We start from the raw sequence: 72,089 nt of genomic DNA on the forward strand, positions 1-72,089 counted from the left end.
TGTGTGGCTGATGGGCCGGTGACATCTGTCTTCTGCCGCCCGTGCTCTTGGGTCTCAGCTCCTCAGACCCGGGTGGGATCTGCACCCTCCGCTTCTCAAGTCTTCAAGCCACACCCTCCCAGGACTCTAGCTTGCAGGCTGTGGGTCCTGGGGCTTCTTGGACTCTGTAGCCCCTGCAGCAAGCCTCCCCCTGGAGACACACGCACACCCGGCTGGCTGTCTCTCTGGAGAGCCCTGACTAAAAGCCGCCCCATAAGTGGTCTTCAGAGTTTCTTTCTAGCCCTAAGATCCCAGCGCCCCTCCTACAATTCTAGGCGGAAAGGTGAACGGAGACCAATGGACAGAGGTGTGTGCGAGGACACACCAGGCAACCGCACTGGGCAGGAGGGCACTAATGCTCACTAAGCAAAGAATCAATGTTGCTTGCCACAAAAATGAGAACAGTAAAGATTTCTTCAAACAGAAATGAGTTTGTTTCATGATTTGCTCTTAATACATAAGAAAGCATAAAAGTAGGCCTATTAACAATTACGTAAGTCTTTAGAGGCCCTTGAACTACTTCTGTCCCTTTGTGTTTTTATAAAAAATAAGCCTGAGGTTAAAGAGAATAACATCACTGGCCACAGCTGGGGCCACGCGAGGACACAGCTTGGGCCACGCGAGGACACAGCTTATACCCCTGAGGTCCCTGGATGCCCCGAGTCCTTTCCTTGCTATTTATGGCAATGTGGGAGAAACCAGGAGGTCTGAGCATGGACCTGACCGTGCTCCCAGGGGCCGAGGAAAGCACCCATCTGTCCAGTCTTCCCTCCACCCCGCCGTTCCCTCCTACCCAGACTCTTGGGCTGACGCGGCTCATGCACTCAGCAGCGCCATCATTCAACGTTTAGCTTCGCATCACGAGGGCCTCCTCTGGCCTCCTCTGACCACTCCTGAACCTGCAGTCAGCACTAGTTTGCAGGACACGCGTGGACAAAGTTGATGGATCACGGCCTCCAACGAAGAAGGTGCCCAGGCAAGGAGTCGGAGAGCCGGGGATGGAGCAGCATTCACCCAGGGAGGCGAAGGCCAACAGCGGCCACCACCGAGGACCTCCCTTCCCACCCTGAGGGCAGCTCACCCAGGGAAGCGAAGCCGACACTGGCCACCACTGAGGGCCTCAAGGGCTCTCCCCACCCCGAAGGCGGCTGCGATCACATTTCCCATCGTACCAAGAGACCCCTGTATTGAGCACAAACCTTTTCAACCTTCGAATCAATAAGGAATCACAACACAGACATTCCCCCAATCCAAATGGCCAGCCCACAAAACAGACACGCAATCATACACGTTTCCTGTGGGAAAATCAGTCAGTCCCTGGGGCCTCGCGCCAGGGGTGGGGGAGCATCATGGGGAGATGCCCCAGCCCCAGCCTGGCTCTTCCCTCTACAGCTCCTTTCCCGCCTCTTCCCCCCGCCCCCGCTAGCCTCAGAGGCTCCTCCCTCAAATTCTTTCCCCTTGATGAAGTCATTTATGCCCAAAATACAAGGCAAAGTCATGGGGGCTCAAGAGAAAATCCATACCGTGGCCCACGTTTTAGATTCTCATAAGTTTGAGAATAACCAAGCAAGAATCTTTGGCATCTGAATGTGGTCTGAATGCATCTGAGCACACTGCCTGTCACTGGCCCGGAGTGGATCATGGGTGTCTCGGACATCTTCGCAACTCTACACCAATTATTTTGAAACACACTAGCAGAATAGAACCATGTGAATAGCTGCTTCTCAGTTAAAAGTAGGGAAAGACTCCAAAAGCTGCCCTCAAAGAACATCCTTCCCATGAGGAGTTTCTGCGTCGGGCCCTTCAGGCACAGGCAAGGCCCCTGGGCCCAACTCCCTCATCCCTGCGTCATAAAGCAGCAAAGATGGTGGGGAATAAAGCAAGTGAAGGAGTCAGTCCCGCACAAAACGGGCTTCAGAAGCCACAGCCACTCTCCCAGTGTGGGAGCCAAGTTCAGAGACCTGGAAACACCAGCGTTCCCAGGGAGGAGGGCAGAACAATGCCATTTCTCCCTAGTTTAGGGAGACACCACTCCACGTCCTCTGGCCTTAATAGAAGAGACTTCACATAAATGATTTCAATGACTCCACCACACACAGAAAGTGGGCTAACGCACCCATTTAAATGCCTGGCAAAAACACATTAAATGAACACACAGATAAGCAAGGTTCTCCTGTTATCCACCAAATATTCAGAAACAAATCCAACAAGCAATCTCTTTGCAATCAAAAGACCAATTCAGAGGTGCAGATTAAAAAATAAACGTACAACTGCACCCTTAATACACCAAGAACCAAATTCCACGGAACTGTTATCACATCATCACCTCCCAGCTGAAGGAAGCAGCACTGGCCACTGACCAGCTGTTCACTCGTGGGTCAGTGAACGAAAGGCAGTGCTGTCCAGGACAACGATGAGATGTTAACCTGAAAAGGGCAAAATTGCAGAGGCTGGAGGGACCTTCCAGGTAACCCGGCCCCCTCAGTGGACAGAGGACCCCCGTGGGGCCACAGAGCCCAGAGTTCCAGTGTGTTCGGGGCAAGCACTCAACTGCAACCCTGATGATGTCCGAACGCCTTCTGCCCTTCTGCGTCTCTGCCCCAATAACAGGGAATCCATGAATGCTAAGGACATATAACGCATTTTACAATACATGTAGATTTTTAGCAAATTAAAGATAAACAGTGACAAACTTTGAGAATTAACCAAAATGTAGTTCAGTGAATGCCCAAACTCAAAGCTAGTCTCCAAGAGGTGATAAGCTGTGTGTGGTGGTTAACGCCTGTAAATCCCAGCAGTTGGGGTGGCTGAGGCAGGAGAATCACTTGAGCCTAGAAGGTTGGGGTTGCAGTGAGCTGTCATTGTACTACTGCACCCATCCTGAGAAACAGAGTGAGACTGTCAAAAACAAACAAACAAAAACAAATTAGAGGAGTTCAAATGAACTCGCCCATACCCTTTAAATTTTCATTTGGGTACATGGGGTGATCTAGTTCCTTTTTCCCTTGCAATACATGAATTAAATATAATCTAACAATTAAATGGGAAAATTTAATTATTTTCCCATTTCATTATTCCCTATCTCAGGGAAAAAGTTAAAATTATTCCCTATTTCAGGGAAAAAGCTAAAAATCATTTTAAACCTTCCTTCCACAAAACAGTATACTCAGTCATCTCTATCTGCTTGATCATGTGGAATTCAGCTTCACATGTCTGCAATACAGTTTTTGTTAAACAGCGTTTATGTAGACAGGAAGAGAAAGAAATACTTGGTCTATGTAGAAGCAGCAGAAGACACGTTTTAACAGAAAAGGGAGAAGATACCACCGTGTGAATCTGGAAATTCTGTCCTCATCTTGTCTACACACACAGAAAACACCCAAACAGGTGCCTAGTGTCCAACAGGAGCACAGAAAGGACAGGGATCCCTCCAGTTGTTTAATGACCAGCCCCACTTGTCACCGCCACATAACAAAATCCGCATGGCAACTTCAGCACGTTTCATTCACGATTCCACGGAAATCAGGCTGAAGAACATACCGATGTTTTGCCCACATTTAAAAATCCAAGTGTGGGACTCATAGAAATAAAATACACTATGGGTTCACTTAACTTTTCCAAATTTTTACTTGGAGAAACCTATAAAGTTCTTGTCAGTTACATCCTTAAGTTTTTCAATAATTTTTAAATGCAAAGGTCGGGCAAGACTTGTAAAGAGGTACTCACATACGGCCCGGTGTGGTGGCTCACATCTATAATCCCAGCACTTTGGGAGGCCGAGGTGGGCAGATCACGAGGTCAGGAAACCGAGACCATCCTGGCTAACACGGTGAAACCCCGTCTCTACTAAAAATACAAACAATTAGCCAGGCGTGGTGGCGGGTGCCTGTAGTCCCAGCTACGCTGGAGGCTGAGGTTGGAGAATTGCATGAACCTGGGAGGCGGAGCTTGCAGTGAGATCGCACCACCGCACTCCAGCCTGGGTGACAGAGGGAAACTGTCTCAAAAAAAACAAAGGAGGTACACACATACATGCTACGTTCTTCTCTCAAAGAGACGGGCCCTTTTTTAAGATTCCAGAAGTAAATGTGGTTGTCACCCTGCTTTTGAGAGGATGGGCTGTGTTTTAATCATGAACACACTTTCCTCCATGCACCAAGGATGCACCATGGGGGCAGTGCTACCCCCACCTCCCCGCTGGAGGCATTCGTTAGCAGGGCAGGCAGTGCCTCGTGCTGGTGGGCATCCAGCAGTAAGGGGGTCTTGCACTTCACTCCCTGGGCCCAGCCCCAGACAGAGGGGAAAGAGACACCTGTATCGTAACTCATGTATATTTATAGACACACAGAGACTCTGCAGTGCAAGGTGCAGAACTAGAAGGAATCATGGAAATAAGAGGGAAGACATTTGGTTATGACTGGCAGAGCCACCTCAAGCCTCAGCATTTCCTGCCGGAGCCCTCACTGACCAGACTCCTCCAGGGTCACTGCCACTGCCTTCCCCAGCTCATGACAGGGCAGACAGTGACAGAGCCTCAGAACAACCTCCCACTCCTTCCTCACCAGCCCAGGGGACGAGCTGTTCATGAGTGTCCCAAAGCCTGAATGCGGGAACACAGAGGTGACTGAGCAGAAAGTGGGACAGCCACAATGGCCACGGGTGTGCAGATATTGCAGGGCACCCCAGCAGCCCTTTCCATCTTAAAGAGGACGGCCACGGGTGTGCGGATGCTCCCACGTGACCCAGCCGTCCTTTCCACCTTATAGGGGAACGGCCACGGGTGTGCGGATATTCCCGGGTGCCCCAGAGCCCTTTTCACTTTAAGGAGATTTTCACAGTCTCATATCAGTCTCCAAACTATTCAGTGAGGTTGGAGGAGTATCACTATGGACCAACACTGATTGGCACCAAGTAAGGGCAATTTTATAACCATGTCTCAACCATGAAACAATCAGGTCTTTGGCCATCTGATCTAAGCTTTTTCCATAACAAAGTTGGATAATTAAGTTGAACTTTGGTTTTCCAAAGCTTGTTACAGAAACCACATCTTCCTAGGTGTGGCTCTGTGGTGTCGCGTGCACACATCAGTAGCCAGGCTTGCCAAGATTCACGGCACATTACACGTTCACCTGAGAAGGCTGCTCAATCACTGAGGGCTCTGGCGTGCTCTGAAATGAATTTGCCACTTCAGCCTACACTCTACTCCCTTGTTTGGTTAAAGAAACCCAAAAAGCAGAATTTGTTTTGGCCAATCGCCTGCTGACTCAACTGCAGAGGTTTTCATTAGAGTACTTTCATTGCATCATAGAAAGCAAAGTCATATAGATCAACTCATTATTACCACTCCAAAGGTTTAGTAAATCTCCAGATAATCAGGCAAACATTTTAAGAAGCTACATTAAGGTTTACAATACTCAAAATTTAGAACTACATCCGGCCGGGCGCGGTGGCTCAAGCCTGTAATCCCAGCACTTTGGGAGGCCGAGACGGGCGCATCACGAGGTCAGGAGATCGAGACCATCCTGGCTAACCCGGTGAAACCCCGTCTCTACTAAAAAAAATACAAAAAAAAAAACTAGCCGGGCGAGGTGGCGGGTGCCTGTAATCCCAGCTACTCGGGAGGCTGAGGCAGGAGAATGGCGTAAACCCGGGAGGCGGAGCTTGCAGTGAGCTGAGATCCGGCCACTGCACTCCAGCCTGGGCGACAGAGCAAGACTCCGTCTCAAAAAAAAAAAAAAAAAAAAAAAAAAAAAAAAAAAAAAAAAAAAAAACTACATCCATACTTGAAAAAGCCACCATTCCCATTTTAGATGGCCAAATGCATATGAGAAAGAAAGAAACGTGCTGAGCGCATTTTTTGGGTAACCTTATGGAGAAACTGCCACTTTAAAAATGGCTCTAGTTCCTGGCTCCAGATGGGTGTGGTGGGTTGCCTCACTCAATTTCAACTCCACCTGAAGCTGGGACACTAGAAATCCATTCCCAGACTCCAGGGCACAAGAATTCCCACTTCTGGAAACAGCCTGGAATGCAGACCTGTAGCAGAGAATTCTTTCCTGCCCACCCTAACCGTCCTCTGTGGAAGGCAACAGTCAAAGACAAGTCCACCCCCCAGGCGCAACTGCACCACGAAGAACCATTTCAAGGTGGAAGGCGATTGATTAGTGGGAACAGGCACTTTAGCTAATCACTTATAAGGCAGAGATGGGTGGTTTGAAGGCCTGTGTCTGGCCTTGTCCTCGGTAAATGGTCATCCGCAAGTCAGCCTAAGCCACATAGGAAGGGGCTTCTTGCAGTAAAAGTGGGGGCGCAGTTGTGGGGAGGGGGAATGTCTTAACCACCACTGTTTTACAGGATCACAGGGCTCAGGAAATGTTCAGTATTATCACACACCAAGGTTTTTACAGTCTGAAGAAAACTAGTCCTAAGGTGTCAGTTCTCAAAGCCTTAAGTTCCTCCTGCTAAGATTCCCAGAGGGTCTCGACTTCTTGCACTGAACCCCAACTTGCACAGGCTCCTGCGTCTTCCTCCTGCAGCAAATGCACATGAGAAGGCTGTGGCTCTGCTGCAGTAATGATGCCATGCAGCTCTAACACCGTGGCAGAGTAATGGCTTTGGCCTGAATGTCCCCAAAACCTCATGCTGAAACCATCTCCGATGGGATACATTAAGAGGTGGGACCTTTGGGAGGTCCTGCTCTCAGGACTGGGGTTGGTGTCCTTGTTGGGAGGTGGAGGTGCCCTCCTGCTCCTCCACCATGTGAGTCCCAACGAGATGCCTGCTGACACGCAAGAACCTGTGAGATGCTGCCGTCTGTATGCCACAGGCCCTGGGACACCAGATGTGTAGGTGCCTTGACCTTGGACTGCCTTGACCTTGGACTTTCCAGCCTCCAGAGCTGTGAGCAATAAATGTCTGTTTACAAATCACCCAATCGACAGCAGCCGGACAGAGAGACAGTAATGTTACAACATGAGTCACTTTCTCAGTGGGCCAGAGGCCTCCCCATGAGCCACCACCGTAAAGCAAGAACTCCCTGGAGGATGCAAAGGGGTTCACAAGGAATTCTACCCAGCACCAGGGTGTCTGTCCTTTCTCGTAGGAAGATAGCTGAGCCATGGCAGGAAACTACGGGGTGGGTAGGGCTAGACAGTAATGTGTCACCTGCTCATCTAAGCCTCAGTCTCCTGCCTCTCATCATGACAGCGGGGGTAACCCCCTCACCTGAGCTGTTGGGGGAGGTAAGATTGCTGGGTGATTAACAATTGTTAGTTCCACAGAAATTAGGCAAAGAATCCACCCCTACGTCTTATAAAACCAAACCAGCCCAGGAATTCCACATCACTACTAATTTGCATGGGAAAATGCTGGATTCTCATAAGTTCTGGCATGTCATTTGTATTGATAAAGTTTGCAGAGTTGTCACATACTAAGTATGTAAAACAGGAAAATAAATCATGCAATATGGAGGTTGAAGCAGGAGAATCAATTGAGTACAGGCGGCGGAGGTTGCAGTGAGCCGAGGCCGAGCCACTGTACTCTAGTCTGGGTGACAGAACGAGACTCGATCTAAAAAAAAAAAAAAAAAAAAAAAAAAAAAATTGCTGCTTCATGCTAGTAAAGTGGGCAGATTCTACATGCCAACTCTTATTCAAAGGTCACCTAACACTGACTCAGGAACTCTGGCCCTGATGTGCTTGAAGTTTTAATGCTAACAGTGTTAAAGACCACTCCCCCAGGAGCTCTGAACAAGTACTCCAGGTATACGCTGAACAAGACCACACACTCTCTGACCGAAATCTAACTTCACAGACCCAAACTACAGAACCACAGAAGACACTGCTTCTGTCCAACTTTGTGTTCTGCCACCGTTTGTGTCCGTTATTTCCTACAAACCATCTCATTAGAATTTAGGGCACACAAAAGGCCGATACAACAGGGTTACTTTTCAAAGGTTTGGAGGTGAAGAACAGATACAATGCATTAACTTCCTATGGCTGCTGCAACAAATTACCACAAATGCAAACCTCCTCTCAGCCCTGGAAGTCAGGAGTCCCAGGGCTGAAGTCAAGGGGTCAGTAGTTTGTGTTCCTGCCTGGAGTCTCCCAATTCATAGAGGCCGCCATGCAGCTTGGCTCACAGCCCCACACCCCTCTGACCACTGCCCCGGCCTCAGCCCTGCACCCCTCCAGCCACTGCCCCACCCTTGGCCCATGCCCCTCCGGCCCCTACCCCACCCCCGCCCTCAGCCCCACAGCCCTCTGGCCTCTATCTCATCCTCAGGTGTCCTCCTCTGAGGCAGACCCTCGTACTCCCTCTCATCAATGCACATGTGAGGACGCTAGACCCCACCTGGACAACCCAGGGTCCTCCCCCATCTCACTGTCCGTTACAGTCACATCTGCAAAGCCTCTTTTGCCATGGAAACTTCATTATACTAACAATCATTTAACAAGTCCATTATAATGATGTAAAAATGGGCATTGTTTATTTTCCTAATGAACAGATCAGTCACCCATGTAACCTATAAATATTTAACTATTAAATATACAATACTGTAGGGGACAAAGATGAGGAAGACGGTTCCTCCCTGAAAGATGACTGGACCCTAGATGGAGGGATGAACATTCTGAACAGAATCAACCTAACTCAACATTTGAGTCAGAGAGGCCAAGCAGTAAGACTTTCAAAAAAGCAACCAGAAAGTATGTACCGTGCCTGTAGTTCACAGCTGAGCCTGGCGTCATGAGCATGAGCGTGTGGACATGCATACCAGACCCAAGTTTAAGATCAAATATAAGGAGCTTTCAACTGTAGTATTTAACTAGATCTTATTACAAAATAGTTTATTGATTACAGTTTTTGTCCAAAAAGTTCTCTGCAATTAAAGAAATTAATTTTCCCCTAAAAAACACTTCGCCATCTATCATCCCATAAAAACTAAATGGGTATATTAAAGAAAAAAGACAAATGTTTGACTTCGGGGGTTTGCCTATGACTTGGATAAGAATGATTTTCTTCTGGCCAAGCAGGGAGCAGCTGGACCAGACTGGAGGGAAGGAAAAACAAATTTCCACTCTGACCTCAGTTGGGCACCAGAGTCTTCCCTGTCAGAATGTGGGTGTAGTGCTTCCCACACACCAGCCTCTGACAAAACTCAGCCCAAGGGTGTGGGAAAAGGCCGTCTACTTCTGAAAAATCTATAAAGTACAGACACATCAAAAGCTTCAGAAGACTGTAAAGTGCCAAGGAGACCACTGCACCCTTGGAGTTTACAGAAAATGGCCAGCATCACACGTGCCTGAGGTCCAGGTTCAGCTCCCAGCTGCCGCGACACTGTGAGCGCAGTCCTGGCTTCCCCTCTGATGCAGAGAGCTGGAAACTCTGCTGGCAGCACTCAGAGCTCAGAACATTCTAGATGAAAGCAACGTGTTCCTTTTAAAATGGGGAACCGGGGCAGCACAACTGAAGCTCTACGACTGTCTCAACTACTGGGTTTCGGGGTAGCATTCCTTTTAAAATGGGGAACCGGGGCAGCACAACTGAAGCTCTACGACTGTCTCAACTACTGGGTTTCGGGGTAGCATTAGGAAATCGTGAGAATCCAAACCTCAATTTCATACAGATTCCAAACTCACTGCAGGTTCCAGAGTTTCCTGAAGCATTCTTCCAATTTATCACTCAGGATTCCCTTGCCAAAGGTAATAACGTCTAAATTCCTTACGGAAAAGCCACCATAAGCACCACCACAAATAAGATCAACTAACGCCCGCCCTTTGCACCAAACCTATAAACTGTTACTCACAGAAGACTGCGCTGGAGGCAGCTCTCAGCTGACGCCGAATCCGTGAGACTTCATTATCCCCATTTTGGATCGAGTGTGAAGACTGTCAGCAAACCAGGGCCCCAGTGTGAAGTAGAGAACAGATTCTCTGACACCTGCCTGAACATTTTCTTCCCACCTGTCTTGGATATTGAGCACCCTCAGAGCTACTGAGTCACCCACATTTGCAGGTCATTTATCCAGCCACCAGGATAACATAATTATGCGATAAAAATACCTTCTCAGGGCTTTGTCATACTCAACAAGGCAGCTCAGAAGGCTTGTGTAAGCCCAAGAAAGGGGGAAGCGTCCTCCAAATAGACAAAGACCAAGGAAAACCGTGCAGCGACTCTCTCAAGACAGCAGAAACAGAGCCCGCTGTAGCCTTTCAGGCCATGCTGGCCACAGCCCTGCGTTAGGTGGCACCATTTCCACACATGCAGCCTGCTGGGCCCATTTGAAAGGTCCCGATTGCGAGACACTCACCCCCACTTCCAGTTTCTGCAAGACCCGCTGCAGCCCCACTCCACCGCGGGGGCCGACTGTTCAAGTTTTCCCGGCGAGACCCCTCAGGGCCTGCACAGCGTCTGAGACTGGGAAGCACCAAGGATCCAGAAACGCACAAACCCGTTCTCCTCATGCTGCTTTCTGGGTTCCAAGTTGTCTTAAGAACGAGTCCTGCATAAACCCCGGGCTGGGGAGCCAGCCACAGCCCAGCAGCACCCAGCTCATGTGCTCCACCCACCCCACAGAGGACCACGGAGGCCCCAGCACACTCTGTCCGCGGGGCAAGACACCAGAAACAGCCACAGTTCAGTGTTCTGCCACCCACCCCGCTGCCCTAATTACCTGCTGTGATCTGAATTCTCATTGGTTGGGTAGGTGATCCCACAGCTCCGCTGCCCTAATTACCTGCTGTGATCTGAAATTGCATTGGTAGGGAAGGGGATCTCACTGCTCAAGCACTCCCTGCTGCCTCCTTGCAAACAACATAAAAAATCCAAAACCTCTCTGAACGTTTACTATAACCTCAAAACAAGACCCATCACCAGACCAGGGAAGATACACACGCACATCTGACAGCTGGTGGGCGTCAGTGACCGACGCGACGGCTTCCGTGTGGCGTGTGAAGCGGGAGGCCTGTCACGGTGACTCAGGCTGGGGTCTGAATAGGGGTCTTCCAAGCAACTAGGCAACCAGGACACACACCCCAAAACCCAAGTCCCCGCACTGATGTACCTGGCAGAAATGCTGCGTGGCCATTGACACCAGTTGTGCACCAAGACCGATCTGTGTCCTGTGGCCCTCACAACGTCTGTACACGTCTGGGCCCAGCACAGGCACGCATGGCACCCTGCTCGCCTCGAGTGGGGCTCTCTCCTACCAAGGGGGATGGCCCTGAAGTCCGTTGAGATTTTCAAAGCTCTACAAAGTCGTCCTTCCTCCTGCTTGTTCAGAAGACCTAAAGCCCTGAAGACACCAGTGAGAATTGACCTAGCCTCTTAAGGCAGCTCAAACACCTAAACAGAGGAACGCTGGACCTCTCTGCCCTCGGGAGCAGCCAATAACCCACTGGGCTAAGCAGAAGGCACAGATGTCACATCCAGAAGCCAGTGGCGCTCACATTTGCATTCCAGGAGCCACCCTTGTGAGTCCCTCCAAGGCTTCCAAGTCCCACTTGATTGTTTTCATCGTATCTCTATAACATCAGAGACATTATATCTCATGGTATCTATGAGATCCTCTCTACTTTTATGAGCATATATGCTCCCTGACTTACCATGGGATGAAACTGTTCCAATAAACCCAGCGCAAGCTGAAAACATCCTAAATAGAAAGTGCATTTGACATAATAGTTTCAACTTACAATGGGTTCATTCAGAGGCAGCCCATCTCGGGCCGAACAATGCACTGAGTGTGACTAGTTCACACCATCACAAGGTTGGGAAAAAAAATCACAAACGTAACCATTTTGAGCCAGGGACCATCTGTATTGTGGTTCCTGTCTTCAGAGACAACAGAAACCTCTTCTTAGACAAGAATCACAATTTATAATCCTCAAAATGTTAAACTTAGTTTAACAATCTACAGATTCAAACAAAGCCAAAGTAGGCCCACAAGACCGTTTGTGCCATTTGCTAAGACACACGACTCTGTAATAACCCTCACCACAGCCCCTCAGGGTGAGTCCCAGGGGTGGGTGAGGCTTGTAGCTACGGACACTAACAAAACCAAAATCAGAGTACGCAGGTGCAGTCAAGACATATGACTTCTCCACTAGCATATGCACAAATGTTTATCAGCAAATCTGATCTTTGCTTTAACTCCCTCTCATGACCTAAAAAGGAGTCCACCACACACACACACACACACACACACACACACCACTTCAAAAACATAATTCGTACTTGCATTCAATTCTGGGCATTTGGAATAGACCTAATGGGGGATTAAACCTCTCCTCCAACCCATTGCTTAGTCTTCTTTGAGGATGAAGGATTTTGCATAACACAAGTCAGCATATAAAAGATCTTGTATAGAAACAGACTTTCAAGTGGTCCTCATTAGAGTGATTCAACTAATATACAAAGGACCCAACACACAGCACAATGTCTATTAGAAGAATGATTAATTTGTTCCCCTCAAAATCCTAATATCTACACAGAAAAAATACCCGATACACATTTTATCATTCTTTACCAGTATAGTCATACAAAGGAGTATCACAAAAGTGAAAGAACACATTTGGTTTGACTCACAGTTCTAAATTTAATATAAAATTGCTAAAACCACCAAGACAAACATGACTATGAAATATTTAACGATCTTCACCTAAATTCAAGTCACCATTCAACCACCAATACCTCTGCTCTCCTTACAGGAACTTCCCAAAAGTAAATTTTGGAATTAACAGGACAAATTTTTCTAGTGATAGAAATTAGGAAGAAATTGGTTGAAGGTGGTTCCTTGGCTGTCAAACTTTTTCTCAATAATATTTTGTAAAATAAAAGCATCAAACAGATCTTTACATTAACTTACAACCTATCAAGCAATACTGGAGCAAGCTTTAAATATTAGCCACATTCTGTCAGGGCTGACTAACATTAAATCAGCATCAGTCTCATGTCTTGCAGTATCCACAGCTCATCTTCTCAAAACCACTTAAGATTTCATAATTAACTCAATTAAACAATCTAAGTCATCTCCTTGATCATTGACATGAAGGGATAATTTTCCCCCAAAATAGTACCTCTTTCCTTGACATGATTTAATCTGTGGTTAGAGTATTTAACAGGATTTCTTTCCTTCTTAGAAAATAAAATATACACCTTTCCAATATGAAAAACACTAACTGATAATGCTATAGCTTAACCAGGTCAAAAGGGTTTTTTTTTTTTTTTAAGTTAAAAAAAGAACCTAACTGCATCTTTGGACCTTATGTGAGGTAGTGTCCAGGGTCACTGGGACCCCCACTTGGTCAGTGCAGCTGGGTACCAATTAAAGACAGAAACCCAAGGGTTCACTCAAAGCCCCTTCCCAGCTCTTCATCCTAGTAGAAGCCATGGGCACAAAGGAATGCGGCATTCCACGGAGGACTTTGGGGAATGGCTGCTTGAGAACATCAAAGTGGCTCACGTCCCCCAAGTATAAAGCCAGTGACTGCTCTCAGCTTCAATGCAGTACCATCCACAGCAGCCAAGGTCTGGAATCACCTGAGTGTCCGTCAACAGGGGATGAAGGGAAGGTGACCCGAACATACACAGGAGCAATACTCCACCACACAGCTGAGATCCCTGTCATCTGCGACAGGATGGATGGAGCTGGAGGATATACGTTAAGCAAATGAGCCAAGCAAAGAAATGGAGCATGTTCTCACTCATAAGCAGGAGCTGAGAGCAGATCTCATGGAGGCCAAGAGTAGGTGGTCAACAGGGCCCAGCAGAGCCCACTCATAAGCAGGATGGGCAGAGGCTCGTAACGGGCACAAACACACAGCCTAATGGGAGCACAAGACCTACTATTGATAAATCAGCAGGGGGATGGCAGTGGGTCATCTACTGTGTATTTCAAAACAGCTAGGAGAGAATAACTTGAACATTACCAGCATAAGGAAAAGAAAATATTTAAAGTGAAAGACATCCCAAGTACACAGATTTCATCAATACAGGGATGAATCAAGATATCACATGCACTCTGAAAACATGTACACATATTATGTATCAACAAAAACAAAAACCAATGACAGAACCATTTGTGAAGCATGTGCAGGAGAAGAATGGGAAGCCTGACATGATGTGGCTGTGTGTCCCCACCCAAATCTCATGCTGAACTCTAACCTTTTGTTGGAAGTGAGCCCTGGTGGGAGTGACTCATGGGGGTGGTTTCTAATGGTTTAGCACAATCCCCCAAGTGCTGTCCTCATGGTAGTTCTGAGATCTGGTTGTTTGGAGGTGCATGGCACCTTCCCCTTCACTCTCTCTCCCCTTCCAGCCATGTGAAGACATGCCTACCTCCCCTTCACCTTCCACTCTAAGTTTCCCCAGATGTAGAAACCTGTACAGCCCACAGAACTGTATGCCGATTAAACCTTTTTTTTCCTTATTACCCAGCCTCAGGTAATTCTTTATAGCAGTGGAAGAACAGTACAGTCCTCAGGACCAGCAGTGTTTTCTTTCTCCCCAGCAGCCAACAAGGTCCCACACACTAGCTGGTTTTCCAAAGCCTTTGCCAGAATGCTGAGGCTGTTTTGGGGATACGGACTTTCCCCATCTCTGGCAAACCAGATGGGGCATCCTATTTGCCTCTTACCACCTTTCTCAGACAAACCCTACCTCTGAAACATCCTCCGCCAGGGGCCTCCTTCAGCAGCAGCAAAGCTGAGTATTCCTTGCACCTCCCTTCTTCTGAACAAGTAAACATCTTAAGCTTATTTTTCCATCTTCCCAGCTCATTGAAAAAAATATCTTATGCTTTCTATTTTCCTAACACACACACGGAAGAGAAGTGCCGTGAGGGCAGGGGCTCTTGCTTTCCCGGATCTGAGCCTGGCCCTCAAACACTAGACGAATTCATACTGACACGATATCTAGAAGCAGAAATGCAAATATCCACATGGCTTCAAATACCCTAAGGATCTAACAGGCCGAGTGGCCCATGTAACTATGGTTTGTGCTGGGCCATTCAACTGGTGTCCAAATCCCTGTCCAAGAGAGCTCTTTAATTTTGGGACTTTTCAGACAGCTGTTTTTTTTTGTTGGTGGTGGTGGTGTTCTGTTTTGTTTTTATTAAAGGGATCTATTACAGTTACAATCAAGAATATCCCAGGCCGAGTGTGGTGGCTCATGCCTGTAATCCTAGCACTTTGGGAGGCCAAGGTGAGCGAATCAAATGAGGTCAGGAGTTCAAGACCAGCCTGGCCAACATGTTGAAACCCCATCTCTACTAATACAAAAATGAACCAGCCATGGTGGCAGGCACTTATAATCCCAGCTACTCAGGAGGCTGAGGCAGGAGAATGGCGTGAACCAGGAGGTGAGGCTGCAGTGAGCCAAGATCGTGCCACTGCATTCCAGCCTGGGCAACACAACAAAAATGTCTCAAAAAAATAAAAATACACCAATACGCCCAGTGAGTTCTTCACCAACATCAGATACATCAGTTTAAAGAAAAATAATATGAATGCATGTTTTTAAATTTCAGTGTTGAATTTAACCATATCTTTTAAGAAGATATGAAGATAGAAGTTCCCCAAGGATCGGGGGAGAAAAAAGCAGTTAAGAAAATGTTAAAACCTCAGGAGAAAAACAAGTATGGGGTAAGACCTCAAGGCAAAACTTTTTCCTTGCACTTTGATTTCAAAAGAACAGAGATGCCCAAAATATGAACTCTCCCATCTGCATTTTATATTCCTCTCTGTCCTTTGAAGGACTGGAGATGGGATTCCAGGTTCCAAAGTGCCCGGCCAGGGCTCACATCAGGCCAATTCCTCTACGTCCTTTGAAAGGCTGGAGATGGGATCCCAGGTTCCAAAGTGCCTGGTCACGGCTCACATCAGGCGGCATCTTTCACAGCTGTTTACTCCCCTGACTGTGCTTAGAGAGCTCTGTGGCCCAATTTACACAAAAAGGTCCTAATTTACACACGTTCATCACTTTGAGCAGAGTCTCAAGAAATGAGACAAATATTGACACTCCACAGAAGCAAGTATTCTCTTCCGAAAAGTCAAGTGTGAGGTTCCCATGAGCCAGGCAGCTTGGTTACAGAAAGCACTGGCTGACTTGCTGGTTTAATGTTAAATGCATTTAAAATGTTAAGTGATCCGACCCCCCTCCCAGTGGGTGTGTACGTTGAGCTGGTTGCAGTAGTGATGCACAGACCACGTGGTTTTGCTTCAAGCAGAGGACCCCACACCCAGGAAGAGGCCAAAGGACGGCATCGAGGTCTAGGACAGTTCTAAGGAGAGCTGCAGTCTGAATGCCTCGTCTGCAAATAGTCTCTCATTTCAGAGGAAATCACTGAACAGTGTTCGTAACACGTGAATTTAAAAAATTCATATTTCTAATTTCATCCCATTAGAACTTTTGAAGAACAGATGTGCACCTGCTCCAAGTCAATGAGAGGACACTCAGTCCCTCACAGGTCCTCGGCCTCCGCCTCTCACCTAGAGAACGTCAGCTCAAGCCAATCACAGCACAGTGCGATTTTCTATAATATGCACGCCTGCATCTGAGCTGAGATGTGAATATCCGGAATGTGCCTGCCAGGCCCAGGAAGAACTGCAGCAGCTGTGGGGACATAAGCCGCTAAGGAATCCGATTTGGAGGGAACTCGAGGCAACTAAAACTAGTTCCACTGGTTTTTCTTAGCAAGGCTTGACCAGGCAAACTGTTATCACTGTTGCTAATTCATGGTAATTGGGATGGGGACTTAACAGTAAGTAATTAGAGCAATTCTAGAATTTGCTACTCAATTACAATGGCACAGATTCCTGAGAATGGAAGAACTGTTGCCCAGAATAGAGTTCAACAGGTCCTCCCCATACCCCAGGAAACATGACATTTCCATGCACCCCTGCTTTGTTCCCTGGCCACCTGATCTCAGCCGTCTGATGGCATCACTCCCCAGAGCTGGAAACACCTGACCTCTTGTCACCCTCCCATCTGCCCTGCTTTCCTCCAGCCCGGGATGCTCAGCGATGCCCACATACAGGACCCGGAAACCAGGGTTATCCCAAACCAGTGCCTGCATTCAAAGTCCTCCATGGCAGGACAATAACCAACGGCCAATACTCCCAGAACCTTCCACCTCAAAACGGGAGCACATCTGGATTCAAGCTGACAACGCTGCATTCTCTTTGCCATGTACATATGGAGGCATGTCAGGTTCCACCTAAAGGTATCAAGTTTCACGCTGGTCAGGAGCCCAAACCTAGTCACTCTGCATGATCTCAATTCACCATCCACAGAGAAGCCTGCAGTTTTCCTCTGGTGCACGGTGTGGACGGTGGATGCATTTCCTCTGAAAACTTGGAGACGGGATCCTGGCCAAGGAGGCCAGTCACCCTATCCCCTGCAAGGTCCAGACGTGCCCCTCTGCTGTCTGCACACAGTACCCAAGTCTAGCAGTGCTGGCTCTGTGGTGGGATCCATCTGGGCCTCAGAGGACCCGGGGCACAGGAACCGTGCAGCCTGGCTGTAGCCAGAGGCCTAAAGGATCCCCACGAGGCTCTCCAGCCAAGGTGCCCCCACCACAGGCAGAGCCATTCAAGAGAACTGCCAGCTGAACCGGAAACGTCCCAATCTGCTCAGCCAACACAGAAAGATAACAGCCACCTACAGCTGCTGAGCCCCGAAACGTGGCCACTGGGCCTGAAGGGCTGAATCCGGAATTTAATCTGTGAAGTTCTTTTCAAATGTGTTTGGCTATGTAATCAAATCTTTATTCTAATTAAATTTAAAGGAGCCTCTGGCTATGGGCTCCCTTGTCGGGCATCACAGCTCCAGGGAATAAGAATGGGAAGGAGACGCCCAGAGCCTCTCTGCATTCTCCGCCCTAATTCAGCACGTCATCATAAGGAAAGGCACTCCAGCAGGAGAGGTGTGCACAGGAAGAACTGGGTTGGCCCTGACACAAGCATGACCCCCATGGCATCACAGCTGCCTCAGCCAACAGGCAAAAGACAATGATGCCCACCTGGACAGGTCACCGGATGTGATGATGCACCCCAAGCCCTAGTCCCACAGCAGCCAGAGACCACCCGCTGCTCGTCCCAGGTGAAACACAAGCCCTAGTCCCACAGCAGCCAGAGACCACACGCTGCTTGTCCCGGGTGAAACAGGCAGAGCTGCCCGAGCCCTCAAAAGCAGGAAGAATTAAAGAGGCAATTCCCGTGATTCCCACAACACATGACACTCCTGGGAGACAGACACAGGCTTCGCTGTGAAAGTGCAGAGGACGGTGCAGTTCCTAGGTGGGCTGCTTCTTCCAACGATCAGGGAAGAAACCAGATCCGTTTCCTTGTAGGAGAATCATTTGTACCGTGATTAGACAGAAGGTGGCCGATGTTATCAAATCATCAAGCACCGCACGGCTGTGTCTCCAAGGCGGGCCTGGAAACTTCCAGCCACCCGCCTAGAGGCCACAGTGCTTACAATGGAGATACGGGTGACTGAGGTCTGGCTTCCTCAGGGAAGCCAAATTTGAACTTTCATCACTGAGGAATCGCTCATTTACAGTCACTCACCCTCAATGCAGAAGAGGGCTCAAGACACTGCACCAGACTTCAACACTCAGGGTTAGGGTCAGGGTCAAATTCACAAGATTTACAAAATGTATTTACTTGGGATGCCGGAAGAGATGTAGCTTCACACCGCCCCAGCTGCAGGGTTTGCTTAGCCCTTTCACCAGTGGATCTCACCAACAAACACATCCACGCCTCATCCATGGCAGCACAGAAAACCACTTGGAAGACAGCCACTCCCACCAAGCTTCCTGACTTTGGTGTTTAAAATCTACATCATTTAAAATCTGTATCTCATACGTGAGATTACACTTCTCCGAACAGACATTGCGATTGTCATTTCACCCAAAAGGGCTTTAGGAAATGACACGCGGTCCAGACGCCAGAGGTAGCCTAATTCCTTTGTGCCTGTATGGAGGCTTCACAGATACAGCCCGGTCACATTAATGACCATATGAGAAGCTCAGGGCATAGACGAACTCAGTGCTGAATTTTTCCATTTTTCGCCCTTTTGTTTTATCCAGAAGACAGCTGAGAGGCGCTCCGGCAGATCATCTCCTTGAGTATAATGACTCCAGCCACTTCTCTTCACCCCAGGTCACCCCTCAGTCACACGCTTTTGAGAAGCCAAAGCAATTCTGTTCTCTTCACGCTGGGTTCCAAGCACTAAATTCCTCCGTTTTATCAATTAGATTATCAAGCAGCCGTTTGTAATCTGGACTGCAATCTGATACAAAATTTAAGGCTAATTTAGGTTGCGGTAACAGCTCCTATTTACGTTATAGACAAGGCATGAATGAAAACTTTAATCTGTTCATAGGACCAATTTTGTAAACAAACCAATTATTCAAGCAATGATTGTCTTCAGTTAGATGCAAATTTCTTTGCTCATAAAAGATTTTCCAGTAGGAATTTTTAAATCCATGGTCTGTGTTTCCTGAGCCTGTCTCTGCACCATCCCCTGAGTGCACAGCAGAACTCAGGGCATCCCATAAGCAGGCCCACTGAAGAGAATAAGCCCACAGCCCCCAGCCCAGGAATCAAGTCCGAGCCCCAGCAGCCCCTCGTCCAGCCGGGACTTCCTCACCAGCACAGCACCCAGAGGTCTTCCAGGTTTAATGCCACGTGTGTGTGGAAAGTAGAGTGCTGGAAAGACCACAGGGGACATTCTACAAATGCAAATTCCCTCCTGGAACAGCCCAGCAACCCTCTGTACCGTCCCCAAAGTACCCATGCCAGGCAGGCATAGAGAGTCTAATGGGGTGCCTAGGAATCAGCATTTAACACGATTCTGATGAATAAAAAAGTTTGAGAGGCCGGTCAGCGAGGGGCTGCTGTGGCCTCCACTCATTTGCAGGCTCTGAAGAGACACCGATTCAGGTAACAGGCCAGACAGGACAGGACAAGGATGGGAAAGTGGAGGGCAAATTCCATGGACCACCAACCACCCCGCCATCCCCACTGAGACTCTGTGATTTAAGGAGAAGCAAAGCCAGGGAGAAAAGATGCTCGCACCATGCGAGGGACTGAGATTTCACCTAAAACGCACAGCATGTGGCTGAGGGCCAAGGTTGGGTAAGCCGGGAGCACAGAACGGGATTCACAGGCCCAGAGGTGCCCCCCACACCTAGACCCCGGGTAGACCTCCCAAGTACTGCCTGTGTCTCCTGCCTGGTTTATTTCCTTCCCCCCTTCTACTGTGTTGGTTTCTCAGCCGCCCCCCACCACCACACACCCCTCTCTACAAGCTTGGTGGACTGAAAAGGGCGGGGGGGGGTGGTAAGAGCTGGGGTCTGGGGCCAACGTCCTGCCTGAGACATTAGTTCCAACCCACCCAGCTGTGATGTGAGCCCGAGATTTCTCAAATGTGAGATGGGAAGGTAACTGAACCCACTTCCCAGGATGGCTGTGGAGACTGAGATCACATAGCCACACATCAGCGTCCAGCACACGTGGGACCCCAGCCGTGTTGCCCTTGGTGGGAATCCCTCTATGCCCCCTCTGCTACCAGAGCCAACTCCCAGCAGTAGCTGTGGAGGGTGCATCCTCTATTCCCACTCCACTCACCTATCGCTCCACCCAGTGACCTGCCACGCAGCGGCCACCAGCAAATCCGGCCCCACTGGATAACCGACCACCACCAACCTCCCCCCACTTTGAGGCATCTTCCACTTGCAGTTCCGAAGCAGGGAGAAACCGCCCTCAAGGGCGCTCACCTGTTCCTTATTGCACGTAATGACCAGCCACGCAGGGCCACCAGCAAACCCGGCTCCACCGTCCAGGTTCTGGTGGGTTACTGCCCCCCTCCCCCACTTCCTCCGGCGGTGTCTGGGAGGCTCAGAAACTGCCCTCCAAGGGCACTCATCGGTTCCTTATTGCACTAATACCTCATTTACAGAAGTCCACTTTGACTTCCAGCACTGCAAGTGTGACAATTTAGGAATCCTGCTTGCAAGCTCCAAGAGCTTGAGGTCACGTCCACCTCACCAGCATCCCAGAGACCCAGCACTGTCCCACTCTGTGTTTAAAATTCCAAAATACTCTTTCAAAATGCTACTGGCATTTGGTTTGCACATAAAATGCTAAAAACCTTCCAGGGAAACAAATATCTTCAACAGTTGGATTCAATCATAACATGTGAGTTACACATCTGCCAAGTTCTAAAGCCTCATACATTTATAACATTTTATGTATGGTCAAACGGTTCATTAATATAAATTATGAAAGTCTCTAAGAAACAGATTTTTTTCTGGCATTAGATGGCCAAAGGAAAACTGGGTTCTGGTTGGCTTGCAGGCCTGTAGAGGCAGACATATCTGCTGACACAACCAAGCTCCTTCCCACTGACATGGCCGCATCCCAGGCCCCTCACCCGGACGCCCGCAGGCCCCTGGAGGAGCAAGCTGACCTGCCCACATTTCTCAAATACACAGCTGTTGCTCACACTGCAGATAGAGTTCAAGGCACGAGCAGGCCACCACGCTAAAAATACCACGCAGCGTCCACGCCAGGTGACGGTGTTTTCACTCCATCCCAAAAGCCCCATGTATGAGTTTACAGCCATGATTACTACATGAATTTTTAGACCCTCAAGACATACTTTGTTTACTTTTATGCAACAAAGTTAAAAGACTATCACTCAGATATAGGCTCTGAAACTGTGGAATAATTATTTGGGAACAGAGCCTCTGCCAGATCAGGATAAGCACTTGGGACAACACCCCGTGACCTCGGTCCACACAAACCCATCCAGACCAGAGGCCTCCCGCACTGCTCTGTAATTTCTGTAAATGAGGTATTAGTGCAATAAGGAACAGATGAGTGCTCTTGGAGGGCAGTTTCTGAGCCTCCCAACCACACGGCCACATTAAGGCTGAAGCCGCACCACCTCCAGAAACACTGTCCGTCGCCGAGGTGTGCCTGGCTTCTGCCTTTTTCCAGAACTTAACAAAACCTGAAAGGACAGGTCTGTGTAGAAAACCACAAACTACTTGCGATTCCTCTTCCCAGGTCAGGCTGTAGGAAGCTCGTCTCGGCCCTCACCGTGTTCTGACCTTGGTTCCCATAAGAAATAAAGTCAGATTTCTAGTCCCTGTCTCCTGGGCGGTGTGGCAGGCATACATACCTTCAGTTACATGAGGAAAGGCGTGGCGAGCCCCCTTCCTTCAGTAAAGCTGCACAGTTCCCCGAACCCTGATGCCATCCCCCTCACGCCACTGTGAACACCTGGACAGAGCACATTTCAATGCGTGCACCTTCGTGGGCTGGTTTTCTATTTCTCCACTAAATCACCCCAAAGTTAGCGCCCTGAACACTGACTTATTTTCTCCCATTTCTGAAAGCTGGAGTCCAAAACAGGTCCCACCAGCTAACGTCGAGGTGTCGACAGGGCTGGCTCTGGGGAAGCGACCGTCTCCTCGCCTCCCGCAGCCTCTAGAGGCTTCCGCATCCCCTGGTCCATATGGCACCTACTGTCTTCAGGACCCACAGCAGCCCTGACGGCCCCTCAGCAGGAAGACGCAGAATGTCAGGAGCCCGGGCTCCAGTGCTAGGGCCAAGCCTCCGCACCCTCCCAGCTCCTCACACACGCCCGTGCGAGCTAATAGAGATTCCACTTTAAGTAGTGTCACCTGTGTAAGGGGTAAGTGCCCAGCTGTGAACTGGTTAACCTCGCTCACACAGACCCCGGGAATAACCTCACAGGCCATGGACCACTTCACAATGAGTGACCACCTGCTCGGGGACCTCCATGGCCCAGTAGAGCCCTCCGGTGCCTCCCCGTGGACTCAGGGTCTGCAGCACCAGAGGGCCCTGGATAAAAAAGACAGCTCCCATGTCGGGACGCACTCACCAGCGGTTGGGTTCCCGGTACTTTAAGTAGCCAAGGTGGACAAGCCGGGCCCTGTGCAACTCCATCACAAGAATAACGGCTGCACGTGGTGAGTGAACGGGTGACCACCCCTCAGCCCAGATGGCCACACTAAGCACATCACCTCCGTAACCTCCAATGAGACTCAGCTGCTGGCACAGTCCAGGTATCGGCCCCCAAGAACATTCTGGATCACAATTCACAGTAGTGATTGCGATCAGGGCCACACATGGCTGAATGTATTTACAGGAGGATGCCACAGCCGATCTGGCTGGACTGAGAACATTTACCACTGTACATTCTTACAACACCATTTTATTTGCGCTTTATTAAACTTTTACGGCTTTTTTCTGCTTATCTACTTTATGGGAGTGTTTCTTGTTCTTATGACTGCAGTGATACTTTAAGCTACAACTATTAATGTGTAAAATTAGTTTGGAAGACGCCTTCTCATTAAACATTTCACAAGCAAGCAGTCAGAGGCACCTAACCCGGAGGCCTGTTTTCTTCTCTGAGCCAAACCTACATTGGACTCAAAGAAAAGGGCACACGGAGAGGGGCTGGATCTCCAGCGCCCATTCCTAGGGGGCCTCCTGGGGAGCAGATATGGAGGGAGAAGCCCTGGGCTATGGCACCGTCGTACTAAAGAAAAGTCCATTTGGGTAAGTGTAAGTGCCAGACTTAAGAGATTAAGTAAACCATGAAAAGAAACCACTAACCACAGCTTCTCCAAAACAGAACTAAACTCCCTTTAGTTTGAATTGGAAAAGCAGAAGTGCAGATCAGGATACAAAAAAAAAAATGACAAAGTATCTGAACACAGGAGAATAATCAAGGGCCACTGTCTCTTCCTGTGTCAGTGGGAGCCTCGCATCTAAGCTGGATTTAGAAGGTTGCTGCTTTGGACTGAAAGTTATCCTCAAACCGTTTGTAAGCAAGTGGAGCAGAACGCTTCAATTATTTCAAGGTTTAGCGGTAAAGCTCTGTAACTCTCAGAACTATTTTAATTGGTGTAAATTTTAAAGTGACTCAATCTGTTGGCTGGAGTATCTAACGGCTTACCCACGGGGTCATGTTGGAAAATTATTCCCATTGCCTTTTTTTCCTACTGAAGATGCATTTGAACGTTCTTGTAGTTTGCAGTTGGCTGGTTCTGATGTTTGGTCCTGAGGAGGTCCAAGTACCCGGAGAGGAAGAATCTGAAACCTCAAGCCATTCGAGTGCTGTCTGGGGAGATGGAGACCCCAACCCGAGGGCCACTGACGGACTCAGCACGGGCGCAGGGCCGCCCGAGGCAACGGGCCACGTATTTGCCGCTTACAAAACAACATAAGCACGCACCCCTAGTTGTGCACACACGCTCTGTACACGCTCACGTCTGCCCATACCAACACCAGCACACAGACCCAGGTGTGCACACACGCTCTGCACATGCTCACATCTGTCCGTGCCAACACCAACACACAACCCCGAGGTGTGCACACACGCCCTGTACACATCTGTCCCACCAATGCCAGCACATATTCTGTATGCACTCACATCTGTCCCTGCCAATGCCAGCACACATCCCCAAGGTATGCACACACGCTCTGTACACGCTCACATCCCTCTCTGCCAATATGAGCACACACCCCCAGGGGTGCACACACGCTCTGCACATACTCATGTCTGTCCCTGCAGCCTGAGTCAAACAGTCACAGAGACGCAGAGGAGGAGGAGGAAGGACGCGATGGGCACCGAGGTCCTGGGCCCGTTCCCCTCCCTACCTCGGGAGAGACCCCTCATGTGATCCTGCCGTCACTCACCCTTCCGCCTCCATCCTCCATTCTCCCACATGGATCAGGAGGACGCCCACTGCACAGAGCTGTGATGAGCATGAACAGAAGACGGCAGAAGCTCACGCCAATGTGCTGAGCACGGGGCCTACGGAGTGCTTCTTTCTGCTGTGGCTGACATCATCAAACAAGAGGCTGACACGAGAATGTCACTCGCTGAGAAACTGAAACGTGTGACCTAGGAGCCTCTGAAGGTCTAAGAACAAACCAACAAACCAAACGGTTTTGTTTGTTTTTCAAACACCATAGCCTGTTTTTTTCTTTTTTTTCATGCTCTACCTTGGGTATTATTTATTTTAATTTCAAATTAAGTCTCATAAATACACAAAATCACAGGACCGAGCATGGAGCATTGTTTCACTTCATGTCCTCCAGCCTTTAGGACACATTAAGGAAAGACATGATTCCAGGATTCCCATTAGAAAGGCTGCCCTGAGGCACCTGCTGGAGCAGCCAAATTGTAGCACTTGATGCTGCCCCCAAGCTGCTTGAATGAAGCAGAAGATTCCGGAGGTCTCTTCTTTTCTGCCCCTAGCCCAGGAGAGAAGGTGGGAGGAGAAAGGTGAGAGAAGACAGGAAGAAGGAGGGGGGAGTGAGGGAGAGAGGAGGGGAGAGGGAGGGAGACAAGAGGGGGGAGAGAGGAGGGGGGAGGGAGGGAGAGACGAGGGGCGAGAGAGGGAGAGAGGAGGGGGGAGAGAGGGAGAGAGGGGGGAGAAGGAGAGAGGAGGGGGAGGGAGGGAGGAGGGGCATGTTCCATCCACCAAGGCAGCTGCACTGCAGAGAGAATGGAGGATGTGTTGCTTCTCAGGACAGCAAGTTCAAGCTGTTTATAATTGTTAGCATAAACAGTGACGAGCTGAGGACAGGGCTGCAATTGGAGATGACAACGTTTTATTTTCATAGTTGATATTGGGGACCTGGGCCTAAAGCACCATGCCTTGCCCTTTTTCCAGATGGGCCAATGCCTCTCTCTACTTGACTCTATTTGACTAAATACCCGATATTGACTAGGAATTATGACGTGGAAATGTTAAGCTCAGTCCAGTTCAATTCAGTAAGCATTTATCAAGAAACTCCTAGACCAAGGGCTGTGTTAGACACTGGGTATGGGGTGACGGGGATACGAAGATGTGGAATTAGAACTCAAGAAGCTCAAATGCTCTCATTTAATTCCCTAATGCAATTACCTAGCTTCAACCTGATGGCTGTAATGTCTAAATTCACTTTTTCTTTATTCCAGTTCTACATAACAAGGCATAAATAATCACAGAGGAATGATTCTGTGTTGGACTATTCAGTGGACAGAGAAGAGCATTCTGACCGGTGTGAGACACTGTCTCCGTTCCCAGGGAGCCCGTGAGGTGGATGCACAGAGTACACGCGTGAAGATTCAGGAGCACGAGCGTCAAGTGATGGGAGGGGCACGGAGGCAGCACCAGAAAGATGCCTGCTGAGAGGCTGCTGCAGCCAGGCTGGCCGGGAAGGTCACGGGAGTGGGCACAGACATCTCCCTCCAGCCGCACTTGGTTTTCATGAGGACGCGCGCAGGGAAGGGGATGACACCGAAATGCTGTGGCGCTGAGGGGAGGAGGAGAGGGACACAGGGCCGAGGGCTGGCCACCACCCCTTGAGTCCATGCCCCTCTGAACGCTGCCAAAATCAGCCCCAACGGGGAGAAATGAGGTGGGTGAAAGAGGTGGACACACTTGGCTCCCATGGAATTCACAGATTCCAGTCATTAAAAATCCCTTCTGAGTTTTCATCTGGAAAACTTTGCAAATGTATTTAGGGACAGGAGGCAGAAGATGAAGCCAACACAGTTGGGCTCAAACCGCCACCCTTCTCCTTCTCTCTGCATCCGGGACCCTCCCTGGGCCCCTGAGTGCGAGAACCCGGAGCTGCCCAGCCCAAGGGCGTGGCCCCTGATCAGAGGAGGGAGCCGCACGGCGGGGCCCCCAGCACGTGGATGGCAGGATCTGTGCTATCTCAGTCCCAGGGCCCCAAGCAGAGAAGGCCTGGGGCTCCCAGCTGAAGTTTTGCTGTCTCCTCTTGTCACCAAAGTCGAAAAGAACTGAGTGGGACCAACGCCGCACCTGGCGGCTCCTCGGTGGCTGCCGATGTGGCCCTCAGGCTGCGGGTGAGACCTTCTAGGGGAGCCCAGACAGCGGTGATCATCACAGCCACGAGTGCTCCAGTTGCCCCAAAACTCAAGCATAGCCTGAGGAAGGCAGCGCCCGCTCAGATCCCCGTCCGGGCTTGTGTGGCACACTGGAGAGGCACACGGCACCAGAACATGGCACTTTAAGTGGCTTTGTGGTGTGTAGGAACACAAAGTGGGGTCTCGAGTGGCTCAGAAGTCACTCCCACTAGCCTGCGGGACCCGGACGGCCCCTTTGGACTGGCTAGAGTCTCTCCAGGGCGGGCTCCAAAGTCCCAAGGATGAGGTGAGCGTCGGTCTTACTCTGAGGAAGGCCCCTGACAAGTATCCTGAACATGCAGGCACACAGCTGGCTGACTCATTTGAAGGGACCTGCTGAGCCACGAGCCAGGGTTGGCTAGAGAGAACTCAACTAACACACGAACCCTGCCCAGGCGCCCACCTGGGGCGCCCACGAGAAAACTACAGAAGCTGTGAAGACGGAGGTGTCCACAGGGCTGGGAGAATCCTGGGAGAAGCCGCACTGGGGACCGGGAGGGACGGAGGGCTGGGCCCCACAAGCAAACGAGGGAGGCACTCGGTGCCCTGTAGACTCCTCTGCACTCACAGCTGCAGGCCTGGCTGGCAACACGACCTTGTCTGCAGGGGCCCAGGAGCACGTGTGTTTGGCAGGAGCTGCCCTCCTGGAGCCACACTACGGGTACCGTCATTTTAGAGGCAGGTACCTGATATCAGCTATGACAATCAACCATGCCACCCTGTATTACAGCCGTGTCCTCAGCGGGTCACTCTTTGTGCTGACAATTACAAAGAGTTTGAACTCACTGTCCAAAGAGGCAACAAGCCCTTCATTATCAGGGCCGCAGCCTCTGTGTAGCCCTCCACCCCCGCCGTTTCCCGTCGGGGCAACATGAAAACCCATGACGGTGACACAGAGCCAGTCCAGTAGCTTCAGTGCAAGAAAAATCACAAAAACTCAAACACATCCTAAACATGGGCAGTTGGTAGGAGCAGATTCCTCAATTCAACCTGTTCAGAGGCTTTCTGGGCTAGCACAGCTCTGATCACAGGCTTGCGCTTTCTGCTCCCCGTGAAGGGCGGCAAGGAGGCCGGGCTCTGCCATTCTGCAGGCTTCGCTACGTGGAACCTGCCCTGTGGCCTCGGTGGCCTGTGCCAGACAGCGTAACCGTCGCCCGCAGTGAACACTCGGCACAGCGCAGCAGGCTTGGGGAAGAACAGAAAGTGACCTCTAAGCCTGCAGAAGACGCTAAGCCACGCACAGCCTCACGCGCACTGCGTGTCAATCGCCTCCGAAGCAGGAACAAGCTCTTTATAGTTCCAGTAAATGCAAAGGCCGCCCTGGAAAACTGCGTGAACCTTTCTGACAACTCACAGGTGGGGAGCCACTGCCTGAGACACAAAGGTAAAGAATTAACCTGAAACTGCATATTATAAAACTTATTTTTAAGTGGTGGCGCTGAATTTAAAAGACTCCCAAAAATACTGCATTAGAAAGTGACAGAGTGAAACCGTGAGGCTGACCACAGGAGTCCCGGGAAATTTCACCAAATGTTACGTCAAAACTGGGAAACAGAAGAACCGCACCTGATGAAACATTCGATTAATCACTTGAGTCCTCCCCACATACGAAGCTCTGTAAAAAGTGTTCCCAGAAGGTAAAGTGAGCAGGAGGGCTGTGAACACACAAAGAGAGAGCCACTTCGTCCACGGACCACAACAAAAGAAACGCTAACGAGTGCCTATGACACGCTGGAGTCCAGGGCTCTGGGTGCAGCTGGGACGGGGATACTCAGGGTCCCACTGTCCAGAAGGGAAACCAGGGTGGAAACACCAGGGAGCCTGTCCCAGGGTGCAGAGCCAGTGAACGGTGGTTCATACTGGGCCAATCCCAGCTGCCAGGCTCTGGGGCTCCTCGGGACAGAATCCTGTTGGCTTCACTCTGGGGTGAGAGAGGCGGCACCATCCCCCAAAGGCACCTGGAGAAGTGGTGTTACCCTCCATCCCGGTCCCCGGCGTTACCCTCCATGCCCCTGTCCGTTACCCTCCATGCCCCTGTCCTCGGCGTTACCCTCCATCCCCCTGTCCCTGGTGTTACCCTCCGTCCTCTCTCCCCAGTGTTGCTCACCATCCTCCTCACCTCCAGGCCCCTCTCCCTGTCCTCCCTCACTTTCCTGTTCAGCCAGAGCACATCACATGTCTCTTCCCTTTTCAAGAGGCTCAGCTGCACCCAGAGGCATTCCAGCCTATTCGGGATGGGGCATACACCCTGGGGAAATGCCAGCACAGGGCCGGAAGGGCCTGAGACCCTCTCACTGTCGCCCAAGAAGGATGGAACAGCCCACAGTCACGCTGATTGTCAGGCAGGATGAAAACTTCTGTGTCCGAAATGCTCTTTTCACTGGAACTGTTCAGATCATTCGTGAACAAATCCGTTAAGTACCAGCAAGGGCCATTCCCACTTATTCTCTGGCTACAGTTTTCCACCCACCAGCAACCACACTCCTAGGAATTATCCCTAACGCACAATCAGCGCCTTGTGCCTTTAGGAAAACCTCTTTCTCTCCAGCTTTGTCCTCCTTCCACAAAAGGTGCCTCTGACTGCCTCACTCGCCACACCAGGATTTCACTCGGCTACGGAGGAAAATCTGCGTGGGGCTCAGAGGTGGGTGGTCCCTGCATGGGCAGCAGGTCTGTGACATCCTCCAAGGAGCCTGGCCCAGGCCTGCCTCACACGCCAGGACTCTGCCTTCTGGCCCTCGGGCCCCCGAAGCTGCTTTCCCTCCAGGTGTCATGCCCCGGGCAAGAAGGCTGGACAAGGGCCCAGGGCTGCTGTGGGTCGGGAAAGCCTCCTGACACTTCCCACTCCAGGAACCCCCATCAGCATCCCAGCATCTGGACCTGTGTCACCAGCCGCTCCGCCGTGCAAGACAATTGGATTTTCAGCTGGGTGTGCTGCTTCCCTAAACAAAGTAGGGTGTTGTTACTGAGGAAAAAGGAAAAAATTGGCATCCTCTGGGCAAAACTGCGACATCCAGCCACCGGTTCTCACCACCCCAGAGATGTCCACCCAGGGCAGATAGTGTCTTCAACCAAGCGCCACTGACCCAGAGTGCAGTAATTAGTACACTTTCACCAGAGTCACCCACTCCTTCACCTTTACACCCAAGAAAAACATGTTTGCCAGGCAAATTAGGTGTCCAGGAGGTGTAAGGAAACCCCAAGCCTGCTTTAAGCCTCAGACTTTTGAGACCGTTGAGGGCCGTGCACACTAGAGCAAGGCTGCACCCGAAAGCTCTGCTCCTGCCAGACATCATGGACAGACCGCACGGCTCAGCCACATGGACCCTTCCAGGGGACCTCCGTGGTACACGCAATGATGTACACTTCGTTCAGCCTCGAACAGACCACGCCCTCATTACAGGGTCGGTGGTCCACCTCCTGCCATCAGCCCCCCACCTCACGGACGGTCTGTGTCTGCATCTGAAATAACTTTGCTGTTTTACCTGGGTACCAAAATGCAGCATCGTGATGTTTAAAGGTCTTTAAATACCAACACTCCGGGTGCAGTCCTTGTCACTTAAATCGCTCACTCGATACAGGCCTCACTCACAACTCTGAGGTAGCTCATACCTTCCCTACCTAACCAAGGAAGAAACGAAGGCATGGAAGCTGCAGCTCCTAAGGATTAGGATTAGGATTAGGATTCAATCTAAGGATTAGATTAGGATTCAAACCAGTGATCTTCGTCACATGCTGACCTACCTCTCAGGCTGAGATAACGTTCAAAATTAACCAGGTAGAACAGCGTTCCATAAATCAGCTGGAAATGGTCCTTGTGGATGGGCCTGTGGTTACTCCCTGAAGAACAAGACCATTAGCCCAAAAATCCACCTGTGTCACACTCAAATGTTTACATATCCAATTATTTGTAAAATCACCCAATCAAGCATGTTCACAACCATTTAGAGCCATATAGATTGTCTGCTTTGCTGACAATCAACCCAAGACCTCTGTCGGCAAAGGGCACGGTGCCAGGTCCAGAGAAGGTGGGACAGAGACACAAACAGGAACCTCTCCATCCCTGGGAGCCTTGCTCTGATGGGCCCGTGAGGACATGGTACAGACCGCGGGGCACAGGCAGATGGCAGGCCAGAAGAACGGGCTGCATTGCTGGGAGGCAGTGCTTTGAGCTCTAATGGATGGAACACTGCTAAACAGCGAAGGTGGAGAGAGGGCATGAAGAGGCAGCAAAGCACAGCCAGCCTCGGGGAACCAGAAGCCACAGGGACATCAGGTTGGGTGCTGCTGTCTGCTGCCCACCGGCTGGGGGACTGTACTGGGCCTGGAGGGACATCCCTGACACTCCCCACAAGATGCCAGGGGCACCCCCAGCCCCAGGTGAGAACCACGGATCCCATGGCGAATGAGGCCAGCCTGTGGGAAGTGGGGCTGGGACAGTTCTGCACAGCTTAATAGGAAAGTTGGGTTCTATTTTGTGGGGTTTTGGACACGCCGATGGCTAGTCAGGGCTGTCCGTCAGGAAGTGATTTGAGGACAGACTAGAGAAGGGGCTGCCAAGGGCAGCGGAGCATTCGCTGCCTGGGTCCAAGGAAAAGGAAATAAAGGCTCGCGATGTGACAGTGGGGGGGAGCACAGAGGGAAGGAACTGGTGGAGACACAGGACTGGCCCCGCACAGGGCTTTGAGCAGCTTCCTGGGGGTCGTCCTATTAATTCTCCTCATGGCCCCAAGAGGCGGCTGTAAGGATCCCTCTCCTGAGGACAGAACTGCTCCAGAGCCACACAGCGAGGATCCACAGAACCAAGATCCGGGCCAGCTCCAAAGCGGGTGAACTTGACCCCTCACCCATGGTCCTGAGACAGGGATCGGAACCCCCTGGACACACAGACACAGGAACTGCAGGAAGGGGAAATAGACGCCCCGGACCAGTGGCAAGACCCAGGGTTTCAGCCCTCCAGGGCCACTGGGACCAGCCACTGCACAGGTGGACACACGATGCTTTAACTCACTCTGGGGGAAGGAGCCCTCACTCTCAGGGTGGAGATCGAAGCTCAATCGGGCCAGCCTCCCTGCAGGGCACAGCCTGAGCCACACATGATGCTGAGGTGCCCCAACGTTGGGGTGCTCAGAGCCACTCAGCTGAGATCGTGGTGCTTTCTGTAACCACCCTCGTTTCTTTATGGTATAGATCTGGACTCCATCCTTTGCAATGTGTGGGGTTCTAGGAAGAGGCTGGCCAGCCGGGGAAGTGTCCTGGGCTCTGTCCCAGTGATGATGAACTTGGCTCCCCACAAGAGCAGCCTGTTCACCACAGTGACCCCCGGGGACCACGCCTGCACCCACCTTGCTGAAGATAATTCACTTCTCATCCGTGAAAGAATAAAGCTAGACTAACTCAATTTCACACTCACTTCCAACTTTAACAACTTGTGTTAGGAAATCAAAGACAAGGACTCTGACCACGTCACAAACCCAGGAAGCAAAACCCGAGACTAACGGAACGATGCCACCTTCGCAGTTCCGAGCTTTACTAGTTGTTTTTCTTTTCTGGTCTGTTTTCCTCTTTTGGTTTAAATAATTAAAGATCCTCGTTGACAAGAAAAAAAATTCTCTATGAAACTAAAAAAAATGGTTCTAATTAAACATTTAAACATTCTTCCCTATGCTTTATAAACAGTTGAAATTACAGCTCTACTTACTGTTAAGTACTTTAACCAAATGAAAGATTAATTATACAGACTGGTAATTATAAAAAATAAGGCTACATATTCATGGCATCATGAATAATTAATAAGAACTGTTTGATTTCATTCAGACCAGGGATTCTGTGCTAATAGGCTCTCAGCTGTCTTGAAATAATGGTGAAATTTTAAAATTACTTTTGTACTTAAACGTGTCCGCAAAGTGAAGCACAGCAGCTAACATCCATCGTGGTGCCCAGCAGAGCGACCCGCCCTACTATGTATGGCCAACACCCTGATTCCCGAGGGCTGCATCCCAGGGCTGTGCTAGTGCAGAGAACGTTCAGGAAACAGACCAGGTGGCAGGAGGGGGTCTTGTCCTCAAGGAACCTCATGAGTCTTGCTAAGGGGACAAACAGCGAGAGAATGAAACCGGCAGCCACGGAAAACGGACAGCGATGCCCAGGCCTTGCCATGCATACCCGCTCACTGGCACCTCCCTGAGACCCGTCTGGCACAGGCAGCGGCAGGGTCCGGCCCTTGGAGCGCAGGGATGGCAGAGCAGAGCCATCAAAGCGGGCGGCATGCCGACAGTGGCTTCTCCGCAAGAGCTCCTGGCTCTCAGGTAGCTGAGGGCTCCTCAATGGGAAATTCTGGCTGAGCTCCAGGGGAAAGCCGGTGGGAGGCCCATCTCCTCTGCCCCCATCTCCTCTGCCCCAACCCTGGAAGAGGGTCAGATATCAATGCTAACTCTTGTGCTGACTCAATTAATTCCAACAATTCAGAAAACAAACTTGCTTTAAGTATTAATTTCCTAAAAAGAACTAACATGAATTCAAATAATTCACATAATTAAAATGATTTTAATTGTTAATTTAATTAAAACATCTCCGTTTTCACAGCATCATGTACCTTGGTACTTTCTCCTTATTGCATTTCCCATCTTCCAGGGCAGGTTTCCTTCCACCCAGGGTAGCAGCGACTCTGGTGTCTCGGGTGTTCCCAGGCTTCCGTCAGCCCCTGGGGGGCTTACAGTTCTGCAGCGGTCTCCATCCTCATTAATCTGCATAAGAACATCCGTCCGCAGGGATGTCCTGTGGCCCCGTGGCCACATCTGACGTGCAGCTAAACACTGGGCGTGTCGCCTGGTGACAACAGATGACACAACTGTGGGCAAGGTAGCACCTCTGGGCGCCGACACTCTCGATGAGTTTTTTACAAGACCATTCTTTAATGGGTGAACCCTGACAGGAAACACTAAAGATTGTTTTTAACTATTTTTATATCGAGACAAATCTTTATCAAACGTTCACTCAATGCTAAATGTCACTTCTCCAGCCAACCCCTTTAAGAATACCTAAAACTTAAGACTGGAATGACACTTTCAAACACATACTCTACTCATGCATTCTCGGGAGCAGAGAGCAGCTTAATATTTTCACGATACACAGGCATGAAGTTTGGCGAAGTCATTTTAATATTTTTACCTGAATATTTTAATAAAATCAGAAGATCATTTTCACTCTAATACTCTACTTACAATGTAATTTTCCATTAAATAAACAGTCAATGTTCAGTAACCCACATGCTGATAAACTTTTGAAAACTTTAGAAAGTATTAAGTAAAATCAAAGATTACTTTTAATTTTCGAGCTGGCAAGAGCCTGTGTCAGGGACCAGAGTTGAGATTGAAGAGATAAAAGCACGATTATTTTCTTAAAGAAAAGCGAAATTCGTAAAAGAGACCACGTGATTATATAAAGCAACACAGAATCCGTTTTCCGAAAAGGCAAACGTGGACCACAGAACACCAGCGTTGCCCGTGATGAGAGAAACAGTTAAAAGGAAGAATTCACGGTGGCCCAGCATAGATCAGGTGTGGAAGGACAGAGAGGTGATGAAATGATCCTCCTTCTAACTTCCCAGAAAGGCACAAATGGCCAGCACTGTAACTGAAGACCACGCAGGCACCAGCGTGAACTCAGACTCCATGGCCAGCATCGTAACTGGAGACCACATGGGCAATGGTGTGAACTCAGGCCCCACGGCCCACACCGTAACTGGAGACCACATGGGCACCAGTGTGAACTCAGACCCGACGGCACCTGCCTGGGCTGCTCCAGCCACCACCAGAACCTGTTCTGCAGCTGAACTGGAAGCTGATTCTGGAAGGAACTGAGAAGCATGAGGACGAGATCCTTCTACTTCAACAGGGATCAATTTTTTAATGATTTCTTTCTTTTAGAAAACTGTTAATAAAATACTTTGTTCCAAAATGACCAGGATTTCAGCAGCCTCTACGTTCCTTCAAGTCAATCAAAGCTTTCAAATAAAACCCGGGGCCGCCTGTGTACCTAAGAGCCTGGGCACTGAACATTCAGACAAAACGTCCAGGGTGAGAGTGTTCACGTCCCAGCGTATGTGTTTGAAAGCAGAGAACTGAGATTCTTCTGGGTTAATGCAGGCGATTGGGCCAAAAAACAAGGCACATCCACCTGTGAATGGGATGAGCTCCCAGCTGGCTGCGCAGAGGTTGTAGATATGAAGGAACTCACTTCCCTGCACACTGAAGGGCATCAGCATCTCCACTTCGACCGCACCTGGGCTCTGCTCGCCCCTCACAAGCTAGGATGACAGTGGCTGCTTCTGGACAGAATGTCAAGGACGGATGGACAGACATCCTGGACAGACACTGTACAGAGACCAGGGGCTGGGCAGGGGGAAGTGGCACAGCCTTGGGGCCAGCAGGGGCGAGGCCAGGAAGCCTCAGTGAAGGCCTGCATCTCCACATCCAACAGAAGCAGGAGCGGCCACCCAGTGTGGGCTGCAGCTGCGGTGAAGTGGCCAGTGGGACATAGCAGGAGGCCGTGGCCAGCCTTACCCCCAGCCCGGGAGGAGGGGCCCAGCTGCAGACACTGCCCCAGGAGCCGGCATCCTGAGCCCCCAGGGAAGGTGGGAAATTGCCCCTGGGCACTGGGCGCTCAGGCTGGAGGTAGTGAGAGGCCCCCAGAGGCTGCCTCACCAGCCCAGGGGAGGTTACTTCCAGCCCAGAGGCTCAACAGGGCCCTTGGTGGTGAAGCTTAACCTTGTCCTCTGACAGAGGACCATCGAGACAGAGTCACTCAAACCTCTGCCAAGCTCTGCACCCAAGTGAAGCTGTTACCACAGATGCTGAGGCAGGCAGTGCTCATCTCAACTCTGTACAAGTGGTTTCTGTAGCCAGTTCTCCAAATTCTTAATGACAAACCACACTAAACGTGTTTTCAGTATCACCTATGCTCATAGCTGTGTATAAAATAACTATCACCAGGAAAACTAGGTGGTGATCCCAGGAGGAGGAAATCCCCACGACGAGTCAAGAGAACACCAACGGACCGTTGGCTCTTCCCGGCTGAACCCAAGAGTGCTTGGCTGGGCTCACTTCCGTTCTAATTTCCAGATTTATTTTTACTTTCCCACCATTTCATTATGAAAATGTTCTAACATATTTAAAAAGTGGAAGAACAGTACAACGAGTGGTCAAGTTTTCTCCACACGGAGCTCCAACAACTGCTAACATTTTGTTAGATTTGCTTTCTCACTCTCTCTGTAGATCAGACAGAGAGACAGATTTGTTTCTCCTCTGGAGCCACTTGAAGTGAGAGGCTCCTGCTGCCTCACGGAGTCCTCAGGCACACATTCCCTAGGCATAAGGGCCCCTCTGCAGACGCAGTACCATCATCGGCAGACAAGAACGATTTCAGAGCATCGCTGTCCAGGTTATGTTCAGGTAGCACAATCGTCCCGAAAACGTCTTTTCTATCCTGGCCACACACTGTGCCGAGTGACTCTCCTTCCCCGTCTTCGTCAGGAACAGCCTCGCACCCCTTTTATCTGTGATCTTCACTTTTCGAGAGTCCGGGGCCATTGTCCTGTAGAATATCCCCTACCCCAGAGGCATCTGTTTCTAGGGCCATCATTAAATTCCCTACTATGCACCTCCATTCCCTGTAAACAGGAAGTTTCAGTCTCGAGGCGCGATCACCTTCTGTCAAACGCTTCTCGGCAGCTTCCGGGTGAGGCTGCTGGTTCACCAGGGGCGCGAGCTCCTACTCCTGGTCACTGACGGCGCGGCCGCGACCAGCACCACACACCGAATCAGAAACGTCTGGAGGGGCCACCGGCAGCCGAGACACCTGGAGGTGTGAATGGCACAGGCGTGGGGCAAGAGCAAGGTCAAATCATAACGGAACGTCTGATTCCAGACAGTCCCACCTGGGTAAGATGGTGACATCTCCCTAGCAAGTATCTGAAGCCAGAAAGTACAACAGAAAATTCACGACCTGCCTTCGTTCACCCAGGCTGCTCTAACAACACACCACAGGCTGGGTAGGGGCTGGCGAACGACACAAGTTCATTTCTCACAGCTCTCAGTCTCAGTCTCAGGCTGGAAAGTTCATAGTCAAGGCCTGACAGGTTTGCCTGGTGAGGGCTTCCTGGTTCATAGACGGAGCCTTCTCACTGGGTCCACACACCGTGGAAGGAGTGAAGGAGCTCTCTGTAGTCCCTTTTTTGAGGGCACAAATCCCATTTATGAGACCCTCACGACCTCCTCACCGCCCAAAGCTCCCCCTCCTAGCACTATCTCCTCGCGGGTGACGATTCCAACTTGTGAATCTTGGGGAGACACAAACATTACAAAAGCCCATCATTTAATTTTTTTAAAGGCATTTTTGCTTCTACAAAGTCTCAAGATAAAATGAAAAGAAAGAGGTCTGAGTCAATCCACACAGTTCTCCCAAAAAGGCAAGTGATCAATTGCCACCACTTTTTATCCGAGACCCGCTGGGTGCCCCGGTCTGCACGACTAATCCTAAATCACCATCCTCTCCTCTGCCACTCAGAGGTCAGAGTCAGTCCAGAGCTTAACACCAAGGCAGAGCTACTGAATGACACCAGCTAATCCAGTAAGACAAGCCAAGACTCCTACCCAAGGCCTAATACTTCCCCCAGGGAAACATGGAAGGGCCAGACACCTGGCAGCCCTTCCTTCCTGCTCTAAAGCCCCAGAGACACAGCCCCGCCAGGTGTGTGTCTCGGGCAACGCACGGTAATGTCAGCTGGGCACCGAGTCTGAGAACATGTTCCCAAGTAAAAATGAAAACAAGACTGCTGAGAAAAGTTCATGCTTAATCACCTCTGTGCTAAATTCTAAATGCAATGTTATTTCAGAGCTAGGTGGAAGTAATTCCTTAAAAATATATATATGAACAGTGACTAGCAACCAGGGTGATAAGTACTCAATATGTGTTTGATGAATAAATGAATTTTTAAAATTTATGAAAAGAACACACTCTATTTAGGAGAATTCTATTTAATCGGACGTCCTAACTATACAGTGGCTCCTTTGTGCTGACAGCAGAGTTTGCTTCAGTTAACTCAAAAAATGGTAAGTCACTCTAACAGGAAACCAAAAGGCTTTACAGAGAGTCAAATTATGGTGCCAATTCAACTGTGCATGGCAATTTCACCTTAATATTTAAATTCCTGAAGCACCATACTCAGAAAACAAGACATAACATATATAAATGCATCGCCTGAAGCACCATCATCTAGAATTTGACAAAGTTTGACTGTGAGTTTCAAGAAAAGGGCTGACGAGGTCAAGAAGTTCCTTCCCCTCTCCACTTACCTCCCATTTTGGTGACCAACTTAATGCAGAGAAATTCCTGTTTCGGGTTTACAGACATTGAAGCAATCCTGGTATCTCTTCCCCCAAGACACCAACAGGCTGAAGTCTGCAGGGTGCACATACTGAAAATCACAGGAGCACTGGAGAGGCGGAAAGAGGTGCCCGTGAAGATGTCGTCCTTTCCAAGACAGGCTCTGATTCCGCCTCCGGGCCCTTTTGCAAAAAGCCATTGCTACAAATTCACAGCCACCAGGAGGAAACACACAAAAGACCCCACTGCCCTCCTGGCTTCCCAGAAGGCCTCAGAAGAACGAGACATGGAGCCTGCGTACAATCCTGGACCCTCCTCCCTGCATTCAGTTTGACGTGTGTCACTTGTTTGACTGACAGAGGTCCCACAATGGGCACAAGGAGACCCGTCAGGTCAAGAGGGTGCTGCCCGGCTCATGGTCCACACATGGGGATGTGTCAGGTCGGGAAGGTGCTGCCCGGCTCACGGTCCACACACGGGCACCCGTCAGGTCAGGAGGGTGCTGCGCAGCTCTCAGTATCAGCCACATATGCACATTCTTCACTGAAGCCACTGCATGAAACCACTGCATGAAGCCACGCTGGAAGCACTTTCTGGCAGGTTTAGGAGGCTCGTGTCCAAGGTCATTAAACACATGGCAAGCTCGCCTTGGAGGCATTTTACTTTGCTTATGACAATGAAGCATTCTCATTGCACTGAATAGAGCATGCTTTCTTGTTCAGTGCCTCTTTGAGATAGGCATTTTGTGCCTGTCTTACAGATTACATCAAGGCCCTAATACATTTAGACCCTTTTCTCAGGTACACACAAAGCAGCGGCATCTCTAGAATGTGTTTTGGACCACGGGAGGAAACCAAATCGCAGCATTATCCATTGATGTTGCTTAAAGTGTATTTCCAAATGTGTCTCCCGAGCTCGGCTTCCGCTGACCACACGGCATCTGCTGGGCACTCTGTGCTCTTTCTCCCACACTCGCCACGCCTGTGGTCCTGTGCCTGTCCTTCCACACATCCCCAGGCGGCTAAATCTCCCACACTCACCACGCCTGTGGGCCTGTGCCTGTCCCTCCAGGCCTCCGCACCTACCACACAGCTAACGCACACCTCCCACAGGCGGCAAGTGCCTGAACATCCCCACGGCTGGAGGGGCTGGAGTAGGTTCTACAGAACCCACAGACAGGCATGGCCACCCCGCCCACGGCCACCAGAGGCTTTGCTTTGTCTCTAGAGGTGCCTTCGATGAGGCGACATGGCAGATGACCCAGTATTAGGTAATTAAGACTCAGGAAATCACGGCGGTCCTACCTTTAGAACTCACCTCTCTCCCCAGCACTACATCGCGAAGGGTGGGTCGCCAGAGCTGCGGAAGAGATGCCCAAGGCTCCCTCCTGCCCTGACAGGCTGGGACACTGCTCCCCTCTGTTGGTTTCTCACCGCACCTCAATAAACTGAGCTCACAGCAAGAGGCAGGCATGGGCTGAGTAGAAACACACAGCAGACCCCGGGTGGACAGGACGGAGGACAAGGGTGCTCAAGGAGACGAGGGTGTGCCCCAGGAAGAAGGTGCATGCGGGGTAGTGGGGGCACGGGGGGAAGAGGGTGCACAGGCTCCGAGAACCTGGTGGCAGCAAGGCCGGTCAAGGCTGAACTCCAACAGAGGCAGCAGCAACGGTGTTGGGCAAGTCACAGAGAAAGCACCACCCAGAGGGGCTGCAAGAACCAGCAGCGACCCCAACCCAACATGCTCATCGGACTGGGCACACACACACGCTGTGGACACGTGTGAATATGTTCCAATTAACGTGATGTTACATAATAATCAACAATGTTAACCCCACGACTTCATTACATGGCATCTGGCACATTGAGACTTTTTATTCTGTCTCTCTTCCTATACAAAGAAGTGGAAAATAGGTCCAAGATCATTCACAACAAATTATGGCTAATTGCAAAAAAAAAAAAAAAAAATTCCTACCCTCACCTTGGAGGATCTCAAGGCAACACCTCGTTCTTTGAGGTCATGGATTGGACGCTCTCCGGACCTCTAGGTGGATCTGAAACTGCAAGGAATCCCCAAATGGGCAGTTTTGGGGCCAGCACAGACGCCAGCCATACATCCAGGCAGGTCTTGGCAGGTTGCTCCGTGACCTCGTCTGGTTCACTAACCTTTTCTTGCACTCAGAACCCGCCAGGAACGAGGGCACCGGCCCGCACGTCTCTGCTCCCAAGGCTACATCCCCTATGTTCTGCTGCACTCTGGGTTCCATGCCTTAGATCCCAGGCACCTTAAAGTTGACGTTTCCCCACCAGCCCTCATGAAGATGATACTCAGATAACGTCCTTCCTCTCCCACCTGGTCAGTACCCAGGGAGAAAGGAACCCGGGTCTCAGTTTGATTTTCTGCCAGTCCATCAAAAAACAGCTGGCCAGCAGCACTGGTGCACAGCACTGCCAGGTTACCCGTGAGGAAAACAAAGCAAAACGAGATATACTCAGGTCAGCTGCGGCAAGTGCTTCCACATCCCTGCTCCAACAAGGAAAGACAGGAGGCCGGGAGGGTGGCTCACACCTCTTGTCCTTCCTCGTTGGGTCAGAGGTACAGAAGCATTTTGGGAGACTGAGGCAGGACAAATGCTTGAATTTGAGACCAGCCTGGGCAAAATAGCAAGACCCTGTCTCTAAAAAAAAATACAAAAATTAGCCAGGTGTGGTATCATGCCTGTAGTCCCAGATACTCAGGGGGCTGAGGTGAGAGGATCACCTGAGTCCAGGAGGCGGAGGTTGCAGGGAGCAAAGATTGCACCACTGCACTCCAGCCTGGGCATCAGGGTGAGACCCTGTATCAAAAAAAAAAGAAAAGAAAGAAATACAGGAGACCACTAATAATTCCAAATATTTTCCAGATATGGTGAAGGAAATCATTTTTCTTCCTACACCCATTCTAAGGAAACGTTTCTATTTTTCTGCTATACAATTTGATAAGCTGCCATTTCAGATCCTGGCCTCTTTAAGCAGGACTTGCTGGAGTGCTAGCAAAGCAGCGCTCTGAAACCTCAGCATCCTCAGGCCCACCTGGAGGGCAGGTGAAGGATGCTGGGCCTCCACCTCCAAAAGTCACACTGGGGTGGGGCAGATCTGGGGTGAGGCAGGGTTTGTACTTCTAATGCATTGCAGTCTAGGGCCACACCACCCTAAACACGCCCATCTCATCTAATGCATACCAGAGGGAGAAGCCACGTGGGGCAGGTCACAGAGCAAGCGTCCAGGCACCAGGTCACCAGTTGTCTATTTAAATGCAAAGCTGTCAAACAGCTTAAGTCAAACAGGTTCACCCTCCTAACACATTGGTCAACACAGCTAGTGATAAATATCACTGCTGTTAGACCTTCTGCTCACTGATGACCAGAGCAATGGCCTGAAGCATCAAAGCTGAAGGGTGTGTGCCACGGTCAGGGCTCTGCACACCCCCATCCCAGGCCATCTCACACGGGTGCCTTCACCGGCACTGGGGTCTCACAGACCAGCTCCACGCTCACACTTCCTGGGACGCAACCACCCTTTCAGCCCTTCATGCGTCTGTACCCTATAGCAGTGTTCAAGGGAGGCTAATTTAAGAAAGAAATGTAATATGGACATCTGTGAACTCTTCTTCCATATCCACTGAGTGGCCGTCCAGAAACAGAAATATTAAAAAGAAAAAGAAGATTTAAGAGTCAAACACAGGGCCGGGTGCAGTGGCCCATGCCTGTAATCTCAGCACTTTGGGAGGCCAAGGCGGGCGGATCACATGGGGCCAATAGTTTAAGACCAGCCTACCAGCATGGCAAAATCCTGTCTCTACTAAAAATACAAAAATCAGCCAGGCATAGTGGCACATGCCTGTAATCCCAGCTACTAGGGGGGCTGAGGCAAGAGAATTGCTCGAACTGAAAGGGAGAAGTTGCAGTGAGTGGAGGTTTCAGTGAGCCAAGATCATGACACTGCACTTCAATCTGGACGACAGAGCAAGACTCCGTCTCAAAAAAACAAAAACAGGCCAGGCACGGTGGCTCACGCCTGCAATCCCAGCACTTCAGGAGGCCAAGGCGGGTGGATCACAGTGTCAGGAGATCGAGACCATCCTGGTTAACACTGTGAAACCCCGTCTCTACTAAAAATACAAAAAATTTAGCAGGGCGTGGTGCGGGCACCTGTAGTCCCAGCTACTCGGGAGGCTGGGGCAGGAGAATGGTGTGAACCCGGGAGGCGGAGCTTTCAGTGAGCCTGGGTCGCGCCACTGCACTCCAGCCTGGGTGACAGAGAGAGACTCCATCTCAAAACAACAACAACAACAACAACAACAAAAGCACAGAGACTCGTGGAACAAGCCCTTGCCCCACTCCATGTCAGCTGTGCTGTGCCACCCAGGAGCATGCCAAGCTCAAAGAGTCATCCACCTGCCTTGCGTAAACGATGTCACTACTCGAATCACAGAGACTGAGATTCCCTAGCCCTCGCCATGTGCATGTCACTCACAAGGAGGCATAAGGACCCCCGCAATTCACAGGGAATCCCTCTGGCCATCCGATGACCATCCATTCATAAATAAAAAGCATTAATTCCTGCTGGGCTGCAGAGGTGTACACATCAATACTTGTTACTGTTCACAAATGTTCCACTTGAGGATGGAGTGATGTTATGGAATTGGGAAGAACTTCACAGACATATGAGGGGTGCATTTAAGGAAAAAGTGTAAGGAAAAGGTGAGAAAATGGAATATGCTCACCTCTGTCTTTTCATCACCCTCTAAATCTTATGATTCCAGTTCTGTTCATTCTGCAGTGAAAAATAACAAGTGATTCACATTCAGACACAAGGTGGCTTAGGAAACTGTGGCTGTTTTACAAAGATGAAACAATTTAGAAGATCAGGATTCCATGAACCTACTTACTTAAAGAGATAAGAGACTGGGAGTTACACATCAGCTTACCAAGGCTGCCCCAAAGTCCAGGAGCCCCTTAGGAGAACAGAGAATGTGCAGCCTCCACAGACCAATGCAGGTGGCTGGGCCCAAGAGTGGGGACAGGGAGGCTGCAGGAGGCTTGCAGAGGGAGCTGTCCCGCCAGCCTCTCACAGAAATTCCTAATTAAACCCTGACAGCAACTCTGTTTAGTGAATTGTCTCCTGGTTACTAAGAAGAGTGAAGCTGTTGAAAGCCTACAGCCAACCCTCTGGATAACAGTTGAGATGTATTTTAGAGAAGGAAATCATCCTGTCACAATCCCAGACCTGCCAACAGCTGCAAGCACGTCCTGGGAGTGCGGCTTCTTGCTCTGTCAGCACCAGAGCCCACTGTAGAGCCACACGGGTTCTGTCCAACATTCCCACTTCAGGGAGTCTGGGCAGGTGCAGCTGAAACACCCAGGGGACAACCCCCACCCCCACTTCTCAAAAGTACATGCAGAGGCAGACAGAATGAAACATGGCCCCCAAACCTCAGACGTACGGTTCAGCAACACGGCCCACCATAGAGCCACATGGGCTCTGCTCGACGCCCCCAATTCACAGAGTCTAGGCAGGTCCAGCTGAAACAGCACCTGGGGGGCAACCTCCAACCCCACTTCTCAAAAGTACATGCAGAGGCAGACAGAATAAAACACGGCCCCTGAGCCTCCGACATAAAGTTTGGCACGGGCATCTGTGAAACAAGAACAAAAGTCGCATGGGAAATTGAGCACAAAAATGAAAAAAATAACAGAATTACAGTGAAGATGGATGAGATGGGAGGATTGCGAGGAAGTTGAGAAAGGGACTGAGGACCTGAAGGGGCACATAAGGGTTGGACATTCCTCACAAAGTAACAAAAACACCTCTAGATGAGGTGGGACATCATCTTCATTATGGAAATAAAGGGGAAAAGCCTGAAAACATCAGTTTCCTACCAGGAAGCAAAAATCAAACTGGCTTCAGACTTCTCCTCTACAACACTGGATTCCAAAAGATGAGGATGTGGCATCCGTGGTGTCTTGAGGGAGAGCTGGCACAAACGTCCCAGAGCTGCCGTCTCCAGAAGCAGCTGAAACAGCCTCAGATCCAGCAAACTCTTGTCTTGAAAAATCTATCAGAGTACACCCCCTTATCAAAGGGTCACGTGGCTGCAGGGCTTGTGGTGTAAGGCAATTTAGAAATCTTACTCCGTGCAGACCCTAAACTTGGGAGGCTGCTGGTCACACCCTGGGAGGACCTCAGCCAGTGGGAAGCCCTGTGCCTCCTCTCTGCTCCATCTCTAAAGCCAAGAAACATTTTATGCATAAAATTACGTTATTTCCAATTTGTTAAATTGTATATATTAAGTCCACAAAGAGACCAAGAAAATGTATAAAAACATTGATGACTTCATGGTGGTATTATAATTAATTTTTAAACAACACTTGTTGTCTAAATTTTCCAGACTGAAAAAAATACTCTTTTTAGCAAGAAAGGTGCTTTTAAAGTCACCATAAACAATTACATATCCATCCTACGAACGTGGTCTTAAAATAAAAAGTGAAGAGCAAAAACAGCAGAAGGAAGTGCATGAATATGTTGAAAACGTTTATCTCTGAATGGGGAGGGGCTGTTTTGTCTTCCATTTCCCTGTGTTTGAAGTGTCACCTCTGTAATGTAATAATAGAGCAAACACAACAGTTGAGGAAACACTGCTGCCCACTAGGGCATAAACCAAGTCTCCTCCAAAATGCTGCGACCCCAACCTCTGATTTTTTCTTTTAAATCAGCTAGGTTTTCTCCCCTAAAAAGAAGCATATTGGATCATTACTCTTTAAAGTTAGGTGACTTAACAGGCATACAGACTTAAACACCTTCTGGAAAGGTGATGTGTCAAGTTTAACTAAGATTTGTTTTGTTCTGAAAAGAGCAGGGGCACGTTCCCAGGTGAGGGGACTCCAGGAAACACTGGCTGTGTCCGATGGGCCCTCAGCTGGAGAAACAAGCGCTCGACGCCTCCACCCTCCACCCGGACTCAGCAGGAAAGGGGTGCAGAGCTGAAGACAGACTCGTCTATAAAAACCCCAAGGGCTGTTTCCAGGAGCTACTCACTGCCCGGTGCCGCCTCACCCTGCCCCCCTGTGCAGGTACCGGAGCTGCTGTCCAGCCTTCCCCAGACTCTCCACGCCTCCTTCCACCCCCACGCCAACCTGCACCACCCAACTTCCCACCGTCACTTACTGACCACCCGCCTTAACTCCCGCATAGCCTGGAAACTGCAAAGCTGCCCGGTAGCAAGAGGGGATGGGCAGTGACCGCACCAGCCAGGTGGCACCTGCTCCCACCAGACTGCAGGGTCACAGCGCCTGCCTCATGGAGCCGTTGTTATGCACAAGTACAGTGGGAAATCAATGCAGCTTTAGCTTTACTTTGGTGCTAAATTAACTTTATAACACTTGGTTATAACATACATTAATTTTTACAGCAATTACTAAAATAACAACTCATAATGCATTCATTTACCATATTCAGAAAAGCAACTGAAAAACCAAACACACAGCAGAATTTTATAGGACTGTAGTAGTTTTTGTTAGGCTGTCAAATTATTTTAAGCTCAAAATTAAAGTAATTAAATCTGTGACTCTCAACTGGGGGAGGTGGGCACACACAGAGAGGGGAAGGTAAAATCCTTTTTTTCTTCCAAACCTCACACAGACCCACTCAGCTGGCAATTTCCATTGCTGGAATTATGTCTTGCTCCTTACGTTAAAAACAACTGCCTTCATGCCTATTAAAAATAATGTTTCTTCCTTTCCTGAGTGACTGTGAAATGAGCCATGGTGGCAAGGTAGGCACGAACAGTGGGAAACTGAGTCCATGTCCACATTTGATGGTGGGCGAGAACAGAAGAAAATTGAGTCCACATCGACATTTGATGGTGGGTGAGAACAGAAGGTAACTAGGTCCACATCTATATTTGATGGTGGACAAGAACAGAGGGAAACTGAATCCGTGTCCACATTTGATGGTGGGCAAGAACAGAGGGAAAGTGTGTCCAAGTCCACATTTGATGGTTAGCCAGAACAGGGGGAAGCTGGGTCCACGTCCACATTTGATGGTGGGAGAGAACGGGGGAAACTGGGTCCACGTCCACATTTGATGATGGGCGAGAACACGGGGAAACTGGGTCAACGTCCACATTTGATGATGGGCGAGACCAGGGGGAAACTGAGTCCACATCCACATTTGATGGTGGGAGAGAACAGGGGAAAACTCGGTCCACGTCCACATTTGATGGTGGCTTTTAATGCACTGCAGCCTGTGTCCTCTTGACCTTCACTAATTTTCAGGTAGTAAGAAAGCATTTTTTCTTATTGGAAAGGAGAAAACTAAGTGGCTGTAAAATAATATAATTTCCTTAAAGCAAAACAACAGAGAACCAACTTTGACTTTTTCCACATTACCCAGTAATTCTAAGACTCAGGGTTTTGTCATATTACAGCAAATGCCGTTCATTAGGGGGAAATTGGAAGTCAGAACAGTGTGTGCTATTCAAATTCTCAATGAATAATTAACTCAAATGGGTTCAGAGTGCTATAAAATGAAATTAATTTGTTTTTAGTTTAACCCCAAATCCCCAATCCTTTGCCAAATGATCCTCTATGTATCCTACATAAAGGACAGGGTCTTTCTGGCAGAAAACCATTAAAAGTTTTATTTGCAGTAAGAGAAGCATACCTTCTTATTATCAAACAGGTGCATGGCCCCCTTGCGGGGGGATCACCCGTCACCCGCATCCCCGTGTGTCACGGTGTTGCCGCACACCATTAACGCATCAAAACGGAAAAGGAAATGTAAGCAGTGTTTGCTGTCCAAAGTTCACGTCAACAACTCCTTATTATGAAGGCACTTCTGAGCCTTTCCTCCTGCCTCTGGGAGCTGCCAGCAACCCAGTTCCAGGAGAGAAAATAGCTCGACACCTCCTGCAGCCCATGGAGCCCTCTTGTTGGGAAAAAGTCCCCCCAGGAGAGAGGAACCCCCAGCAGGGTCAACACTGGAGGTCCTGGGAGTGGGTGGTGCTGGGGAGGCCATGCGGGGAGGGCTGTTCCCTGTTCCCTTCCCCTCAGGAGACAGCTTGCCCAAGGTGACACAGCACCGGATGGGATTTCAGGGTCAGGGACCACGGAGCCCGGGGCTGTGGACCACACCAGCGCAAAGCCACTGCATGCCCCAGACTGGGGCTGTGGACCACACCAGCCCACGGCCACTGCATGCCCCAGACCAACACAAGAAGAGTGCAGTCCAACAACATCTTCATCTACGGTAGGTGCCACGGTTATCGTTCCTAAGAGAGCCCATGGCCACTTCTACCAGGTGCTCTCCACTCTTCCCCTGCCCCAGCTGGTCCCCCTGTGACAGCCGTGTCTCTGAGAACGGGGTGTGGAGCCAGGGGGAAAACACAAAATAAACCACCTGCTACTAGAAACAGCCTCGCTGTCCTCAGGGAGCCGGTCCCGGGGCCAGCCTCGCTGTCCTCAAGGAGTCGATCCCCGGGGCCAGCCTCGCTGGACTCAGGAATTCGGTTCCAGGACCCCATGGACACCAAATCCAGGCACATTCAAGCCGCACAGGTGGACCTGCTGAATCTGCGTATACAAAGAGTCGGCCCTCCGACACGCGTTTCACATGGCAGGAACAATATTTTCTGCGTGTACAAAGAATCAGCCCTCCGACATGCGTTTCACGTAGCAGAACACTCTATTTTCTCCCTGAGTTTGGTTGAAAAAATCCACCTATAAGTTGACCCTCAAAGCTCAAGCTTGTGTTGGACAAGAGTCAACTGTATGCAATTGACACTGATTCCTACCAACAATATCCAGATCTTACCATGACCAGCACGATAAACAGAATGAGCAAAATTTAAAAACTAAAGCAGAGTTTTTTCCTGCGAGTTGACCCACTGCATATCCCCTGTGGGAAAGACCACACTGGCTGCTGACCAAACTCCACCGGCCTCTTCCTCCGTCCTGAGGGCATCTTCCTCCATCCTGACAGCAGCCTGGGCTCACCTCAGTACCAGGGCGGGGGAGGGGGACGCACTGTGCACCCTCCCAGCTCTCCTCCGCCCCTTCCCTCAGGCTGGCCCAAGAGCAGCCTGGACAGTCACGTGCTGGGGACACCGAGCTGCCCCTCCTCCGCCAACAGCCTCAGGCCACCTGTCTCATCTGTGACTGAGAAATAGAGCTGCAGCTGGAGGCGGGAGGTGGGACACGCTGGGATCTACCCATGGCCAGGCCGAGCTGCTCGGATCACTCAAGCTTCACTTTCGTCACTCGCTTTACCAAATAGACTAGAATAAAATATGCCACGTCCTCCTTTCCACACACTCCCAAGCCTCCCATCCCACTTCCCGGCGCTGACCCCGTAAGAACACTTTGTGCGTCTTTCCAGATATTTTTATCCTCCTCAAGCACAGAACCACATTCAGAGTGAATTTTTCTTTCTTTTTTTTTTTTTTTTTTAACAGAAATGGCACCAGGGCAGATGATGACTTTTTTGTACCATTTCTTTACTTTCTTGGGCATTTTCCGCACCAGGACAGATGGGCTCTGCTCTCCTTCCTCCCCGCCCAAAGCTGTCTCACAGCAGCCACACACAGAGCCGTAAACCCTCGCAAGACTCTGGGTGTCTCGGGGTGCCCCAAGTCCCCAAAGACCAAGGGTCACAGATCCACATTGTCCAACAACACTTCAGACATGGCCTCGAGCCTGGGAACCCTGCTGGCCAGCCCAGGCCAGCCCCAGAATAGAGGTGTGAGGGGTAACATCTGCACTTCTTAAAAAAAAAAAAAGGCAGATATTCAGTGCCACATTTAAAATGGTCATGGCGGCCAGGCACAGTGGCTCATGCCTGTAATGCCAGCACTTTGGGAGGCCAAGGTGGGCAGATCACTTGAGGTCAGGAGTTCAAGACCAGCCTGGCCAACACGGTGAGACCCCCGTCTCTACTAAAAATACAAAAATTAGCTGAGCATGGTGGCAGGCACCTGTAATCCCAGCTACTCAGGAGGCTGAGACACAAGATTCTCTTGAACCCTGGAAGCAGAGGTAGCAGTGAGCTGAGATCATGCCACTGCAATCCAGCCTGGGTGACAGAGCAAGAGTCTGTCTCAAAAATAAAAATAATAAGTAATAACAAAAGAAAAATATGTATATGCATTCCTAGTCCCTTGGAGCTGCAGCAACAAAGCTGGTGATATATTTTGGGTGTTTCTAATCAATGTTTTCCATGAGCTACACTGCAAGTCTCAACCTTGATCCTGCTACAGTAATCATCTATTACAAATTAAAACAAGAACCATAACTCTGTCTCCTACTAAAATATTCTAATTGAGACATGTTAACAGAATACATTTCTTTGGGTGAGAAAGTATCCACCAGGGTGGGGAACAGACGGCCCACCGATTGTGCTGTGGCCCTAACCACCAAGGACTCACGAATCATCCACAGCCAGGCTGGAAACTCAAAAAGAACACTAAATTGCTCTTTGACATTAATCCTTAAGGCTTGAGAAACCAAAGTTCTCTTTGTAACAGACTTGAAAAAGGATGAAGTCAGAAGTGGCTCAGCAGAGATGCACCAACTCTCACCTGGGAGAGACACCGCTTGCTAATCACGTCTGGATTAACGGATGCACTAAAAGCATCTTTTCCAACAGGGACACAGACTACAAACAGGAATGCTGCGCACACCTTCCCCAGATTACCCAGTCCTGACCCATCCACCCCTTAGGCGGTCCCCAGCCAAATCCAATAAGGAAATGAACCCACAGCAGACGCAGGTGCAGGCAGTGAGGGCAGTGGCGTCAGGGAATTCCACTCCATAAACCTTGGCAGCTCGCAGGGAGGCGCATCTCTCCTCATCAGGCACTAGTGTGGCTTTCATTCTTCACAGCTGCTATCTGATCTCTCGCTAATCAGTGTTTTCCTGACAACAAAGTCAAGGTTTCCCTGAAGAGACTGCCAGATGAAAGAAATGGAGAAAAGACAGAAAAGCCAGCTGTACCCAGCTGGACAGGTGAAATCATTTAAGTGCAGGATGATCTGGCCACTCCAAATATGCAGGGCTTTCCAATTTTGTTAAAATGAAACCCAGCCTTTGAAAAGGCCCGGACTTCCCACAATGCATAGTATTTATGGTGTGGAGGGCACTGTAGAGAAGTTATCAGAAAGTTCACAACAGCAAGATCCACGGAGGCTCTGCCACGTGCCAGGCACGAGACAACTGTTTACATAAAACACCTCATTTCATGCTACAGAGAGTCCACAGACTGCTTCACATTTCACCCTACACAGAGTCCACAGACTGCTCCACATTTCACCCTACACAGAGTCCACAGACTGCTCCACATTTCACCCTACACAGACTCCACAGACTGCTCCACATTTCACCCTACACAGAGTCCACAGACTGCTCCACATTTCACCCTACAGAGTCCATAGACTGCTTCACAGAACACTACCAAAGGGCATCATCAAATGATCCCCAAGAAGTAATGAGCACCTTGAAAGTAAGAAAGCCAACCTCCTCCCTCTCCCTTATCTCCCTGTCCTCATTTCCAGAAAACCAAGGAAATATGAAGGGCCAGTGATGCCCCACTGAAGAACGCTCTCCTGGTGGTTACGCTCTGTACATTGGGAACACAACACTGCTCCGTGCTGCGCGAGGCTACTATTCTATACTACACTAGTATGATCTGTTTGTTCTATTCTATACTATTCCATTCTCTACGATAGAATACAACAGTTTCATTCTATACTATATAATACTGTACTATCTGTTCTATTCTATACTATTTTCTTCTATACGGAAAGGAGTTAGCCAGCTTGCCTTAGGCAGACAGTAAGGAAAGGGTCTCAGAGAGCCTCCAGCCTCCAGTTTTGTGCAGATAGGGGGCTTGCCTAAACATGCTCACAGCAGACTAAGGGCCCCCATGCGCACGGGGGAATGGGGTGGAGCCACCAGAAAATCGCTCCTTACACAGACAGGGAGCCCAGCCCCATCAGCTTCTATATAAAAGCACTTGTAGTCAACTGGGAAGGCGGCAACAAGCAACCTGCTCTCAGCACCCCTGTTTTCGCCGAGAGCTTTCCTTTTAGCTTAATAAGTTCCACTGCACGCACTCTTCGATGTCCACGTGCCTGTTTCTTCCTGGTCATGAGACAAGAACCTGGACTCAGCCGAGCTAAAGAGCAAAACTCCTGCATCAGTGCTACAGAACACTATCCTCTCCGTTCTGTGCCATGCGACTCTACTATTCCACACCATACTATGTAATATTAATACTATGCTGTGTGTTCTAATCTAGACTATATTATGCTATGCAATACTACGCCATTAGTTCAACTGTATACTCTGCAATACTATCCCACTTGTTCTATTCTAGACCATGCAATACTATTTGTCCTATTGTATAGTATACTACATAATGTTACAATGTTTCTTCTGTTCTATGCTACCCTATATAACATTATACTATTTGTTCTATCCTGCGCTACTCTCTATAATTCTATTCAGTTGGTTCCATTCTATACAATAATCTTGCATCACTTTACCATCCTCCACGATACAAGAGTAGAGCCAGTTATACTTTCATAATCTCTTTCCCAAGCTCTTACCCCATAAGAAATGTGATGTTTTACTATGCCTCACATAAATGCACATTTCATGATAATCAATGCCATTTCCTATGGTTATAGAATTCTGTCTCTATGATTCCATTGATATGGCTTCTTTGGGCTTTTCTGTAAGTCCTTTGCAGTGTCTGGTTTACTAGTGAAAAGATGACTAAGGTCCAGATAAGATCCTACAAAACCAGCATCCACACAGGCTCACCTGTGTGTACACTCCTGGACTCCGTGTTGAAGGAGTGACAGGAAGACAGATGGCTGTCGGTGGATGGAAGGCAACAAGGAAAGAGTAGATTCCAGAACTGAGACAAGTATCAAGGCTCTGGCACAGCTGAGGGTCGATCCCAATTCTAGCCTCTCGCAGAAAGGCAGAGGAGACTTAGCACGAAGAGCATGGAACTTTGCTTTAATAAAGCAAATGCTTACCATCCACTGTGAGGAACTCAAGAAGAAATGGCAGTAGGCTCTACTAATAACTACTGCTGTGAAAAATGGAAGGGAGGGGGTACATTTTCACCTGGGCCATGTGGAAAGTTGGCTGGAACTGCCGCTGGACCTGATACTGGACCTGCCCCTGGACCTGACGCTGGACCTGCCCCTGGACCTGACGCTAGACCTGACGCTGGACCTGCCCCTGGACCTGCCCCTGGACCTGCCACTCGGTCTGCTACTGGACTGCTAACAAATGCTGCAGATTTTTATGGAGAGAAAAGTACAATGCGTCTGAGAGCAGCTGTCCCAGCTCTGGATGAAGCCGGCAGAACAAGGAAGCAGCAAAGAGGCTGGTATCATTCAGTGGGCAGAGTCAATGACCGTCCTCCAAGTCCAGAAAAGCTCAACCTGCATGTCTGCAACTAGAAATACCAATCATAAGCCAGACCTCCTGGCAAATACCATTGACCCGCTGTAATTCTGTGTGGTGTATTATGCCCCATGTACAGGAAGTCACTCACAGAGCCTTTAACAAGGAAGTATTAACATGACTTTTAATGCAATATAACAGCTTTGCACCCATTTAACATATATTTAACCCCAGTGGTATATGTAAATATATATTTTATACAACATCAGGCATGTTTACCTAATGGCTCGAATCTTCACAATGTCTCTCTCCCTGAGAGGACAGCAGAGGATCCCATGCACTGTCTCCAGGAAGATGGCCCTCCCAGAGAGGACTCACAAATCAAATGTGCACATGCATGCATGCACAGACACATATCACACACACACACACACACACATGCACACGCACACCTACATGCAATACATACATACACACATGCACACACATTCACATAATCACATAATACCAACACATAACACATGCATGCACATACACACAACATTCAAACACACATGCATATACATACACATTCATGCATATACATTCTGACACACACATACATATGTAAATGCATGGACATAACATGCACAAATAGACATGTATAACTATACACACACGAGCATCCATGTATGCATATTTCCACATATGTGCACTGCCATGCCTAAACATGTAACACATGCACACACATACATGCAACAGATACACATGCACACATATACACATGCATGCACTGTACATTACACACAAAGGCACACATACATGCACAACACATATACATGCAATACACATTTTCATACACATAAATGCAAACACACATACATATATACACCCCTCAAGGACTCCATTATTCAATTCTAAACAAAGTGGTTTATCCCCCAAATGTACCTTCTCGTAATTAATAAGCTCTACTGCACATTTCTTGATTTCAAATAATGAGGTCTCACACACGGCACACACACATTTATACTCAAATACATGTGAACATACAAATAGAAATAGGCACACGTGCACGAAGACCCTCTTCTGTAAAGGTTTTCTCAAACTTGAACTGAACGAATTCTGCTAATTATAGTCAGAGTCAGCAAAGATATATATTTGACGTCAGAATGAATATACTCGTTCTTTTCGTTACTCCTGGCAACAGCAAGAATGTAAAACAGAGTTGTGTGATACGATGCCACTTATTCAATCTCACTTCGTGGGATCTGACCCACTTGTAATAGCATTTCTGTCTGAGTGATTTCCTTCTGATGAAAATCATGAGATAATTCCTTCCCTTCCTGCTTTCTCTTTCCCAGGCCTTTTCACTGCCCTTTCATCATCTCGGAAACTAACTCATAGTTGTCAAAATGGAAGGCAAAGAAACAGCCTTAGGAGAGAATCTCACAGTGGAATGGACCCGAGAGAGGAAAAAATATTCTTTTTGAAAATGTACAAAAGGAAAAGTCAAGAGGCCTGGGCTCCCTCTCACGACAGAAACAGACGTCGGCAAAGCAGGTCGCTCAGCACAGTTCAGCTCTGTGGATGAAACGGAGATTCTAGTCCTTGTCCCTGTTTCAAGCTCTGTGTATGAAACAGATTCTAGCCCTTGTCCCTGTTTCATGATGTTGCAGTGAAGGAAACAAAACAGACAAAGGGCACAGGCTGGAGAAAAGGATTTTAAAAGGATGACTTAAAATGTGCGCCTGGTTTTCAAGGGCACAATGAGGACACTTTCAAGTACATTAAAGCTGATTTATAAGAGAGGGGTATAAAGACTCTACAAGGTCATTAGACTTTAGACTTACAAAGAAAACAAATCACATTCTCCTAGCATCACCAGTCAGGTGTTCCACAAATACTAAGAATAGCCACCGCAACGCGATCCACTATGAGGGGTCAAAACATAAACCTTGTAGCGTGGCCGAGAGCTCCTATAACCTGATTTCTAGGAATCCAATTTTAAACATCCTCACTAGCTAGCACATCACAAAAATGCAGAGCTCCAAATGCCGTAACACAAGTGCTAAGAACTCCTAAGCCAAAAATATACGAGGCATTTCAGGCAAAAATCCCAGAATCAGAAGAACACAAGTTTTCTAAGTTCTTCAAAAGCTGGTGTTGGTTGAGGCTCTTCTGCAGACTTCAACAAAAGACACGCTAGAATTAGCCATTGACAGTAACCCTGAGTCAACACGCACAGTGTTCGGAAAAGCACAAGGCCTGCTCCGGGCTTGAGACCCCTGGGAACTTTCTCTGGACCACATCGAGTGGATGACTTTGAGAACTCAAAATAACCAACAATCAGTCCATGAACAGAGAAAGAAGACTGCAGCCTCCCTGGGGACGTGGCTCCATGCCTGCCCCCTTTCTTCCAGGTACCTTTGCCCTTCCTGGCTCCCTCCTCCACCTGGAGACGCTGTGGGTTCAGGCTCCTCTCCAGCTGTGTCTTGGTCCACGACTGGCTGCCCGTGTGAAGCACCAGGGCTTGAAGGATCATATCCATCTGCTTCCTGCACTTCCCACCTACTTCCGCGAGACCCCCAGACTCTGGCTGCTCTCAGGGATCAGGGCCGCCAGGCTCCCCTCGCAGGCTCCAACTGGAGTCCTGCACCCTGGTTTTCAGCAACGCTTGGGACTTTCTCCTGGAAACTCTCGGCTCTGGGCTTTAGTGAACTGCGCCATCCAGCTCTTCTCTGGACTCTAAGCAGGACCTTTTCTGGGTCTTCCAACCCTTCCTCCATTTCCAAATGTGGGCTTTCCTTTGGCCTCCTCTCTCGAGACATGCGCGCCTCACACTCTGGCTACTTGACCTGCACTTCTACGTAAGAGGCTCCCAAATGCACCCTGCTCCAGATTTTCCCCAAACCTCCTCCTGTATTTCCAAACTCGCAGCTTGCAGTGGTGTCTCTAAGTATCTCCAAGTCAGGTCCACACTTGCTTCTCCTCCTGATTTCCAGCAAAGCGCAACGCCGACCTCCGGGTGCAGACTCGCAGCTTCATCCGCCCTCCTGCACTCCCTCTTCCCCTCCTGACCCAGGCACCGAATCGCTCAGCTCACTGGCTGCCTTCTCTCTTCCTCTCGCCACGGCGAGTGCCCTGCATGAGCCTGCTCTGTCCCTCCGGCTCCACGGCATGCCGCACATCAGAGGCACGATTCTCTCCGAAACCCTCAGTGGCTCCCTAGTATCCGACAGGTAAGGACTTCCACATTCTGGCCTCAATCTAACTTTCTGGTCTCAGATATGCACATGCTTATTTTATCTATGCAAAGAGAGTACAGGCCTCACACCTGCTCTCATTCCTGGGCTCCTAGCTTCTCCTGAAGGTGCTGTATGAGCTACCTATGCACTTTCCAAACACTAACTGAATACGCGCTTGGAGAACACTTACTTGATAATTTTGTGGCATTGCCGGATGACGTGGACAAAGTGAGAACTATGCAGGTGTGTGGATGCTGCCTTGTCCAGACCTCACTTACCCAGACACTCCCAGATGCTCAAGGTGACCAGCCCTATTGGAGCACAGACAGGCACAGGCTGCACTCCCACAACTGGGCCCCGCGAGCTGAACTATAATCATGAAGCAGCTGTTTGCTCCTAAATCTGTTTATGCCGGTGTACTTGTTACACATTACTGAAACCAATAAAGTACGACTCCAAACAGACAATAATTGTATGAAAACTAAGTTGGATGCCTTTCAAAGACTTAATATAGGGGAATTTTTTTTTTCATTTTAATCTTTTCTAAATTGCTATCAGATTAGGTATGGGCAAAAAATATACACAATGTTTGAGGAAATAATTTTTAAAGGTTTCAAATCTAACATCTTGTTTCTCTTGTGTTGCCTATTCTCTTCTAGAAGAATCAAAACTATGGCAGGCCTGCGATGGCTGTGGTTGAGGAAAGAGGCCACACCCACAGCCAGTAGAATCACGCTCAGCAGCAGCCTAGCCCCGCGTGGAAGAGGCGTGAACACTCTCGGGAGAGGTGGATGTGCACTAACCGTTCCCAGCTCTGATCTCTTTGATTAACTGAATATGGTGATTGGTTTTATCTGAACGTCAGACAAAAGGGTGTCTACACCCAGGAAAGACTCTAAACACTCTGGACCCTGCTGGGGCAGATGGTGACCGTGACCCAGTGATACCACTCTCTAGTGGGCAGCCAGCCCAGTCTCTTAATCATAAAGGACATTCATAGCAACACTACGAAAAAGAAACACGACTGTTCTGACCCAGAAAAGTGAAATTTAAAACATTAAATATCCAGGTTCTAACTAAGAGGCAGACGGACCGGGCGCGGTGGCTCACGCCTGTAATCCCAACCCCTTGGAAGGCCGAGGTGAGTGGATCACTTGAGGTCAGGAGTTCGAGACCAGCCTGGCCAACATGGTGAAACCCCATCTCTACTAAAAATGCAAAAATTACCCGGATGTGATGGTGGGCACCTGTAATCCCAGCTACTTAGGAGGCTGAGGCAGGAGAACCGCTTGAACCCGGGAGGTAGAGGTTGCAGTGAGCCGAGATCACGCCACCGCACTCCAGCCTGAGCAACTCCTTCTCAAAAAAAGTAAAATAAAATAAAATAAAATAAAATAAAATAAAAGGCAGACAAAGAAAAGGAGATTTCCTCTGATCTTAAAAACAGAAGTATTTGATTCACAGCCTGGATAATTGAAGATCTGCATAGAAATCACCTAGGGCCTCGCCCTCCCTCACAACAGACTGGGATAGAGGGAAGGAGGGCAGGAGGTGGGCCCCTTGTCCACGAGAGGCTCCTCCCGCCCCATCCCCTTCCGCAGGAGGGCAGGCCCGTTCTCCCCAGGTAAGACCCCGGCATCTCTACAGGGACACCCACCTCCCTTCCCTACAATCCACTCCAGCTGCTCACGGCCAGTCAAGGGGGGCGCTCTTCAGAGAGGAGCAAACGGTTTCGGGGAGAGCCTGAACTCCGACGTCCCAGGTGTGGCTTGCCAGGGAGCACAGAGGAAGGATGCAGGTTCTGAGAAGGAGGAGGCGCAGGAGAACGAGAGAGAAAAGAGAGACAAGAGAGGCAGACCGCCCAGCGGCGGGCTGAGCACAGGACCTGGCTGAGGCCTCCTGGGGAGGGGCAGAGGCAAACATGCTGCTGATTCTAGGCTACTCGGGAAGTTACAAGCTCCGAAGGGGCTGCAAGGCAGGACTCGCTGAGGAGCAGTCATGTGGATGCCCCGCCTCTCACACGGTACACACTGACAACATGCAACTCACAAACAACACAACACGCATGTACAATGCGCGTATACAACACTGAAAACACACAATGCACACAAACACACACAACCTATACAACACATACCCAATACATGCAACTCACAACACAACATGTACGTACAACACACTCTTACATACATACAGCACACGTAACTCACATACAACACAACACGCACGTACAATGCACTCATACAGGACACACAACACACAACTCACAAACAATATGCACATGCAACACACTCATACAACACACAACACTCATACAACACACAACACACACAACTCACAACACAACATGCACACACAACACTCACACAACATAGACACAATACATGCAACTCACCACATACACATACAATACACTCATACAGCTCACGTACAACACATGCAACTCACGTTCAACACAACATGCACCTACAACACACGCAACTCAATGCAACATTCACGTACTCACAACACAACATACACATACAATACACTCATACAACACATACAAGAAATGGAACTCACGCACAACACAACATGCACGTACAACACACTCACACAACATATAACACATACAACATACACAATACATACAACTCAACACAAATACATGTACAATGCACTCACAACACACAACACTTACACAACACACAACACATGCAACTCACAAACACACATACAACACACTCATACAACACACAACACTCACACAACATACACACAATACATGCAACTCATATACAACATACACATATGCACAACACACAACATTCATACAACACACAACACTCATACAACATACAAAAAATACAACTCACAAATACACGTACAACACACTCATACAACACACAACACTCAAATATACAATAAATGCAACTCAACACAATATGCACATACAACACACATACAACCCATGCAACTCACACACAACACAACACACTCATACAACGCATTCATACAACACACACTGTACACATTCTAAGTATGAAATAGAAAACAGCACACGCATGGTTTCTAAAGTATGATGAAAGTTTTCTCAAGAAGGTCATCCAACATCCAAACTGGCGCCATGTCCTCATTTTCAGCTGCTGTTCAGATTCAAGCATTTGTATCATCTGCTCTATGAATTATAATAATATAGCATAAACCCATTTTTCATTTTACACCCACTTTGGTGTGGGGTGCTCCAAAACAGGGGCCAGGAGCCTCAGAGTCGTCCCTCAGAACAAAACACAACCCACACTCAGAGGCCAGAAAGGGAACTCGGGGGGCGACACACACTCTCTCATCTGCAGAGCTCTGCTTCAATTACTTCACACGTAACCAGGGCTGGAACGGGGTTGCTGAGGGTACAGACACGGCAAACTGAGAAGAAACTGGCAGGTGGAGAAAGATCGGCCAAAAGCCAAGGAAAAATGCTGAACATTTTCCACAAATAGTTCACACGACAGATGATACTCGGGCTACTGAAAGTTTATTGAGAGGGGTCTTGCTCCAAAGAAAAAGTTCTCTCCCAAGGTTATCGAAGATTCACAGCAGACATCTGCCCCCAACACACCATCTGCCGAGGGCCTATGAGTCAAAAAGAAGGTAAGACAGAAGTAAGGGTGCAGGGGAAGGAGAGCCGGAGGGGACCGAGAACTTGGAACCAAGTGAAGTGATGGGCGGACACTGAATGCCTGACTCCAGGGTTATCACCTCGGAAAACAAGTCTGTTTAAGTCCGTAGTAACAGTGTTAGTGCTTTCACTGAACCTGCACTCAACACTGGAGAACCTCCCTGTGTTATGAAGACGATCTGAAAAATAACATTAATTCACAAGGTAGGGTGACGATTCAGCCACAGAAAATAAAACTGATATAATCCACTGCAAGTCACACTGTGTCTTTCTTTAAGACTGGTTTATGATGCAGAAAAGAGGCAGCCTGAGATCTAAAATACTGAAACTGGCAGACACCTTGTTTCCCTGAATTCTCACAACCGTGGCACCAGCTAGGGTAAGACAGAGTGGCTTTCAGAGCTTCCAGAACAGCAGAACAGATCAATCATAAATGTGCAAAGGTGATCTGAAGACAGAATTAATATTCCACGTTTTGGCTTAAACTAGTCATGTAATTTCCAATAAGTGGGAAACATCCACACCAATTTTTATAAGAAAGTTCAATGTGAACACATAGTACAGAACACTATCTTTGTTTTGGAATTTATTTATTTAATATGACAATTTCAATTGTCTTTAGGGATTCCTGATATTGAATGCTCATCTTTATTAATGATGAGCTACCCATTTTCTGACTGAGGAAATGGAAAGTTGTCACTGCCTAACAGCAATACTCAACACAGTCTGTATGAAAGGGAAAGCTATACCTGTGTGCACACACATGCATACACATGCATACACATACCTACACATGTACACGCACACACATACACGTGTATGCACTGCACGCACATGTACACGTGTGTGCATACATACATGTACATGCGCACATACGCACGTGCATGCATACACACGCATATACGCACACACATATACACACGTACACATGTACACACATTGATGCATATACACGTGCACATGGACACGCATACACGCACATACACACGCATACACACGTGCACACACATGCATGTGTACATGCATACATAAGTATCATCTCAGGTATGTGGATTCAAAATTCTGATGCAAACAAGAATAATCACAAAACAAGGTAGGGTGTCAACAAGTGAGAATTGAGATGGATGTCCTGGAATGTTCCAGAGAGGATATGAGGGAGGTCTGCACATCACATGAACATCTTACCCATTTTAAACGTGACCATTCCTGCCAACATCAGCCTGGATTAAGATGATTTCATTTACATAAGGAACAGAAAATATAATACTTGTTCTAATGAGGTTCTATAATCATTAGATTATTTTCATAATTATAAGTAATCACTAAATAACTTCCTTTCAAGGGTCTAAAAATAAAAATAAGATAACAAAGTCACAGTCCTGACAGTTTTATCATGCAAATCACAGCTGTGAAAATAAAGCATGGTTTTGAGACTATGCCCTCCTCAAATACCCTTCATGGAATTTTGTACCAGTAATGGCTGGTAATTAATTGTTATACCAGGTGGAAAAGTATATCATTTGGGGTATACGAAGTAACCATGTAAAGAGAAATGACCATACACACCTGAAACCAGGTCTCATTTCACAACTGTTTCCTACTTTAGATTTGCTTAATTTACTTCATGAGGTGCCTTGAGGAGAGAAAGCAGAGCTGGGATCCGCCCCGAGGCTGCTTCGGGAACAGCTGGGTGGGCACCAAGACCCTCAGACCGAGGGCCGAGCTGCGTGGCTATGACCCCATCACTGTGGCTCCCCAAGTGTGTGTCCTTATGTGTCACGCAAACCTCTGCCACACAGGTGACACACGCCACACACCTGACACAGGCTCAGCACACAGGGAGCGATCAGTAAGTGGTGACTAGAGAGAAGCGACGGCCTTCAGCGTGGACGGAGAAAACAGGTCACAGACTCACAGAGGAAACGCCACAGATCCACAGACGGAGAAAACACCACAGACTCATGGACCGAGGAAACAGACCACAGACCCACAGAGGGAAGAAAAGCGCCACAGACGCACACATGGAGAAAACGCCACAGACCCACGGACGAAAGAAACGCCACTGACGCACGGACGGAAGAAATGTCACAGACGCATGGACGGAGGAAACGGCACTGACGCACGGACGGAAGAAACGCGCCACAGAGGCACGCATGGAGAAAACAGGCCAGAGACGCACGAAGGGAGGAAACACCACAGACGCACGAAGGGAGGAAACGTGTCACTGAGGCACGCATGGAGAAAACAGGCCGCAGACACACGAATGGAGGAAATGTGCCACTGCGGCACGCACGGAGAAAACAGGACACAGACGCACGAAGGGAGGAAACGCCACAGACGCATGAAGGGAGGAAACAAGGCAGAGAGAGAGCACACACCAGTGTGGAACATGGGACAGGAATGTCCCGGCCATGCACCGTCCACTCCCACTAGGGACTTCCCACCCCAGAGTGCTCAGGATGGCTGCGGAGCTCCTGCCACCCACCCCAGAGGTAAAGCTGGGGAGCCAGAGATGAGTAGGTTCACGTCCATCAAATGCGGCTGCAATCCCTGTAGTAACTGGAGGTCATCATTAAACAGAACCGCACTTCACTTGGAATAAAAGCACTCTGCATAAAAGAACTAAAGATTGTCTGGAGACGGCTTAGAAACCATCACAATCATTCTTGCTAGTGACAGCGAAGCTTTAAGAGTGGTCACTTTTCCTGTAGAAACGTCACAGAGGTGATTCCTGGAACTTATTTAGAATATTTGTTTCCCAGAAACCACACAACTAAGAATTTAATAATGCCGTCTCTTGACCAGAAAGATTAAGATTTCTGATGAAACAAAACTCTGGCCAGCCTCCTGATTCTAGAAGATGCTATACAGAAAAGCTAACTCAAAGGGGTTGCATTTCTTTTGTCGTCCATGACACACATAAAAAAAATTTTAAATATACAAAAAAGGTAGGAATTGTACAGTGAGTACCCATGTATCTACCCCCTGGATCACCGATTAGATTTTAAATGTAAAGTTCTAAATGTTCCCAGCTAAGGAAATGTGCAGTGTAAGCCTCTACCTGGTTAGAACCAAGGGGAATGGAATGAGCTTTCCCTGGCCTTGCTGCTCAGCTGGGAGGGGCTGCCACAGTTCAGCCACCCCACCCCAGAGCACCCAGGATGGCTGTGGAGTTCCTGTCACCCACCCCAGAGGTGAGGCTGGATCCCCAATCGTGGTGTTAAGAGTGAGCCAGCCAGGTGCGGTGGCTCAAGCCTATAATTCCAGCACTTTGGGAGGCCGAGATGGGCGGATCACGAGGTCAAGAGATCGAGATCATCCTGGCTAACACGGTGAAATCCGTCTCTACTAAAAAAAAAATACAAAAAACTAGCCAGGTGAGGTGGCAGGTGCCTGTAGTCCCAGCTACTCAGGAGACTGAGGCAGGAGAATGGCGTAAACCTGGGAGGCAGAGCTTGCAGTGAGCTGAGATCTGTCCACCGCACTCCAGCCTGGGTGACACAGAGAGACTCCGTCTCAAAAAACAAACAAACTAAAAAAAAAAAAAAAGAGTGAGCCAGCCTTTAGAGGTCATGTGGTCTGTACTTGAATAGAAAATGTTCCAGGAAACCAAAGATTCCAATGCCTGCGATGAATTCCTAACCATTTGAAACCCAGGCTCCTCGTCTATATAAAGAGAACAATGCTCTCTCCTGGGAAAGCATTTCAGAAGGACGAAAAAGGATCCACATGAGAGCAGGTGAAAACTACAAGGCACCCTGCAATTATAAGATTTCTTCTATATTTTTGTTTCAAGGAATGTCAGCATTCTAAATATTTCACTTCATCCCACATCACCTTTCAGGAGCAAATCATAACGATTAAAACCATCAGCAGAATCACTACCAGCTCAGTCGCCGCGTGCTTCTTCTCCCTGCATGAGAATTCTTGCAGAACGATGGGACCATCCAAGAATGGCTCCCTGCCATCATGTGCCCATACTCCTTCCCCAGGGAGCTATTCCTGTACTCACGGGGCATGGGAAACCTGTATAACGCCACCAGAAAGTCCTTATTTGATTTACACCCTTTCCAGAAGGGCTGATTTTATCCAGAATCCGAACTGTGTCAAACACTAAACCTAAGAAATCATCAAGAAACCAAGGAAATGTAAGGCCATATCCTGCCCTGGGTGCATGACTACTAGGGGAGAAATAGAAAGTGAGACATGAAAGGAAACTTTTAAGATATTCAGAACATCACTGGGTGATTCCAGGAATCCATTACAGATCATTGCTGTTCCTAAAAACAGGAAAGAAATTCTAAAATTCCAACAGGCATGGTGAGTCCCTTACTTGCATGAAATCAAAATAATAATCCGTCGCCATCTTTAAAAGACAAAAGAAAAACTCTATTTCCTCTTCATATTAATTTGTGTACAAATAACTTAAGTGAGAAAATCTTAATGTCTGGACTGTGATATCAATAGCAAAATAACCCCAAGCTTCCCAATGAAAAGATATAGATGGGCTGAGTGGATTTAAAAGAAGAAAAACCAACTACATGCTGCCTACAAAAAACTCACTTCAGCCGTAAAGACACACATAGACTAAATGTGAAGGGATGGAAAAACATGTTCCACATTAATGGAACTCAAAAGTGAACAAGAGTAGCTATATTTATTTCAGACCAATCACAATTTAAGTCAAAAACTGTAAAAAGGAGACAAAAAGGTAATTATGTAATAAAGAGATCAATATAGCAAGAGGATATAAAAATTATGAGTATATGTGCACCCAACAACAAAGCATCCAGATATATAAAGCAAATATTAGTAGATCTAAATAGAGAGAGAGGTCGGGCGAGGTGCCTCACACCTGTAATTCCAGCACTTTGCGGGGTGGAGGCAGGTGGATCACCTGAGGTCAGGAGTTCAAGACCAGCCTGGCCAACATGGTGAAACCCTGTCTCTACTAATACAAAAAATTAGCCCAGCATGGTGGCACATGCCTGTAATCCCAGCTACTCGGGAGGCTGAGGCAGGAGAATCACTTGAACTCAGGAGGTGGAGGTTGCAACGAGTTGAGATTTCACCTCTGCACTCCAGCCTAGGCAACAAGAGCAAAACTCCGTCTCAAATATATATATATATATATATACGTACATATATATATATACACACACACACACACATACATATATATATACACACACGTACATATATAGATAGATAGATAGATAGATAGATAGATAGATAGATAGATACATAGATACATAGATAGATACATAGAGAGAGAGAGAGAGAGAGACCAACACAACAATAGTAGGGGCTTCAGAACCCCACTGTCAGCACTGGAGATCATCTAGACCAAAAATAACAACAAATTATCAAGTTGAAAGTACAGTGTAGACCAAATGGACCTAACAGACATTTACAGAACATTTCATCCAACAGATACAGAATGCACATTCTTCTCATCGGCACATGGAACATTTTCTAGAATCAACCACACGCTAGGCTACAAAAGAAGTCTCAATACATTTTTTTTAAATTGAAATAACGTCTAGGATATTCTCAAACTGTAACAGAATAAAGCTATAAATCAACAACAAGGAACAGATACTTCTCAAAAGAAGACATTTATGCAGCCAATAGACACATGAAAAAATGCTCATAATCACTCGCCATCAGAGAAATGCAAATCAAAACCACAATGAGATACCACCTCAAACCAATTAGAATGGCGATCATTAAAAAGTCAGGAAACAACAGGTGCTCGAGAGGATGTGGAGAAATAGGAACACTTTTACACTGTTGGTGGGACTGTAAACTAGTTCAACCATTGTGGAAAACAGTGTGGCCATTCCTCAAGGATCTAGAACTAGAAATACCATTTGACCCAGCAATCCCACTACTGGGTATATACCCAAAGGATTATAAATCATGCTGCTATAAAGACACATGCACACGTATGTTTATTGCGGCACTATTCACAATAGCAAAGACTTGGAACCAACCCAAATGTCCATCAATGACAGACTGGATTAAGAAAATGTGGCACATATACACCATGGCATACTATGCAGCCATAAAAAAGGATGAGTTCATGTCCTTTGTAGGGACATGGATGCAGCTGGAAACCATCATTCTTAGCAAACTATCGCAAGGACAGAAAACCAAACACCACATGTTCTCACTCATAGGTGGGAAATGAACAGTGAGATCACTTGGACACAGGAAGGGGAACATCACACACCGGGGCCTGTTGTGGGGTGAGGGGAGGGGGGAAGGATAGCACTATGAGATACACCTAATGTAAACGACAAGTTAATGGGTGCAGCACACCAACTTGGCACATGCATACATATGTAACAAACCTGCACATTGTGGACATGTACCCTAGAACATAAAGTTTAATAAACAAACAAACAAAAAACAAATCAACAACAAGCAGAACTTTCAAAACTGTATAAATACATAGAAATTAAACAATATGCCCTTGACTAGCCAATGGGTCAATGAAGAAATTAAGAAGGAAATTTAAAAATTTCTTGAAATAATTGAAAACAGAAACACGGCCGGGCGCGGTGGCTCAAGCCTGTAATCCCAGCACTTTGGGAGGCCGAGACGGGCAGATCACGAGGTCAGGAGATCGAGACCATCCTGGAGAACATGGTGAAACCCCGTCTCTACTAAAAAAAAAAAATACAAAAAACTAGCTGGGCGAGGTGGCGGGTGCCTGTAGTCCCAGCTACTCGGGAGGGTGAGGCAGGAGAATGGCATGAACCCGGGAGGCAGAGCTTGCAGTGAGCTGAGATCTGGCCACTGCACTCCAGCTCGGGAGAGAGAGCGAGACTCCGTCTCAAAAAAAAAGAAAACAGAAACACAACATATCGAAGCCTATGGTATACAGCAAAAGCAGTATTAAGAGGAAAGGTTATAACAATAAACTCCTACATTTAAAAAACAGATTTAAAATAAACAACCTAACAATGAACTGCAATGAGCTAGAAAAGCAACAACAAATCAAATCCAGTAGTGGTAGAAGAAAAGAAATAACAAAGATCGAAGAGGAAGTAAATAATATGGAAACTAACAAATATAAAAGATGAAGAAAAAAGTGTTGGTTTTTTGAAAAGATAAATACAATAGACAAACCATTAGCTACACTAAGGAAAAAAAAAGAAATCCCAAATAAATAAAATTAGAAACAGAAAAGGAGAATTACATTTGATACCACAGAAATACAAGGGATCATTAGAGACTATTTTTAACAACTGTATGTCAACGGATTGGAAAACCTAGAGGAAATGGATAAATTCCTGGACATGTACAACCTACCAAGATGGAACCAAGAAGAAACGGAAATCCTAAACAGACCAATAATGAGTAACATGTATGACTATGTAATAATAAAATGTCTCCCAACGAAGAAAACCCCAGAACTAGGTGGCTTCACAGCTGAATTCTACAAATTTTTATTTCAATTCTTCTCATACTATTCCAAAAATATTGAAGAGGAGGAAATTCTGCCAAGTTCATTCTTCATGGCTAGCATTACCCTGATACCAAAATAAGACAAGGACACAATAAAAAGAGAAAACCATAGGTCAATACCCCTGATGAACACAGATGCAAAAATCCTCAACAAAATACTAACAAACTGAATCCAACAGTAAATCGAAAAGATTATACACCATGATCAAGTGGGATTTATCCCAGGATGCAAGGATTGCTCAACAAACACAAATCAATAAACACGCTACATCACATCAACAGAATTAAGGACAAAAACCATATCATTTCGACAGATACAGAAAAAGCATTTGATAAAATTGAACGCTGCTTCATGATAAAAAGTCTCAACAAACTAGGCACTGAAGGAAACACACCTCAACACAATAAAGGCCATATGTGACAAACCCACGGCTAACATAATGGTGAATGGGGAAATACTAAGAGTTTTTCTCTGACACCTGTAACAAGACAAGGACGCCCACTTGTGCCACTCCTATCCAACACAGCACTGAACGTCCTAGTCAAGAGCAGTTAGGCAAGAGAAAGAAATCAAGGGCACCCAGAGTGGAAAGGAGGAACTCTAATTGTCTGTTTTCAGACAATATGCTCTTATATATTAAAAAAAAAAAAAAAAAAAAGACTCCAGCAAAAATCTCTTTGAACCGATAAACAAATTCAGTAAAGTTACAGAATAGAAAATAAATATATAAAAATCAGTAGCATTTCTGTAGACTAACAATGAGCCAGTGGAAAAAGAAATCAAGAAAGCAATCCCATTTAGCTACAAAAATATAAAATAAAAATAAAAATACCTCGGAAGAAGTCTAACCAAGAGGGTTAAAGGTCTCTATGAGGAAAATGATATTCTACCTTCTGAAGGTAGAACAGTGGAATCTAGAGACAGGAAAGGGCGGCGGGAAGGCAGAAAGGGAGAGGTTGGTTAATGGATACAAAATTACATCTAGATAGTAAAAATGAGGTTTAGTATGCTATAGCCTTGTAGGGTGACTGTAGTTTATAATTTATTGTATATTTTCAAGCAGCTAGAAGAAAGGATTTTAAATATTCCCAGTATTAAGAAATGATAAATGTTTGAGAAGGCGGACATGCTAATTACCCTGATTTGCTAATTACACATGATAAACGTGTATTGAAATATCACACTGTATCCCATGGATATGTACCATAATGTGTCCATTAAAAATAATAATTGTTAAAAACCCAAGGGCCATTTCTCATTTGTCCTATGTCAATGTTGTGGTCCACTGGTGGAGACCTAGCCATTTGCAAGTAAGACTATAGTCACTTGAGCTGAAAGCAAATGAATCGTCACAAAAACTACCACTGGCACCAAGTCTTCTTTCCAGAATTTCCTGGCCACAGCACTGCCACAGTCACTGTGGGCAGGAAAGACACACTAGCAACGAAGTTTCAACCCCAGCACAGTTGATGCTTTTATTTCTCTGGTTTGGAATAAGTGTGTGTTCATAACTTACATTTACTCCAACTGTCCCCTTGCTTAAATAGCTCCTAAGGATGACTTCCTGTTACTAAATTCCAACAGCTTCTGAGCACCCATTATATTCTCCAAAGTAAATAAAAAGAGAAAATGTGTTGAAAGCCTGATAATATTCACTGAAGAATCCATCATGATGTACCGCTTGAAATGGCCACTCCACCTTGTTCCTTTACATGACTTTTAAAGTAGCCCCAGTTATTACACATAATTGAAGCCATAATTTCTGCAATACCATTAGGTCCACAAAGGGTGGGGCCAGGAGACTTCAAAGTCTGTCTCTGAATTTTTTTGTAAAAAAAGGAAAGCTTATGAGAGTAGGTAACGAAAATAAATATTCACGCAACTCGGAACAGGTGATGGTGACACATAAAGCTCCAGCCTGGCACAGGTGTCCAGCCAGTGAGGGTGGGGACACAGACTCATACGGTTCCCACAATCCCCCAGAAGTGCCACAGACAGGTGGGTGGCCTGAGGCAGAACTAGGCTCCGAATTCCAGGAGCTGTCTGGCTCATGTGCACCCCATGTGGTCCACAGTGCACGAGGATGCCCAACGTCAGCTGTCCCGGTGCAGAGCACAAGAATGCCCCATGGCATGAGCCCCCGCTGCACAGCATAGCCCGAAGGTGCCAGCCCAGGCTCCTACACACACTGGCCACCAAGGCACTGCCCTCCAGGAAGGAGGACCCCAGAGGTCGTGGCAGGGTGAGGTTCTGCTCTTCATCATCCCCGAGCAGAGGGGAAAGTCCCAGCAGACATTTGGGGAGCCTCTACAGGTGGCTCTGGGACTCTGAGTGGAGGCTCAAAGATGTCCCCAGATACACCAGACTCAAACCTAAAACAGGCCATTCTTCCAGATATGCCCAGACTGGAACCTATATAGGCCATCCTTCCTAGCTTTCCTCTGGAAAAGCAGGCTTAAAAGAGTATGAACTAAAAGGGGCCACCAGGAAGAGGGAAGTCCTATCTTTAAAAAAAAGATTTTTTTAAAAAAAGAGGTATTGAGGCTCTGACCCATCTGATCACAGAGTACGTGCTCGGCAGCATCTGTCAGAGCAGAGCAAGTACACACATGCTTTCCATACCCTGTGCTACCGGTCCCCGTGCTCCCCGCACCCATGCCCCCTGCACCCGTGCTCCCCACACCTGTGTTCCGGGCACCCGTGCTCCCTGCACCCGTCCTCCCCACGCCCATGCTCCCCACACCTATCTGTGCTCCCCATGCCTATGTTCCCTGCACCCGTGCTCCCCGCACTGTGTTCCCTGCACCCATGTCTGCTCCTCGAGATCTCTTCCACTGATTTCCTCTGTACGTCCCTCTTGAGAGTCACTATCACCTCGAATCACCTGGTAAATGCAGGTAAAGAAAAATTCTAGAGCAGCACGTTGGAGGACAGAGTGGAAGTGGCTGTTTACCAAGCAGGGCTATGAGATGAGCGCATCTGATCCCCATTAATCCTGACGGTCAGTTGATTGGCCCTGTTCAACAGCTGGGGACACTGAGGTGTGGAGGGACGGGCTTGCTTACCCCGGACGATGCTGACAGTGTGGGCCCAGCCCGGTCCCACAGCCACCAGGAGGAGCTCCTGAGTGGGCATGCGCGGAGGTGCAGCCCAGAGAACGCCTGGGACCCTGGCACAGACTCCTCAGGAAGGAAACAGAGAAAGGTCCACAGAGACTCAAGCAGCACAGAAGAAGGTCACCCACAAGTTAAAAATAGATGTTTGTGCTTTCTCGTCCCAGCGTGCTAAAAATCCAGCTCGCTCACACGCACAGCCTGAAGTGAGCCCGGCCTGCTTCAGCACTGGGCTAAGGGAGAGCCGCACCTGCCCCTCTCCCGACAATAGCAGGCTCGGCAGCTATTCTTCAATGAACTTGACACCCTTCCACGAGGATTAAGCTTCACTCTGTCGACACTGGGTAAGTTTAATCCCGACACAGCTAACCGTGTCGATCTGCAGTGAACAAACAACTTACTTTGGATGATTCTGTCACTGACAAAGACCCCGAATCTCCCAGCAAAGCTTAGTGATACGACTTACCTTTCTGTTTTCATTTCAGGTACACTGGTCCATTAGGTCTAGTTTACCTGCTGATAATGTCTTGGAAAGACCACCAGGGGGCCCCACACCATTTTCAGCTTTATAGGGATGTGAATTTCCCTTTGATGACAAAGGTGATGAGGAAATAAAACAAGGATCCAAAACAGATGCCTGTGTGTTTCCTGGGAGTGATAAGGTCAGGGACTGCCGCTCTGTGTCAGGTGAGGGAGTAACAGAGAGAATGGCACCAACTCCTGAGACAGGACCTGATGCATGATGCAGCCACCGCCTGTGGCCATGGAAATTCCAGGGAATGCAGGCCCCAGTTGCATGATACAGCCGCTATCTGTGACCACAGAAATTCCAGGGAACGCAGACCCTCAGTCACATGGTACACCATCTGCGGCCACAGAAATTCCAGGGAACACAGACCCTCAGACACATGGTACGGCCACCATCTATGGCCAATTCTAGGGAATTCAGACCCTCAGTCACATGGTACAGCCACCATCTATGGCCATGGAAATTCCAGGGAACGCAGACCCTCAGTCATATGGTACGGCCACCATCTATGGCCACGGAAATTCCAGGGAACGCAGACCCTCAGTCATGTGGTACAGCCACCATATATGGCCATGGAAATTCCAAGGAATGCAGACCCCAGTCCCATGGTGCAGCCACAGCCTGCAGTCACAGAAATTCTGGGGAACGCAGACCCCAGTCGCATGGTACAGCCACCACCTATGGCCATGAAAATTCCAGGGAACACAGACCCTCATTCACATGATACAGCCACCACCTATGGCCACGGAAATTCCAGGGAACATAGACACCAGTTGCATGGTGCAGACACCACCTGCAGCCACAGAAATTCTGGGGAACACAGACTCCAGTCGCACGGTGCAGCCACCACCTGTGGCCATGGAAATTCTGGGGAATGCAGGTCCCAGTCTCTAAAGTGTTATTTGTTTTATGACCTTCACTACAGTGAATGTGGAAGAGTTTCTCCAGGTGCAGAGCTCAGTATCCAGAAGGGAAGTCGGCCCTAGGAATGCCTTCCTCCTCTTCAGAGCTCAGGGCCCAGGGCTGACGCCCTTGGGAGGGGTCCTTGTTCGGCAACTGTGCCTGTGGAGGGTTCCCCAACACTCACCATGCACCTCCTAGGAGCGGAGGCTACAACAGGGAGCCAGAGACCAAGCTCTGCTCAGACAACAGTGAGCTGTTGGCCTTCCACTCTAAGTTCAACAGGGAGCCAGAGACCAAGCTCTGCTCAGACAACAGTGAGCTGATGGCCCTCCACTCTAAGTTCCA

The 72,089-nt window shown here is 48.5% G+C and overlaps 1 pseudogene; it reads left to right on the plus strand.

Annotated features, from left to right (window-relative positions):
* Positions 1-47,344: 47,344 nt before the first annotated feature.
* On the plus strand, positions 47,345-57,002 carry LOC139361061 (uncharacterized; annotated as a pseudogene).
* Positions 57,003-72,089: the final 15,087 nt, after the last annotated feature.

This window comes from Macaca nemestrina, assembly GCF_043159975.1.
Source record: "Macaca nemestrina isolate mMacNem1 chromosome 4 unlocalized genomic scaffold, mMacNem.hap1 SUPER_4_unloc_5, whole genome shotgun sequence".
Classification (NCBI taxonomy): domain Eukaryota; kingdom Metazoa; phylum Chordata; class Mammalia; order Primates; family Cercopithecidae; genus Macaca; species Macaca nemestrina.